The sequence below is a fragment of the Lonchura striata genome, chromosome 23 (genome assembly GCF_046129695.1).
Source record: "Lonchura striata isolate bLonStr1 chromosome 23, bLonStr1.mat, whole genome shotgun sequence".
Lineage (NCBI taxonomy): Eukaryota > Metazoa > Chordata > Aves > Passeriformes > Estrildidae > Lonchura > Lonchura striata.
In genome coordinates this window covers 3358036-3428521 of record NC_134625.1, presented here as the reverse complement: position 1 = coordinate 3428521, position 70486 = coordinate 3358036, and the positions used below count along the sequence as shown (strand labels likewise).

At 50.1% G+C, this 70486-nt stretch overlaps 1 protein-coding gene across 1 annotated transcript; it reads left to right on the top strand.

Annotated features, from left to right (window-relative positions):
• Window positions 1–25660: 25660 nt before the first annotated feature.
• Window positions 25661–49259, top strand: SNX19 (sorting nexin 19). The gene is made up of 11 exons (XM_021525840.2): window positions 25661–27184; window positions 27505–27643; window positions 28113–28213; window positions 28362–28481; window positions 28742–28869; window positions 30033–30129; window positions 30360–30546; window positions 32638–32767; window positions 43993–44177; window positions 44911–44998; window positions 45779–49259. Exons 1-11 carry the CDS (start codon window positions 25661–25663, stop codon window positions 45909–45911), a joined length of 2832 nt encoding a protein of 943 aa, XP_021381515.2. The 3' UTR covers window positions 45912–49259.
• Window positions 49260–70486: the final 21227 nt, after the last annotated feature.

The following is a 70486-nucleotide window of genomic DNA, read 5'->3' as shown; positions in this document are numbered from 1 at the left end:
TGGAGCATCCTCTCTGCCCCTTGTCTCTCCCCTCCCCATCCCCTCAGGCCTTGCCCCATGCTGCGTCTGGCAGCTCCAAGCAAGACCTTTCTCCATCCCTAATAAACCTGATACTCTCAGAGCAGCCTGCAGAGCTCTCTGGTCTCCATCCATCCAAACCCTCCTGGAGCACAGCCTTCCCTACACCAAAGGGCTGGTGAGTCCTGGCCCAGGCTGCCCAGGGAGGTGGGGAGTCCCCATTCCTGGAGAGATTTGAAAACCCCATCACCCATCAAGAACACACATTTTGGTCACTCAGCAGCGCCAAAACTTCCCTTTTCATCTCTCTGCCAAGACAAAGGAGTCCTTCCTGCAGCTCAGCCTGGTCCCCCAAGCTCTTCCTCACACCCCACCTCTCCAGGGCAAGGACAAACTCTGCAGCCCCTTTAATCAGCATGCACAGCTCCACCAGTACAACCCAGTCACGCATCAAGAGCAGCAGCCTCAACGCATGGGGTGTTTCTAATCCTCCAGAAGTGGAAACATCAGAAAACTCAGAGTTTATACAACTTCAAACGACTCTACTGGGGGCCTGAAGTCAGAACAGCTTCTAGAGAGATTAGTTCTCCTGTAACACGCTCGTGACCAGGCTTTCTGATCTCTATCAGCATCCCTCAAAGAGCAGCTCCTTTTTCCATCCATTCTTTGGACCCCTCTCCTCAACTCTTTGCCTAATTATAGTTTGTTGGTTGTTATGGCAACTATAGATTTCTCTCAGCGTCCAACTCTCACAATTTGGCTGTAAATTGCAACAGTGGACGAATACAAATAGAGTTTTAAATCCTTCTTTCTTGCCAACCTTCCTGGTAAATCCCCCCACAATGCGAGAGCTGCCCCGCTGGCTTGATGGGATTGAGGTTACTCAGGGAGCCTGCAGAGCCAGGGCAGCCTTCAGAAGGCCAGGCTAGGAGGGGATGGCACCATTCCAGACTCCCAGCCCAAAGGGTCACGAGCAGGACTCCTCCCTGAGCAGACATTTGTGTACAATATCACCCACTGCACCTCACCCCTGCTGGGACAATTTTCCCCACAGCTGCTAAGGAATAATTTCAGCCAGACACACCCCAGGAGTCAGGCTAAAGGCAATTCCACCCGCCCCAGAAGAGGATGGATGCTCCAGCACAGCCAAGCTTGGGGTCGCTTTATTCAGCTGATGTAAAAGCACAGCTATGAGGGCAAACCAAGGGCTTCCCTTCCCTTCCCTTCCCTTCCCTTCCCTTCCCTTCCCTTCCCTTCCCTTCCCTTCCCTTCCCTTCCCTTCCCTTCCCTTCCCTTCCCTTCCCTTCCCTTCCCTTCCCTTTGTCCTTATCCCCTGGTGATAATGGATTGGCACAGCTCAGGGACACGAGGCTGACTCCAGCAGCAGGTACCAGGTCACCCTGCCCTGCCAAGGAACACCATCCTGCTCCTCAAGCATCTCACCCAAGGAGAGATGGATGTCTCTGGGTCCTTCCACAATATATTAGTTAGAGACAGTGAAAACACTGTTGTGGACCCCATTTCTTACCAGACATGGTTTTCCTCGGCTGGGATGGGCAGTGAATGTCGTGTGAGCAGCTCCACCAGGGTTTGGAACCCTCCACTGGTTCAGCTCAGTGTCCCCTGCAGGGTCCGGGACAGGGGAGCAGCTTTCCCTCAGCACAAGGAGCCAGCTCTAAAGCAAACACTGCACTCTGCTAATTTCCACCCATATCAGCACTACAGGGTGACCAGATGGGTAAAATGAAGGAAAAAAAAAAAAAATCTCTCATTCTGAACTTACAGAGAACAGCAGCACCCTCCTGAGCTGAGATCCAGCTCCCAAGAGCACAGAGGGTTCCAGTCAGAACCAAATCAAATCAAATTAATATACCCCACACACAGCTGGGTTCTGCAGAGTAAAACATTCCACGCCTTACACTGCATGACCAGCCAGAAAAAAATGCAGATCTCATCCACTCATGACCCGCCGTGATCCATCACACGTGTCTGGTCACATCTATCTGAACCTCAGATATCCCAGGAAGGATATTCTGCTCCCTGTCCTCAAGGACCCTGCAGCCAGAGCTTTGCAAGTGATGGATTATTTCGGCTCAGCCATGAAAGCTACAAAGGATGGCACACACCAAACCAAATCAACTTTCTCCTCACCAGAACTAAAATTGAGGTTGATGGGGATGAAATTCCGTGAGAGTAGAGCAAGCAATTTGGCTTGCAGGCATATGATGAAAAGCAAAAAAACCAAAAAACCCCAAAAGATGGATCCCCCACCTTGGAGCATGGATCACATCCCATTTTCCTCCTGAACTAGAGCTGGGATGTCCCAAAGGGCTGGTGAGCTCTGGCACAGGCTGCCCAGGGAGATGAGGAATCCCCATTCCTGGAGGGATTTAAAAACCCCATCACCCATCAAGAACACACATTTTGGTCACTCAGCAGTGCCAAAACTTCATTTTTCCCCATTCCTGGAGGGATTTAAATGCCATGTGGAAGGGGCACTTGGGAATGTGTGTTAGTGGTGGCCTTGTGGTGCTGGGTTAGTGGTTCCACTCAATATCTTAAACCAGACAAAATAATTCCCTGAATCTTCCACCCCTCTGGTGGGTAGAACTCGCTTTTCTTGGGAGCACATTTAAGTAACCCCATGGAAAATGAGAAGCCCCATAAAGTACCACCAGCAAGTCAGCAGCCCACAGCATCAACAGGAACAATCACCTGCCTGCCACCTGCAGCCTCCCCAGGATATTTGTGCTGAAGAAATCCACCTTTAGGACAACAACAACAAAAAAGAAAGCCCAGTGGGTGTGCCAGGAGTGGAAATTCCTTCTACTCCCCCAGAATGGTTCATCCTTTCCCTGCAGTGCTCTGGATGAGGAGGAAGCTGCTCTGTGACATCCATGGAGTGCCTGCTGATGGAGAGCTCTGTTTACCAGGCCAGCTGGGGAGGGAGCTGCCATCAGGTCCCGGCGTGCAGGAGATCAATACTGTAATTGGGGCTGTTTGTAGCACATGAACTATTGTAGCGATTGGGGCAAGGAGTGGGGAACAGGATGGGCTGGCTGAGCAGGGCCTTGGTGCCCTCTGCTGTGCTGATGGGGACCCCCGTGCAGCTTTTGGAATGGGATTGCATCCCAAATGCACCATCAGGGAGCACTGCAAACCCCACTGTCACTGTCGAGGCAGGACAGGAATGAGAAGACTCTGATCAGAAGGCTGCTGAGAGTAAAACTCCAGTTTATTCAAAATACACTGCTCTTTTATACAGAGCTTTGTGAGGACCAACTCCATTGGTCCTGAAGTGAAAACAACCCAAAGCATTGGTGCAAAGTGCTTGATGCACAGTGATAGAACTTAACTATAAACAACGTGAACAACAAGAGAGATAAAGAATTATTTACATTCTTTTCCAACTATTTCCCAGGCTTCTGCCTGGCTAGAAACTCCCGTTTCTCTCTTTGACTGAATCTGAGACCCACATCCCACTGTCCCCCTCCTGTGCCATGTGTGCCCCCCCACATCCCCTCTGCAGGCAGGCAAAGGGCTGGATTCCTCTCTTTTCAGCTTAAAACCAGATTTACACACAGCAAATCTCAAATTGGTTTCAAAGAGGCGGGGAGGAGGGAGGAGAAAACCCAACAGCTGCTTGGATTGGGAGGAAACAAAGGAAATGAAGAGTTACAAGTGGCAGTGATCAATAAAGCATCAGGAGCCTGACACCGAGCCCCCACACTCAGCCTGGGGCAGCACTCAGGAGCTGATGAGAGGAACCCCACTGCAGACAGAGCCTTCCCAGGGGAATGGGACATTCTGACATTCCTGAGCTGGCCCACCAGACAGGCTGCCAGAGGGGAGGACATAGCTTCATCTTAGAGAAAACAAAGTGAAGGAAGGTCCTCTCCTCTTTCCATCCCTGGAAGTGTCCAAGTCCAGGCTGGACGGGGCTTGGAACACCCTGGTCTAGTGGAAAGTGTCCCTGCCCATGGTGGGAGATGAGGGACAAGGAGATGAGCTCTGAATGTCCCTCCCAACCCAAACCATCCTGATATAAATGATTATAATTTGCACCTCTGAGATATCGTTATATTAAATGTAGAAAATATGTTCAACATATGAAATGTGTAGTTTAACATAAAAGCACACACCAGTGCTACAGCCAGCCACCCCCCACCCCCCATGTTCAGGCTCCACCTAAGCCAAAAAATGCCTCATTTACAATCTAATACATGCGGCTCACCCACAATGTCTCATTTACAACCTAATATGTTGGAATCTGAGGTATTGATGATTCTGAGATTGTAGAAAGTCTCTGTCTTTCTGCCCCCTGCCAAAGCAGAAGCCATAATTGGTCTGTGCTGGTTTCCAGGTTGTTTATTCTGTTTATCTCTCACATGTTCTGCTGCCCTGCCCAGCTCTGTCCTGCAGGGCAGCGTGTGGGGCTCTGCCCTCAGTGGGATGTGACAAACATTAAATACCAGAAACTCCCTGGGCTGCATTTACAAGAACGTGCCAATATCTGTCACCTACGTTGGACAGTGTGTCCCCAGCCTGAACCAACAGAAAAATGCCAACACCACAGTGAGACATGGAGGGCATGAAGAAGGAGAAAAAGGACAAGGCACACCCAATTTCCTCCATCTTGTCCCCTTTGGACCCCTCATCTAGAATCCTAAAATTTTACTTTTGCACCCGTGCCACACTTAATTATTACTGATATTAAACACTCAGAGCTTGTAATTCTCAGCCAGAGGGAAGCCCTGCATTCCCACATAATACATGTGGCTCGCCCGGAGTTGGGCTGTTCCAGGAACTGATACCAGAACCCTGGGAACTGATCATCCTGGTAACAACTCCAGATTGGGATCCCTGGAAACCTCCGGGCTGATCCATCTGAAAGCCACAGTTCCCGTAACTCCATCAGCAAGATCGTCCACACCTGGACTCGGATTGTTTGGACTCGGCCTAGAGAAATTAATTTTATGAATATGGGGAACTCTGAATGGAAAAAATAGGCAGATGGCTGAAATCCTCACCCCGGGCAGAAAATTTCCTATAAGAACCGTGGGATCCAAAAAAATAGTGTGGGTGTCTAGAGGAACCTCTGCCAGAGGCATCCTGTCTGTCACTCAGCCAACACGGCAGTGCCTTTTTCCTTGTGGCTGGCGAGATAGATTTTGATCATAAATAAAATTCTTTTTATTTCATTTTTCATTTGGCTGGACAAATTTTCATTGATAACAATCCTATGACTCTTCAGCTTCTCCCACCTTTCAGGATGCCGCAGCAGCTCATGGACGTTCTGCAAGAGCCCCCAAGGCTGAGGTTTTGGGTACCCCCAGCCCGCCGCAGGTGCTCAGGTGCTGCGTGGGCACCGCCTGCCATCTCGTGGGCAGTGGAAGACTTTTCCCGCAGGGCTTCTTCCTCTCCTTTGTCCTTATCAAGCATTTATCCCGTGTCCAGGAGCATTTATCCCTGCTCCCCCAGCACCACTTCATAGGTCACTGAGCTGCCTGTACATGGAGGGGAATTATTCATAGGCCAGTATCAAATATTAAAAGCAGAGTTGTATCGACATATTCTTTGTATATTCAACACTTTTACCAGCAAATTGCCCTTTTCTTTTTTTTTTTTTTTTATAACTCTGCTCCTTTGGAGTCTTTCCTGAGCAGCCTGAGGGCTTGCTGCTTCATCTTGCTCTTTAATTACATCTTTACACTCCAACACACCCTCCAATTGGAACTTTCTGGAAGCACAGAAATCACCTGGGTCAGCAGGCTGTAAATTTCTGGTCTTCTCCAGCAAGGAAAACCTTCAGTCCAGATTCTCCCACCTGCCCTGCTCAGCTCAGCCACTGAAGATCAAACCCTGCTGCCAGTCCTTGGGAGACATGCCACCTCTTTGGTATCACACGAGGTCTGCTGTTCTGCCCAGGAGAAATCCAGAGGAAATTATCTACACCACCACTTATTCCAACTGCTTTGGTTGCCTTTCTCCTCCATCCCCAGGAGCCACTGAATGGAAAACCCTCAGGTCCAAGTCCCAAACCATCCCCAAAAAGCCTCCCAGACTGCTGGAGCAGGCTGCAGTCACCTCCACTTCCAACACAGCAGAGTCTGACCCCACCTTCCCTCCCCTCTGCCACCTGCAGCCTCCCAAGGAGGATTTGGAAAAAGGAATAGAAGGAAGAAGGACGAAAAAAAGGGAATGAGTGAATATAGCAGGCACCATTTCCACAGGAATTTGGAAAAGGGAACAGAAGGAAGAAGGACGAGGAAAAGGGAATGAGTGAGTATAGCAGGCACCATTTCCACAGGAATTTGGAAAAGGGAATAGAAGGAAGAAGGACGAGGAAAAGGGAATGAGTGAGTATAGCAGGCACCATTTCCACAGGAATTTGGAAAAGGGAATTGAAGGAAGAAGGACGAGGAAAAGGGAATGAGTGAATATAGCAGGCACCATTTCCACAGGAATTTGGAAAAGGGAATAGAAGGAAGAAGGACGAGGAAAAGGGAATGAGTGAGTATAGCAAGCACCATTTCCACAGGAATCTGAGCCAGTTCAGCCCCAGCAGCTCCCGAGGGATGGGTGCAGACAGCACTGCTGGCTCTCAGCGGGATGGGAGGGGGACAGCCCGGGAAGGAAGTGACACCAGCTGTAGGTTGGCAGCTTTTTTACAGCTGGGCTGAAGAGTTTTGCTCCTCCTAAGCAGGCTGTGGAAGTGCTCCAGTGCAGGTTTCACACCGCGACAGGTGGAGACGCAGCCCCAGCCACTTATCAGAACATTAAAGTTCTCCTAAGCCGCCGAGTTAATTCCTCAAACGCCCTTTCAAAGGGCTAGATAAATACAATCTGGGAGCATCTCCGCTCCCTCGGCTCACATATCTTTAGTCAGGCAGAGAGATAACATTTCATACCGATTGAGACAGTTTAAGCAAAGGTTGCTGGTTAACCTTTCCAGCAGTGGCTTTTCCCGTGCTCTGCTTTCCCTCCCCAGCGAGCAGAACCAGTGCAAGCCCAGCTCCAGCCCCAGCACTCCCAGTAAGGGCGGGGTGCTGCCTCCCCCACCTGGTGTTTCCAAAGCATCACCTGTGTTCTGGCAGCTCTGTGACACCGATGCTTCTGCGATAGGTGAGCAATGCCATGGTTAGCATTGCTCTCGCAATTAAAAGGCAAATATGGATATTATATTGTATATATACATCTCATGTATATCAGTTAAGAGAAGTTTTATAGATTTATAGTTAGTTTTACCCCCCTTGCATTGTTACCTGGGTTTGGGACATTTGGGAGGGTGGGATTGTTACTGTGTCAGCACCTGACTCCAATCAGGACTTAAGGAAGTGATCTCCACCCCTGGACAGAGAAGAAGGAGTCAATGGACAGAACTTTGGAGGGGCTGAAGGGTTAAAATGTGAAACCTCCATTGTGTGGGTGAGCACATGGTGGGAAAAAAAAAAATCCTTTGCTCCCAGCACCGTGATATTTTCTCCATTCAGTCTTCTGTTGTGTTTTTTAATAAGGTTTTAATAAACCTTTTACATTTTTGAAAGTAAGTAGCATTTCTCACACTTCCAAAACAGAATGGTGAGCGTGGTTACTCCACTGTTACACCCTGTGTAGTTCACTCCAGCTCAGCTGCCAACTTGACTTCACCTGGCCCTTAGTGGTTCACACCAAGGGAACATCCATCTCTCCCAGTGAAGACCAGTGCTCGCTTCAAGGAGGTGGAAATACCATCCACAACACTGCTGACACCTCACCCTGGCAGTGGGAACTGTGGACCACCCTGACTTTGGAAGAACTGGGCTCCAAAATAAGCTCCCACACTCCTCCCAGGCGCAGCAGGACACGGCAGCCTCAGCACGACCTGTGGAGATCATCTCAACAACACCCAAGCACAGCCAAACCCAGCTTTGAAGCCAGAGAGCTGAGTGGGAATCCAGGACGTCCCTCTGGCTGCCCTGGCTGTCTCAAAAACACCTGTGGCTTTGATTTTAGCCCGTGGAAAAAGCTGCAAACTCTGGATGAGGAATTACAAGCCACAAGGGTTTGAGCAGTGTGGTGGTTGAGTTAACACAGGGTGAAAAAGTAGAATTTTTGGGCTTTTAAGAATGGGGTTCAGGGGCACAAAATGGAGGGATTTGGGTGTGTCCTGACCTTTTTCTCCTTCTCATCCTCCATGTCTTGCTGCACTGGTGACACTTTTCTGTTGGTTTAAGGTACAGACACACTGTCCAACATAAATGACAGATATTGGCATGTTATTGTAAACATGGCACAGGCAGTTTTTGGTATAAAATGCAAACACCCCCTGAGGGCAGACAGAATGCCATGGCCGAGCTGCTGGACAGAGCTCAGCAGGTCAGAGAAAGAATGTTCTGGATAAGGGACAATAAACAACTTTGAGAAGCCGACCCTGAGCATTCCAACTCCTCCTTTGGCTGCAGGGCTGGGAAATGAGGACTTTTACACTCTTGGGGTCATCCCGACACCCAGACCCCGAGAGCTGAGATGGGTTTGGAGCGAGGGTTTTAGCAGGAGCTGTCAGCCACAGGGTCCAAGCAAGACACAGCCCCATGGCAGACTCGGCTGGGATGGCTCCAAGGGCAGCAGAACTGGATTCCTCCATCGCTCATCCTCACCACAGGAGCCCCTGGACAAACAGGCAGCACCACAGCGAGGTGGGGAACATCTCCAAAGCCAGGGCTGGCACGGGAAGGAAGGAGGAATGCTGGCAAATGACAGAGCCCTTATCTTAATTACAGGCTTATTTGCATTTAAATGAAGGTTATTCTATAATTACCACCAAATGTTTTGTGTTGCAGCTGAAATACCTCTCCATGGGCTGTCAAGCTCCTTCCCATTTTCATTTTCTCTTGCCATTCTTCTGCTTTCTAATCAGCTGGCACACGCAGGGAGGGATCCACACGGCCCAGCAGGGCCAGCCCACCCCTCAGAGGAGGCTTGGGTACCACCCCAGCCCTGCATTCCTCCCAGGGACAGGGAAAGGATGCAGCTCCCTGGCTTCCTCCAGCAGCATCACGGGCCATGAGCAGCTCTGAAGTTCAGGCACTGGGGTTTTTGCAGGCTTCAAGTTCAAAACCAGAGAGTTTTCTCTGTGCACACGCACATTAACTTGTTCGTTAACTCAAACTTGTTGCACCAGAGTGCTGTGAAAGGCACAAGTGTGGGAAAAATCTGTAAGAAATCAAATTCAAAGGAGAAAAGGGATTTGGAACAAGAGCAGTCTCACACAGGCAGCTCAGAAATCGCCTAAGCACAGGTTGCTGGAAAGCAGCATCCAAGGACATCTCCAGCTTTTCCTGTCCTTTTGTTGTCCGTGTTTTTTCCTGCAGGCAGGATGGACACACACCAGAGCCCAGGAGCTGTGTTTGCACTGGAGCTCACACTTCCTGGCAGGAGACAAAGCTCTCCCATGGAGAAAATAACACCCAATTACATCATTTCGAGCAATCACAGTGAACAAACCCATGCAAATGGCCAAATTAAGGCTTGAAAGGAGCCTTCTGCCATTTCCTAAATTGTTATACCTTTCATCAAACCCCTTTAACAATCTCTCTGAACCTTTTCTCTGTCTAGCCAGGAGATCCACATTAACCAACCAGCCCACCCAGGGCCGAACGCGACAACAGCAATTACAGACACAAAGTCTGCTGTTTACGAGGGGGTAGAAATGAAATTAGACACTTATCTCTCTTTAGACCCATCACTTCTCTCCCTGTTCAATCCTGCACAGCCTCTGCATCCCCCTGCCAAACTCCAAGTCTCTGCCTCCATCTCATGGAGAGACTGGATCTCTTCAGCTTCACCGAGTTACTTTTTAATTTTTTTCCCTTAAACCAGACAAAATCCAGCCCCTCTACCCCAATTTCACATAGCCCCAGGCAGACTTACAGCATGGAAATTTTTAGCCTGAACAATTACTGCTTGGCAGAGAGTTAACTTGCTGCAAACAGGATCCTGTAATGGGCAGTCTTGGCTATAAACAACTTGCCTGGCTTCATTTTAAGCAAGTTCATACCTCAGGATAGATCTCCCCCCTCTTCCTCTCCTGAAGTCCATTTCACAGCTATTTATGTTTAATAAGAGGCAGCACCAGCAGCATGGGAAATCAGCAGTACATCCACCCTGCAGGTTGGGTGCAGGTACCCACACTAATCCGATTTATCTTCTTCCTCCATCACACAGCACAGATTTAGGGGCAAAGAGCCCCAGTCCTGACAGGACAACCAGCTTCTCTTCTCCCAGCGATCCCAGCAAGGGATGAAACAACCACAGATCCCACCACAGCAGAGCTGCCTTTCTGCTATTTCCAAGGGCAAATGCCACAGCTGAACTGTTTCATCCTCACTATCAGCCCCCAGATGCTGCTGGTTTTCCACGAGGAGCCCAGGAGACCCTGGGGAAAATGCTATTTTTACAGTCCAGTCACCCTAAGTTGCACAGCAAGACTAGAGCGTGGATGTTCTGAGGTGCTGCTGGAATTTTGAGTGGGATATTTCGGCTGCAGAATCCTCTGCCCATGAAAACTCCAGCAACTCATCATCCAATAACATCCTTACAAAATCCCAAAGGATGTGCTTCCTCTCCCTGCCCCCAGCAGCAGTTTCATTAGCCCATACAGATCCCCAGTGGTAATTGCACCAGGGGAAGGCAATCCTGCAGCCCCGGCTCCCCCGGCAGAGCAGCCTTGTCACAGGAGCTGTCACAGGAGCTGTCACAGGAGATGTCACAGGAGCTGTCAGGACCGTGATGAGCCTTTGGACAGGGACTGCTGCGATGGAGTCACGGGCTGGTAATTAAGTGACAGCGTCTGCACAGAGCTGGAGCTGGGAGAGGAGAAGGATCCACTGCAGGAGGTGCTGCGGATGCTGGAGGTGCACACAGCTGCAGCAAGAAGGGGCCAGGGTGGCCGTGGGGCAGGACAAACGTGCTGTGTCCAATCATGAGCTCAAAGCTGGAAAGGATCTGCCCAGGCAACACAAAACCCTCATCTCCCACCCTGGTGGAGAATGGCACCCAGTCCTGTCCAAACTCATGACACAAAGGGAAAATAAAAAAGCAGGAAAGTGCCACATAATGCAAGTTTTGCTACTTCCTGTCGTGAAAAAAAAATTACGATAAAGCAGACCATCTTCTGTGTTAGAGGGTCTGCAGGCAGATTAAATTTTTTTCCCCCAGAAGTTTTAGATTGTCTTTCAAGAGCAAACCACTGAATCTTCCAACACATCCAAGTTTGGGGAAATACCTGTTTTTATATAATTTGCTGTAATGCAGATTGTTAATGTGTCATTGTTACTTTACATGACTGCTGGTGTAATTTTGGTGTATGGATGTATGTGTGGTAGGAGCAGCCAAGGATGCAAGATCAAGCATTTGGAGATAGAAAGTTCTCTTTCAGATTTATCTTTAAGACAGAAAGGAGTTTCCAGTTTCTGTCTGAAGCCCTGGAAGAGCTCAGCACTGCAGGAATGCCAGACCTCCCAGCCTGGAGCCAGTGCTACTCTTCCCCTTTGCTGTCAGGGCTTTCAGCACTAAATGAAACTCTTCTGAGCTTCTAATCTACTTAAGAATCTCTCCCAAACCTTCCCTCCTCTGGAAAGGGAAAAAAAAAAAAAAAAGGATCAAGAAACATCACATCTCTCTTCCTTCTCCATCTCCCTCCCCTCTGCCTTCAAGTGCTCCTTGGAGTGTCTCTGCAGAATCATGTTTATATGCAGTGAGTGCTGTTGTTAGTTAATAACATCGCGATCGCTGAACCTCCCTAATGAAAGAGAGAGACAACATAAACTGTCATTTCAAACAAACATGCAATCAGGGTACCAGCAGCTCTGAAAATATTATCTTCCCCAATTTCACGGGCTTCACGCAGGAAATGGGCTGCTTTCATGGAGATTCTGGTGCGTGGCTCCTCACACGCAGGATGGGGGAGTGGTGGGGACACATTAAAGCCATGAAATTGTCTGGGCTATGAAGGAGGAATTGTTTTAACAGCTGCAGCCAGGAAAGGACAAATAACAGCAGTGATTATATCTTCATTGCTCATCGTAACCAATGCACCAGGCAACTTGTAATTAGGCTGTGAAGGGCTGAAGGTTTGATAGCGAAGGCTTTGAGCTCATGATTAGACACAGCACATTTGTCCTGCCTCACGGCCACCCTGGCCCCTTCAAAAGGGGAGAGCAAATCTCCTGTCAGACTCTCTGAGTGCTGAAAATGCTGCTCAACCTGCAGGAAACTGTGCCCAGGGCTCTGTGGCCACACACTTCTTCCTCCTCTTCCTCACAAACCACATCATAGAAGCCCTGAAGGGTCTGGGTTGGGAGTGACCCCCAAAAACCATCTCGTTGCACACCCTTGCCATGGCTGTGACACCTCCCACTAGAAAAAATTGCTCCAAGCCTGTCCAGCTGGCTTTGAACCCTTCTGTCTCCACAGCTTTTGAAAAAGCACCAATTTTTCAGCTCTGGGGTGATCTCCAGCTGACAAAGCTGATTTAGAGCAGCTGATCAGCTCCATGTTCAATAATCCAAAGTGTCAATTGTCCTGAAGAGCCACAGTGATGATGGCAATGGTCCTTCCAATGCAGAGGATCTTTCCCCTCCAGGTTCAAAGAGGGAGGGCTTGAAAACCTTGGAAGGGCATGGATGGTCTTCCCAGCCACAACCCACCTTGTTCAGAGCCAATGGAGGCAGCAGGAATCCTGCCTAGCTTTACCTGGAACTGCCTTATACAGCCAAAAAATAATGGGAGCCAAACCCAGAATGGATTCACCTCACAAGGTCTGGCCCATGGATCTGCTTGGACAAGCTGGCACTTGTATTTTATTCCAACCAGAATTAGTCTCCCAACAGTCTGAGGTCCTGCACAGGCTTAAAGGGACACCTCAGCTGAACAGAGAGCAGGCAGAGCCAGAGCTGACACTTTCCAAGGGTTTCCCTCGGCTCTTTCCTCCATAAACATGAGGGATCCCTCTGGACTGAAAGATGAAACCTCCTCTTGCTCCTGATGCCATCACCACCAAGTGATGCCATCGCTTCCAAGGTAAGTGGGAGAGGGTCAGGGGAATGCAACGAAGGAGAAAAACTTAGAGAAAAAGGACTGAGTTTTCCCTTGAAAAACATTTCTTTTTGGGTACCAATTGAAAAAAACAAACAAACAAACAAAAACCCTTAGGAAAAGCCAGACTGCACTTATTTACCGGCCCCATCTCTGACCATCATGGGATTGAAGGAAAACAGGGTGGGAAGAACAGCCCAGCCCCACACCAATGCCTATGGGAAGGGACAGGGTAAGGGAGGTAAATCACAGCAAAAATGTTCTTCCTGTGGGTAAAAAAGGGGCTAATTTGCCCTCACCCCAACATTTTAATCAACACCCACACACTGACAGGACCTTGCGGGAGAGCCATGCAGGAGGTGACAACAGTGCCACCCAAGCCTGGCAGCCGAATTCAAATCGTGTTTGAAAACTCTTCTGACATTTAAGAAAAATCAACAAGCATCTCAAGTGATGAGGGGACCAGGCATCTAACTGGCTGAATGTCACATTTAAAGCTGCAGAGATAGCAGCTGCTTTATCTCCTCAAGCAGGTGGTTGGACTGGTAAACAAGGCAACGAGGGTCAGATTCTGCTCTTGCACCTGCATTTCTCCATCAGCAGCGACGCTGGGTTTGCACCAACGTGACAGACAGCAGGGCAGGACTGGAGAGTCTATTAAACTTTAATACTTTGAGCATCAACGAGTGTGTTACCAGCCCCCTGCCTCGACTCCCAATATCTCTACGGGTCACAGCCACACCAGTAAAAAATTATTGATTTAAATTGGCGGTGCCCTTTTGGAATCAGTTGTCGCTCTGACTGATGTACAGATATGAGCAAAAGGACATTTGAAGCATTTTAATGCACTTTTTACTGCATTATCTCTCACCAGGATCTCCACTGCTTCAAGGAAATGACTCACATAGCAAGTAGAAGAACCCAATGTAATTAACGACCTGGCAACTCTATAATGATCCTTTCTACATAAAAAGGTCTTCCCTATGCTATGAATAGACTTCAAGTAATTTATTGCGAGCCGTATAAAGAAGAGACTGCTTTGACCTTGGGGATTTCAAGTTGTGGTGGGGTTTTTTTAACAACCATAATTGCAAAGAATACTTTAAGTGATAGCCCTTAAAGAAAAATTTTTAAATGCAATGTGAAAAGTGAAGAATCATCACAAACAGCCTTCCAAGAGAATATTAACAAGGATCCTCTGTATCATTTAGGGATTTGGAGACAAAACAATGGATTTGTTCCATTTCTGATGGGTGTTAATCTGAGCCTCAATGAACTGAAACACAGGTGGGATTTTACTCCCTCAAGTAGCTCCCAGGAAATTATGGCATTGCAGGAAAGCCCATGGGGAAGCCAAGAACGAGCAGTTTCACTGCATCCTCCAGGCTGTCCCATGAAGCCTTTTATGAAACGCGCCAGGATGACCCATCATTTCCATAGAATTATAGAATATCCTGAACAGGAAGGGACCTGCAAGGATTGAGTCCAGCCCCTGCCCTGCCCAGACCCCCAACAACCCCACCCTGAGCATCCCTGGCAGTGCTGTCCAAACTCTCCTGGAGCTCCGGCAGCCTCAGGGCCGTACCCATTCCCTGGGGAGCCTGGGCAGTGCCAGCACCTCTGGGGGAAGAACCTTTCCTTGATCTCCAGCTCGGGCACAGCTCCAGCCATTCCCTCTGGTCCTGTCCCTGTCCCAGAGGGCAGAGATCGCTGCTGCCCACAGGAGAAAGTTGCAGAACCAGCTGGGGTCTGACCTCAATATCTTCTGCAGGCTGGAGAAATGTGTTTTACACATATCCAGCCCACACACCCTCCCCCTCCACCTTCCTGCTCCTGCTTTTCCTTTGCTCCCCATCCTGAGCTCCATCAGAAGGAGCTCAGCTACCATTTACTGCGACAGGACTCTCTGTAAATTGTTGGCTTTGTGTCCAGCCTGATTGTTTCATATTGGCTTTTACCTTTTGCAGTGAAGCCTTTACTCTCTCCCTCTCGCTCACACCTTCCCTGCCCGTGCGTGTTTCCTGCTTTCCCCTCGTTTCTCATTTCATCTGCGCCTTTCATATCCCCCAGTCCCCTGCATTTTCACAGGGACAGAGGCATAGGCAGGTGATTTAAGCAGGAGTTGAGTTCAGTCTATCAGGGCTCTTTTCAAGGTCTTTGAGAGAGGCAGGGACACCTGGAAAGGGGTCACATCACACGCCGGATTAGTTGTGGCAGGGCATCTAACACGACGTGCTAGTGCGACTTCCACTCTTTGAAGTACCCGGAGCTGTTTTGATTCCATTCCCAGAGCTTTGGGGATGTCTCGATTACAAGGAAACATGTTGAGCAAAGGAATAAATCTGGCCCAGGAAAGGGTAAGCTGCAAGTTTGACTGGAAACAGCTGGGATGGAACCACTTTCTGTCAGAGAAATGAGATTTGTTGGAAGAGAAGCACTTTGCAGAGTCAGGTCTTTTTCTGCAAAAATTTCATTTCACAGAAGAGGGAGAAAAAAATCACATCTGACAACTTTGAATCATCCTGCTTTGATACTCCTCAAATCCGGTATTTGCATTGTTTCAAAACAACTTTAACCTCAGTCTTGTTTTCCCTCAATTGTTTCCCTGTTGTGCTTTTGCAACAAAGACATAAATAAGGTAATGCAAACCCAAGATATGTTCCTGGCTGTAATGTTTTAAAGGAATGAGGAAATGCAGCTTTTCGCTCCCATTCAAATCAAAGCCACCACCACCAAAACTCACAGCTGAAGGCAGAATTTCACTAGTGGAAGGGCATAAAAATGTGTTTTAAATGTATTTCAAAATTGGATGAGGATAGAGTCACCCTTTCTATCAAGTGGAAGTGCTTGAAGTAGTCAAGAAGCATCAAATTGATGACAGCAAAACACCATTTATTCACCTCTTCTAGGCTGTTGTATTTTATTAAATATACATGACTAAATTTTCATATGATTTAAGCTTAAGTATAATTCTCACATTTAATTAAAGAGAAACAAAGCAGCGACGTGTCAATACCCAGTTTCGATTTCAAATCACTTCAAATGCTGGTAGAAGTGAGAAGGCTCAAAAACATCTCTAAGAAGAAAGTTATTCCTCCCAAAAAAAAAGAAGAATAAAAGCCCTCTGCCATCCTGCTCCCATTGACTACCAGATCACATCACTCTCAATCGCTACCATAGCTCACATTAAAAAATTAAGTCCATAACTGCAGAGAAGCATCTACCCATTTCTTTTATAGCTTCTTGCCACAACGAGCGATACATCTCCATTATCCCAGCACTCTCACCAACACACAATAGATCTGAGCCAGCATCATAAATAACATTTCGTGTAACGAAGTTACGCTGAGGAGAACAGGCATAAATTAACACTCAGCCGTGTAACTCTAAATAGTATTTTAGGCCTTGTCAGAAACCAATTATGCAAAATATCCTCCTCACAAAGATCTGCTCGTGACACTTCAAAGGTTTACCTTGTTTCCTCGTGGTCAAGGCACGGGGATGTGGATTGGGAAAGGAGGGCTTAGCTGGGGGGTGCTCAGATGATTAAACCCTCTGAAGTCATCTAATTACTGACATCATGGCTCCAAAGCATCTGTGCTCTTCCAAACAACGTTTTAATTTGCTGTTTGTAATGAAGATGCTTCCACTCAGAGCCGAGCCCGTTATCCCAAGTCAGTGAACATCCTGAAGCAGGAGGGACTACTTCTACCAGGAATGAGATTTGCAAGGTTTCATCAAAGATAACGCCAGGAAAGCTTGTGCTGCCTGTACCTTTACGCTGTTTTGGCCAAAACCCAAAGGAATTCAACATCACCTTATTCCAGCCAGGAATGAAGATTAAACACCTTTCTCAAGGTCACACACAAGCAAGTGGGAGAGATGGGGATAAATGAGAGGCATCTGTTATCTTTCCATCCCAGGTTGGATATCCAAAACTGGAGCTGGTCAGAAATCCCTAACTGGCTGTGAAAATCTTGGCTGCTTTCCGTTCAAATGAGGAATGGGCCTGAAAATCCCTAAGGATGTTTACTGAAGTCCCCAGCAATTGTTTATCAGCACGGATTTAATTGTCCCAGCAACCCTGTCCCTAAGAAACCAGCAGCTGGGGTTTTAATCCTCGTTATTATGATCCTCCTTGCCTCACGCAGCAACCGTTCAGATTTTTAAATTTCCACAATTCTCCCCAAAAAAAAACAAAGGCCAAGCACAGCTCCCGCTGATCCTCGGGCACCACATTGGCTGCTCACACCTCCCTCAACTCCAAGAGTTTGCTGCAAATCTGATGGCAGATGTGATTTCCAGCTGGGTCTATAGACCGACCACAGCAGGTTCATTAATAACAATTATTAAGTGCTTTATGTTACAAATTAGGCCTGTAGGAATACAAAAAATATCCAGCCAGTTGGCTTGCAGGCTCTTGTCGGGAAGAACTGTAAATTCCCACTGTCACAACAACATCACCATGACAAAATGGGGATAGGAACTCGTCATAAATAAGGCTTTAGAATAGCTAAATCATCATTGGGGGCAAGAATATAAATTAATAGTCAGATGAAGCCCCACGGAATGACTCAGATAACAGCTTCCATTCATCAAGCACACGATTTTCAGAAGCTGCATGGAAAACATCTTCCTTTTGCTGCCTCCCAGAACCCAGAAGTTGCAACCACACAGGTCCAGGCATTTTGCTTAAAATATATTGCAAATCCCTGCCAATAACCTTTGGAAATTGATAGATCAGGCAAGAGAGGAGCTGTTAAAATGATAGAGGAAGGAAACAAATCACTCCCAGTCACGTCCTCAAGAACATCCACAGTTCCTCAGGCAAGCTGGGAAGAGTTGCAGCCACCCAGGCAGTCAAACACTGGCTGGAAAATGCAGAGGAGAAGGATGGCAAGAGAAAAAAAACCCCAGAAATATGTTCCTTTAATTATTTTATTCCCCATTTAATTATTTCCTTCCTCACACGAAGGAACAGTCTGCCCTGGAGAGGTGGTAGGAAAGAGCAGAGAAGCTCCATACTCCTAGAAAAGCTTCAACTCTTGAATATGTGGCACCATGGCGCCAAGAAAGAGGGGAAAAGACTCAAAGCTGGAAGAAAACAATTTTTTTACCTTGGAAAAGCCTTTTCCTTCTCCTTACCCACCAGTCCCCACAAAGCAATGCTTCCAGGATCCTGCAGAGGACACAGAAAATGGATCCACGCACACAAGAGATGCCAAGGCCACAGATCCCACCAGGGATTTCTCAGGAATTTATTTTCACTCGCTTCTGCCCAAGGCTGGATGCGAGGCAGCAGAGGAGAGGGAGCTTATTCATCCCGTTACTGGGCCCTTGGGGCATCCAGTTCCCCCCACCATGAAAATTTTAATAAAACCGGTGCATCGACTTTCAATTAGAAGGCCGTAAAACGGTTCATTTTCATCTGTTTGTTGCACAGTAACACAGATCCTCGGGAGAAAACAGCTCCTTTTCCAGACTGTCTGCGACGCAGAGAGCATTAATTGAATATTCTGTTGAAACCACCTTCAATTAGTGCCTCTGAGTTCTGCATGACATTCATCACTGCGACTCGCCCCGCTCTGCGTGCGGCACGTTTGGGGTTTGGTGATGCTCACATCACATTAACTCACAGCATTAGCCCGAAAATAACAATTTTATTTGCTAATGAGATGCTAGCTGGGGTAGGGCAGGCTGCTGCATGAGGCAACACCTCCGTGGCATGAAGCAAAATGGGTTCCCCAGCCACTAAATCACCAGTATTGATTATCAATTCCTTCTCCAACCCAATCCATAGCATTGCTCTCCCACTCTTGCTGAATGGAAAAGATGAGGACAACCCTATGGGTGAGTTGTAACATAGACACAGCTCCCTTCTTGGAGTTGCCCCACCAGAATTCAGTGCATTCACATCCCAGATGGAATTCAAGCTATAAATGATTGTCCTGTGGATCCTGAAGCCCCATTAAGCCATAAATTTCCTTTTTTGGGCCACACTTGAGGCAAAATTCAAGTTGACTGGGGGCCAGGAGACAGGCACAAGGATAAAAGGTCCACTCCAGGTAGCAATGCCAGCTGCAAACCTCGCACACATGGAAAGACAGTTGAAGCCGCTCATCCCAGGGCTGATTGACCCCAAAAATAAAGGAGTTTTGCAGAAAACACCGTCACAAACTCATCCAGTTCACTGAGCAGGAGTTCCCACTTCAAACCCCAAAACTCTGACAAGCCATGATGCTGCTCCCCCTCCCTCAGCATGGAGCAGAGATGCTGGAAAAGATATTGTGGTGGAAAGGTGCTTTTATGACTCAAAAAAACCCCAAAAAAACCAAAGGAAAAAAAAGAGCATATTTCTATTTTGCATTCATCTCTGCTGACTGGGGGATCTTCTTCTGCTGAGTCCTTTCCACTCATTCCTGCAGCTGCCAAGGTCTCTGCAGACACTGATGCAAAAGGCAGAGGGGAACTGAGGTGTCTGCCAGGCAGCAGGAGCTCAGGATCAGAGTCCCCAGGGAAGGACAGGGCCAAGGAGTGCAGGGATGGGGCATTTCCACGCCTGACACGTGGCTGGGCATCCCACAGGGAATGGGAATGGGGGAATGGCTCAGCTGCTGCAAAGCAAGGCATCTTCACGGAATCACTGAGGTTGGACGAGCCCTCCAAAATCGAGTCCAAGCTGTGCCCAATCCCCACCTTGTCCCCAGCCCAGAGCACTGAGTGCCACCTCCAGGCCTTCCTGGGACACCTCCAGGGATGGGGACTGCAAACCCCCCTGGGAAGCCCTTGACAATGTCTGACAACCCTTTCCATGAAGAAATTCCTCCTAACACCCAACCTAAGCTTCTCTGGTGCAACCTGAGGCGTTTCCCCTTGTGCTGTGCCCGTTCCCTGGGAGCAGAGCCTGACCCCACCTGGCTGCCCCTCCTGTCAGGGAGGTGCAGAGAGTGAGGAGGTGCCCCCTGAGCCCCCTTTGCTGCAGGCTGAGCCCCCCCAGCCTCTCCTCACAGTGAAGCAGTACGGAATAAATAAATAGACTCCACAGCCTGGGGGAGTTATGAAGTAGGTATGTATGTCAACGCTCAGCACAAGTGAGATACTTCTCCAAGATTTCTGCCCCATGCCTCAGTCTGATCCACACCTTTATTCCCAAAGTTATTCCATATGCAGTACATTACACAACTTTTCCATGCATATTTAACCCCTGGCCCTGCCTGCCCTCACCCCTCATGCTCAATAGGTCCACGCCCTTCTGGGCACACCTGGTTTGCTGTGGTGGTCACACAGGGGTCTCTTGGTGGTCTCTTGAGGCTGAAGATCGTGGTCTTCCTCATGGTTGAACTTTTGAACTCTTCCTCTCTGCACATGCACTTTTGGTCCTTTGGTGTTTATCTGAGTACATCTGTCAGTCTTGATGGGCTTGGAGACAGGGAAGCTTCTTTATCTGGGCTCTTTGCATCCCTGGCACTGTTCTTTATGTGAGAAGCTTCAGAAATTTGCATTTTCTTATGCCATTTGTACCATGGCAAAGGTTTCTTAAGTAAAAGGTTAAAATTCAACACATAACTCTACAAGCTAGAATAGAAATGCTTAATTCATTTTGTTAACTTAAGTGAACTCCAAAAATCTCTGTTTCAACAGAACCGACTCTCCCATGCCTTCCCCATCCCTGGACACACTCCCAGCCCTCAGTGTCTCCCTTCCAGTGAGGAGCCAGCCCTGGACACAGCTCTTGAGGCACCTCCTCAGTGAGATGAAAGCCTGTGCTTGATCTCTTCGAGCCAGATCTCAAGCTCTCAGAGAAAGGTAACACACCCCAGATAGCTCAGCTACCTCAGATGGTATAAAACCAGCAGGATGGCTTCTGAGGCAGTGTTGGAAACAGAAAAGTTTTAATAAAAGGCAAAATAACAAAGCTCTTAGAGAGAATAACCCAAGCCAGGGCAAGGGGTTCTTGCTCCTGCTAAAACACCCCACAAAAGTGATTATTTCCTTTGTTCTCTTCTTTTTCTAGTGAATTAGCTAGGTGGGACCTTTTGGCTTCTGTCCAGTTGGGTATCCTTAAGTTTGAGGTGAAGTCCCCAAGGTCTTATGAGGTGTCTTTTAACCAAATTGAGGAGAGAAACTTCTGGGATTTTTTCTTTTTTAAGGAGACAAAGGATAATTTGGTCACTCCCTCAACAGGGGACACATTCCTAGAAAAGCCCAGCCAGGCAAGGAGGGTCCATCACTTCCCTGGGGCACAGCCTCAGCTTGCCCAGCTGGAAGAGAGCTGGAGCATTGTAAAAACAAGGAGGAAGCAGGTTTTGTGGAGCATGTTGTCATTTACGAGAGCGCACTGTCACCTCCTGAGCACACACTGTCACCTCCTGAGGTGACACACTGTGTTAAAAAGGTGATATTAATAGGCAGAATCTCACCCACGGAACTGCAGTGACGTTTAACCTTGTGCCAAGTGCGCAGCAAGCTGATTATTTTAATTACAGGGTGGGATTTTTGGTTTGGTTTTTTTTTTTTTCCTTTCCCTGTTGCAGTTCCATTCTGAGCTTCAGCCACCTCACTGAAAAGCTGAAGGGAGGAGGGGTCCATGGCAGCATCCAACATCCACGTGCAATTCGGGGTTGGTCACCTGGCTGAGCACACCACCTGGGCACCTGAGGTCCCCTCCCAGCCCCAAATCACTGCTCAAGCCTCTCTGTGCAACACTGCTGGGACATTTAATGCTCAGAAAAGGGCAACTCACACTTACTGCACACAAATTTACACCAGAGCTTGGAGTTGGGCTTTTGGCTTCCACTAAAGCACGGGAAAACCCACGTTTGCTTCACAAACAAACCCAAACACAGCGTTTTTGAGAAACCCCACACAACAGCCAACTTTTTCTTTTTATTTTTAATTGTTCCTTAACTTCCTATCTGCAAATCTGCAGAGCACTCTAACATAATCAGGTCCTCTGCACAAGGGATTAGCAGGCTTATATCCCGTGGATCCAATCAGCAAAGTCTATCAGCAAAACATACTTATGTTGATACAGCTATTATAATCTGCATAATTCTTCTGAGTTCACATACTTAATGGATAGCAAACAGAGTCATTACTGCTGCAACTTCCATCCCTAGGATCTCTACGAGCCATTCACTGCAGTGGTTTTTATTATTCATAGCTTTAGTTATTGATTTTCAGCAGAAGATACATGCTTTTAAGCACCATAAAAGCAAGAGAGGAAAACAAATAGCACTGTTCCAAGATTAATACGCCGCTCATAATAAAAGTATGGCTGTCACATCGAGCCGGTGGAGCCTTGACAAATTCCATGCAAAACGGCTGAGTCGCTTAAGCAGCTCGTTAAATAATTTAAAGGCAAGTTTTACTGGAGGCAGGAAAGTTCTTCCCCAAATCCACTTCCTTCGATTTATGAGTCTGGAGTACGTTAATCAACCCAAGCTGATGCTGCATCCCAGAAGGGCACAGACTGTCTGCAGGGATGGAGGGACATGGGACAGATGAGAAAGTGGCAGACTCCAAGAAGGACAGCAGCTTTAATGTGAAAAGCTCTTTCTTTTATAGACTGTTCTGATACATTTCACCTGATTGTCTAATTAACAAAAACACCTTTCTTATAAACAATCCTTGAGAAGGACAGGAAAACAGAAAGTAAGGAGAACACCACCTGCAGGTTGTTTATAATAGCAAGTTATCATCGCTTCTCTGCAACTCTCTAAAAAGTCTCACAAGTCCGCTGTGAGAAAACTTACCAGGTGTTCTCACCCTCTGACCAGGCTGCCACATCCACAGATAAAGGATATGATGATGTGTGATCCCTGTGTGGAAGGTCTGAGGGACATGGAAGGTTTGAGAGACCTTCCTGTGTGGAAGGTCTGAGGGACATGGGATGTAGGATATGATGAAGTGTGACCCCTCTGTGGAAGGTCTGAGGGACATGGGATGTAGGATATGATGAAGTGTGACCCCTCTGTGGAAGGTCTGAGGGACATGGGATGTAGGATATGATGAAGTGTGACCCCTCTGTGGAAGGTCTGAGGGACATGGGATGTAGGATATAATGAAGTGTGACTCCTGTGTGGAAGGTCTGAGGGACATGGGATGTAGGATATGATGAAGTGTGACCCCTCTGTGGAGCAAGGATTCTGAGCCATGGGGCAGCTGACAAGCTTGGGTGCAGTGATCATCCATGTTCATGTCATGGGACACCAGGAATCCTCAAGGTGGGGCCCATAAATCTGGAAAGTGCAAGGACAACTCATCCTTCCCCTTTCCCTAGCATTGATTGATTGATTGATTCCCTCCAACACAGGATTGATCCCAAACATTTGATTATGACCCAACACCCTCCCAGAGTCAGGACTGGCTGTGGAGAGACTCCACTCCTTGCTCTAATGGATTACCACAGCAAACTCCTGGAATCATTTAGGTTGGAAAAGCCCTCAAAGATCATCCTGTCCAATCCTTAAACCCAGCACTGCCAAGGCCACCACCAGTCCATGTTGCCAAGGGCCTGCACAGCTTCTCAAGCCCTCCGGGGCTTTCTGGGCTACCTAAAAACAGAGGCCAGAAAAAATTAAGAAAATAAAAAGCAGTTCTATTTATTGAAGGGCCTTCAGGTACATTTAGGGCACACAAGGCTACACCCAAAAATGGATGACAGGTCATGGGTTTCACACTTTTGTGAGTTTGGTTCATTTGCATATTGGGGGTTAATCTGCCAATTACAGCTTCAGCTAATGAAGTCATTTACCTCAGGTTTGCTCCCCCAACTCACTTTTGTTTCCATCTCTCAGGGCTGAGGCAGTGAGATGTCCTTGATTGCCAGGCCTGGAGAGGAATTGTTGTGTCTGCCCAAATGGGGAAGCAGCAGCTCAGACTGTGTGTGGAGTTTAAACACTAAAGAACTGAAGGATTACAAATAGATGAAAAATATAAAAGATGGGGACACCACCACTGCCCTCTTCCAACCCTTCCAGTGAATAAATTCTCCTTCATATCCAACCTAAACCTCCCTGGCACAACTCGAGGTCGTTTCCTCTCATCCTGTGACGTGTTCCCTGGGAGAAGAGAGCAGCCCCCATCTCACCACGACCCCCGTTCTCCCTCCCCGGGCAGACAGAGCTGCCCCAGCAAACCAGGGGGAGATCACAGCTATCAACCCTTGCAAAAAATTCCCAGATTCAGGATATGCCAGATTCAGGATATTCCAGATTCAGGATATTCCAGAGCTAAAGACCATCCAGACGTCCGTAATTATTTGCTTTTTTATTGTCGTGTAATTGTCCTAACTCTAAATTTTATTACTATAATTGTATATACTATTTTTATAACCACTTTATTATTATTAAACTTTTAAAATTTTAAAAACCAAGTGATTGGTGTAACAACAACAACAACAGCAACAGCAACAGCAATAATAATAATAATAATAATAATAATAATAATAATAATAATAATAATAATAATAATAATAATAATAATAATAATAATAGTTTTACCGCGTAGAGCGGGACGCTCCGGTGAGACCTCCGTCCCGCTGGGGGGCGCTGTGGGCGGCAGCACCGGAAGCGGAAGTGCGGGCGGAAGTGCGGGAGGAAGTGGCGGCGCTGCCGGCGGCGGGCCCGGGCGGTGAGTTGGGCTCCGGGCTCCCGGTGCGCCGCGTTCGGCTCCGCGCTCCCGGCACCTGCGGGCTCGGTGGAGGGGTCTGGGCGGTGGGGCCTGGCGTACGCGGTGAGGGACCCGTCCCCGTGCCCGGTGAAGGGCCCGTTCAGTGGATGCCCGCTCAAGGGTGGCGGTTTGCTGGGCTCCGGGACTGCGCTTGGCGGGATCCGTGCCTGTCCCGGTTCCCGCTGAGGGGCTGAGCTGTGCCAGCGCTGGCGAGGGCCCGGTCAGGGGGGGCTCTGCTCGGTCTCAGTGCCTGATGAGGAGCCTGGTGTGGGGGTCCCAGGAGACTGTGCCCGGGAACAGAGTCAGGGATACCGGTGTGCCGGGCTGAGTGTCCCGGTGTGCCGGGCTGTGTGACTCCGATCAGGGTCTCGGTGTGCCGGGCTGTGTGACTCCGATCAGGGTCCCGGTGTGCCGGGCTGTGTGACTCCGATCAGGGTCTCGGTGTGCCGGGCTGTGTGAGCCCTGCTGAGCATCCCGGTGTGCCGGGCTGTGTGACCCGCTGAGCGCCCGGTGTGCCGGGCTGTGTGACCCGCTGAGCATCCCGGTGTGCCGGGCTGTGTGACCCCGCTGAGCATCCCGGTGTGCCGGGCTGTGTGACCCCGCTGAGCATCCCGGTGTGCCGGGCTGTGTGACCCCCCTGTCCGTCAAGGCTTCGCTCTGTTGGGCTCTGTGAGCCCCGCTGAGGGTCCCCCTCTCTCTGTCTGACCCAGCCCAGCCCAGGGAGGGCTCCGGGCCGGCTGGGCTCTGTGAGTGCCAGTTCCACTGAGGTTTCGGGGTGATCGAGCCCCCGATCCCCGCTCGGGCAGCCCAGCCCTCGAGCCTGCTGAGGACCGAGCTGTGCAGCCCCTGCCCGCCCGTCCGGGCTGTGGCAGCTGCCCCTGCCCACCCGGCCATGCCGGCCCGGGGTCCCTCGGGGTGCCGCCGGCCGCTGCTGGCGCTGCTGGTGGCCCTGGGCTGGCTGCTGGCGCTGCAGCTGCTGCTGGACCTGCGGGCGCTGGGGCTGCTGTGCGGGGCGCTGGCCGTGCTGGGGGGCTGGCTGGGCCCCCCGGCGCTGGGTCCCCGCGGCCGCCGCCTGCGGCTGGAGCGCTTCGTCAGCTCCCTGCGCGCCCCGGCCGGCTGCGCCGCGGACGAGCGGCGGCTGCAGGAGGAGATCGCCAGCACCGTCCGCAAGGTGGTGCGGGATTTCGTGGCCTCCTGGTACCGCACGGTGAGCAGAGAGCCGGCCTTCGAGGCCGAGGTGGAGAGGGCCATGCTGGGGCTGGCCGCGGAGCTGCGGCGGCGGATGAGGCGGGTGGACCGGCGAGCCCTGGCCCGCCGCCTGCTCCTGCTCTGCGGGCAGCACCTCCAGAGCTTCCTGCGGGCGCGGGACGCCCTGAGGGCCGACCCCAAGGGCGGCCGGACGCTGTGGAGGGAGTACAGCCGGCTGGCGGGGCCGCACCCCGCTCTCCTGAGCCCCGCGGCCGAGGTGGGCTGTGCCCGGGCAGCCGTGGACGCGCTGCTGCGGGCGCTGGTGCCGCCGCCGCACCTGGAGACGCGGACAGGACGTTTTGTGGTGGTGGAGCTGGTGGCCTGCAACGTGCTGCTGCCGGCCATCAGGAAGATGTCTGATCCCGACTGGATCAACCTGCTGCTCATCGGGGCGTTCTCCAAGAAGCCCCGGGGTGGGAAGCCCCACCCTGCACCCCCAGTGCCGGATTCCTTGCCTTTCCCGGCACAGACGGACGCAGCTCCTGCCAGGCTACCCCTGTCCCCGAGGGCTGCCGAGGGGCTCAGGAGAGAGGCAGGGGCTGCTGGACAGGAGGGAGAGGAGGTGAGCAGGTCATACCACGCAGAGGAATCATTCCTGCGCCCCCAAGCCCTGGGATCCCTCTTCCCATGTGAGGGTTTGGAGCTGGAATCCCCTGCACCTGACATGGGGCAGGAGGTGGAGCTGCTGGCTCCTTCCCCCGCTGGAGAGCTCCTTGATGAGCCTCTCCAGGACCCTTCTGTGCCAGAGGGAGCACCTGCCGTGGAGAATGGCACAGGGGACCTGGACCACGGCCCTGGCCCCAGCTCGGATGCTGGCCTGCTTCCCAGCTCTGCTTTGAGTTCCTGCCCTGACATCCAGATCGAGCCAGCGGTTGAGAAGGAGGAGGAAAGCCCAGCTATCCCCAGGAGGTTCTCCTCACGAAGACCCTCCAGCCTGGGGAGAGATCTGGGGGCAGCAGAGGGCCCAGCACAGTTTCCCCCAGAGCCCGGGCAGAGCCTGCCCTTGCTCTCATCCTCCCCGACAGCTTCCATGAGCACGTTCAGCTTTGAGCCCCTGAGCAGCCCCGACGGGCCGGTCGTCATCCAGAACCTGCGGATCACCGGGACCATCACTGCCCGCGAGCACAGCGGCACCGGCTTCCACCCCTACACCCTCTACACCGTCAAGGTAAGGGCTCCCCGGGCACTCACCCCTGCCCACATCCCTGCCACCACCTGGGCTGCTGCTTGCAGCTGAGGACTTGCCCTGTGTGTGTGTCCACAATAGATTTGTCTGGTAGTGGGGAAATACCAGGCCTTGTGGCTGTTTGGGATTCCTGTGGGGCTGGTTGAATCCTTTCCTGCTTTTGTTCCATCATGATTGGTTCCTTCCTCTTCAGGGAAGGGTTGACATGAGGAATTGCTGGTGGGGCCTGGGGATTGAGGGGCAAGCAGGGAGCGGGATTGTTTTAGGATGTGTCAGGATGATGCCTTTGCCTTCCTCCTCAGTATGAGACAGCCCTGGAGGGCGAGGCGGCGGGCAGCCTGCAGCAGGTGGCTTATCACACCGTCAACCGCCGCTACCGCGAGTTCCTCAACCTCCAGACGCGGCTGGAGGAGAAGCCGGAGCTCCGCAAGTTCCTGAAAAGTCAGTGCCTGCAGCAGCTGTCCCAGAAAACCCTTCTCCCTCTTGTCCCATTCCCTGCTCCTCTGCTCCCAGGGTTGCCTGCCCTGCTTGTGCAGCTCTGGATGCTGCTGGGCTGTGTCTCCTGCCCACATCCTCCAGTGTTCTGTGCAGAGCTGGCTGGAGGAATGATTTATCTCTTCTGGAAGTAAATTCTAGTGTTTCAAAGCACTCCTCTTCCATGCCACAACTTTGCAGTTTTGCACCATAACACACTGGTATCACCTTTTGCTGATGGCAGGCAATGTGTGGGGATAGCCTTAATCATTAGAGCATTATGGTTTTAATAAAAGCTAAAATCTGTATTTAGATTCTAAAATTTTAATTTTTAATCTTGAAATTTTTTATTTTAAGATCTAAAAGTGTTTTAAATTAAGGTTTCTGTGATTTTGCAGTTTTCTCAACCTTGCCTGTGGGTTTGTTTTCTTTGTAGACATCAAAGGACCAAAGAAACTGTTCCCTGATCTGCCATTTGGAAACATGGACAGCGATAAAGTGGAAGCCAGGAAAAGTCTGCTGGAATCTTTCCTGAAGGTGAGATGTTTGTGTGCCCCTGTGAGCTAAAAGCAGGGCTCAGGACAGTTTTATGCAGACAGTGGAGCACACCACATCTCTTCCATGTTCCATGATCAGGTTGGGAGCTTGACTCTGAAATGACCTAAATCTCCATCTGTCCTTGCAGCAATTGTGTGCAGTGCCTGAGATTGCAAACAGTGAGGAGGTGCAGGAATTCCTGGCCCTCAACACTGACGCCAGGATCGCCTTTGTCAAGAAGCCCTTTGTTGTCTCCAGGATAGACAAGGTGGGAAAATGGGGAGCTGCTTACCTGAGCCCTTTCCAGCTGCCCCCAGAGATGCTTCCTAGGCTTCAGCATCTCCTGGGAGCCAAAACCCTTTCTTTGGAGCTGGGCTCAGCTTGCCCAGAAACCCATCAAGCTACGGAGGGTCAGAGTTTGTGTTAAAGAACCTATTTAATAGAAAATTCAGTGCAAGTCTCAAAACTCCTGATATATGTAAGTAACAAGGATCAATCCAGTAATTAAAGGCAGTGCTGGCTTTGCAGATTGTTGTCAATGCCATCGTGGACACCTTGAAGACAGCGTTCCCCAGGTCAGAGCCCCAGAGCCCCACGGAGGATCTGAGTGAGTCAGAAGTGGATGGGAAATCCCAGACAGACGGGAAGAAAAGCAAGTAAGGGCTCCCTCAGCTTTGCAGAACAAGGAATTCATGCATAAACTGAGCCCAGGGTGGGGAAGAACTGACTTGGTGCTTTCTGTGTTGGGTAGTAAATTCTGTGTTGGGTAGTAAATTCTGTGTTGGGTAGTAAATTCTATCATACTCTAGCTGAATTACTTCCTCCTTCCCTTGCTGAACACAACTATTTGAGCTCCACTTTATCTAAAGGGTTTCCCAGAAATGCTCAGGTTTCCACAGAAGGTAGGTTTCTTCCTAAAGGAGCTCTGAGGTGCTGCCATTTGCCAGCAGAGACACTAATGGTCCTGAGGAATTGCTTTTTAACCTTAAATATATGCAGAGAGTGATTGCAAAATCCAGCTCTAAATTATCTACCTGAAAGTTCCCTCCTGCCTCTCCCTTGTGTTCCAACAGTGGCCTTGCCCAGAAAACATTTAAATAGCTATTTATGAGCAATATTTAAGATTGTTTCACGTATGTTCCTCACCAAATGTTGGTGCTGCTGACAGTGCCCAGTCTCATTGTGATTGTCTCATCAGTGGTTCTTCCCTCACCAAGGAAGGGAAGATTTCTGCACAAGTATGGCTTTTTCTTTCCAGAAAGTGATGTTTTGCTGGAAAAAGCTGCTTTGGACAGAAAGACAAATTCAAAAAGTATAAGTTTGGAACCACTTTGGATGAAAAGGACATTCCTTAATGATAAACAGGCTATCTTAAAATTTGTCCCAAAATCCCAATGTCCTTTCATGTCCTTCTTTTTGTCAGTGTTTATAATTGGATTTCACAATCCTGCTGAGTGTATTTCGTCTCAGAGGCTTTTCTGAGCACTTCCCTCTGTGTGTTGCAGTGCTCACACCTTCCTGACATCTGCCTACATCTCCCTATCAGCTTCTGTGCAACAGCTCCTTGTGGAATGCTGGACAACCTTGGCTCAGCTCAGGTGTACATGAGGAAAAGTGCTGTAATGCTTTTGCTGTGTGGTTCCACTGCCATCTCTTAGTTATCCTGGAGGCAGATGCTTTTTTGAACTGCTTCAGGTCTAATCAGATTTCTTAGCTTGGATGTGGACAACAGTAACAGGCCATGGGGCTTGGCTGAGGCTGGAAAACTCATGACTTGCAGCTTGCAGACAAAACTGACTGCCATGGCTCTGCTTTTCAGGTCTAGGCTGAGGTTCTCATCCAGTAAAATCACTCCAGTGCTGAGTGGGAGTGAAGCTCATGACAGGATCGTGTACTCCATCAGGGAGGGCAATGCTGTAAGTTCAGATCCTCTTGTAATCCTTTCACAGCCCCAGTCACTGCCCTGGTTGGGAATAATCGACATCCACCAGGGCTGTGGCTGCTGCAGCCTTGTTGCCACTCTTGGCAGAAGGACAATAAGCAGCCTTGGTTGTGCTGTTGGCTACACCTGGGTGCAAACCAGGAGGTGGGAGGTTGGTTGGGCACTACAGACCCCAGGCTCTGTGTCACTAACACACTTTTGTAGGTCTCTGGCACCCTGTCACTGGCTGCTATGGAATCCTTCATCCAGAAGCAGGAGAAGCTGCTGGAAACAGTCCCCAGCAAAGCTCCTGAAGGCCAGGGAGGCAGAGAATCCAAGGACATCTCTGTGCAGGAAGAAATGGATGGGCTGAGCACAGCGGAGCAGGGAGCACATCCAGACACTGACTCTGGTGAGCTCAGCCCCTCTCTCAGTGCTTGAATTTCTCCCCCTTGGTACCACAGCAGCTCCAGCATCTGCAGGTTCAGCTTGAAAAGTCTTCAGGACCTGCTCTCCTGCCTCTTGCATTGTGACAGAACAGAAAGCAGATTAGGTTTTCCATTGCTTTTTGGTGATTGCTTTGGGCACTGTTGCTGGTGGGAGCAAATTTTGGCTCAGTTGTGTCACTGCAGATTTGTTCACCTTGGTGTGCTCAGCACAGTCACTGCACAAAGAAGTTTCTTAAGGACACAGCTGCTTAAACTGGCAATGTTGTAAAATCAAGCTCTTACAAACTAAAAATGGGCCAAATTACAGTTTTCCTGGTAGTTTCCAGTCAGCCTTCATATGTCCATACACTATAAAAGGACCTTTTGAGATTAGGTTCAGATAGATTTGATGGGAGGAGCACAAATGTAATCTCAGTTCAAGGAATGATGTTCCCTTTCTGCTTCTAGAACCCTCCTCTGAAGCACAGGGCTGCCCCAGAAGTTACAAGATTATCCTGAACACTTGCAAAAATATGTTCTCCAGTCCTTTTCTTGGAATAGCTGAGCTGTAATCTACTGGAACTTCCCAAAAAACTTCTCTCCAGTGGTTCAAGTTTGGCAAGCTCTGACTGCAAGCACGTGTTTGTGACAGGCTAGGCCTGGTGTTCTGAAACCCAGCCTGTGCTACCAGCTTTGCCTGTAATCTTGGAACACATGGCCATAGTTCTGGGGAAGCAGGACTGCAGTTGGGAGCCAGGGCTCTGCACAGAGCAGGCCAAGTTAGCTGAACTCAGAGGGAAATGGAATGTCAGTGATCTCAAATGCTTGCAGGTCTGGGATGCTTCAGGCTGGGCTGGCAGCGTGAGGAGAACAAATGTCTGGATAAAGAGGCAAACCCATGTCCCTATCTGCTCATGGAGTGACTTCTGGGAAGGGGTTGGCCAGCAGCTCTCTGAGGAAGAGGATTTGGATGCTGTGGGAATAAACAGCTTGCTGAGGATGAGCCCTGTGTGAGGTTTGGGGAAGCTGAACAGCCTGCTCCAGACCCTGCACTGGAAAGTCAAGTCTCAGGGGACAAAGCAAATGGGCAGTAACTTATGCATGGCCCAGAGCAAGAGGTGCCAAGTGCCCTGTCTTTTCAAAGTGAAATCGTGGAATTAATTAGTCCAGCTTTTAGGAAGAGGAAGAGCAGAGGAGGAGAGGTGTGGGGTCCAGAATCCCTCCTCCCTTTATTTCCATAGTAAATTGTGAGTGTAAATTGTCTCTATAGACAGAGAGGTTGGAAGATGAGGCATGAGGGGAGCCAAATTAGGAAAAGCTGCTGCACAGGATCTCACCTGACAACAGAGATGAGGCAGCAGCCTCAGGTCGGGGTGGTGGCCTGGGAGTGGCAGTCTGGGGCAGTTTTGTGGCACATCAGTGAGCTTGTTCAGCACAACACCTCAGGGCCAAACAGCATGAAAGTAATTCCTCAGCGAATAGAAACTGTTTTAGCTGAAGGCTCTGACATTCTCCTGAGGATCAGAGGGAGGTTTGGTGTCCCAGGTCTGTGACAGCAGAGATATTTGGGTAGGTGTGTGGGTTTGTGTTTTAACTGGTACATCTGGTTTATCCAGATGTGTTTTTTCCCCCTTCGTGCTGAGCCTGGATTCTGCCACACGATGGCAGCCCGCAGCCACCAACAGAGCCTGGAAAACTGCTGGAAGAAGGGAAAGGAATGGGGAGGACCAGGATTATAGTCCTCAGCAGCACACCTCTTCCTGGCCACAGTCACCACCTGCTTTGTCACCTGTTTTGGGCATGTGGCCATCCCTGTACGTGGACTGGGATTTGATAATCCCACTGTTTAACTGAGAAGGAACTGACCCTTTGGTGCAGCCCTTGGTTGGAGCTGCCCGGATGAGGTGGAAATCAGAGAGGGGAGGGCAGGGTCCCAGGCTGGCTGGGCTGCAGCAGGTCATCTGTGTGTGGACAAAGGGCCAGCTGAGAAGAAAAGAATGAGTTTCGGATGATGCTTTTCATCAGATTTGCACTGAAGTGGTTTCTTCATCTGCCCCTCCTCTTCCTCCTGGTAGACTCCGAGACAGCTTTGGCTGACCTGGCCCTGGACGTGCTTCGTCTGGTGCTGGTGGATCACTGGAGCTGGCTGTGCACGGAGAACATCCAGAAGGTCTTCAACCTGCTCTTTGGGACCCTTGTTCAAAGGTAAGGCCAGAGTGACCAACCTGGCTGCTCTGAGAGGGGCATTCCCTTTGGAGTCACAGTTGGAAGTAGAGCTTGTGCCTGAATGCAGAAAAATGCTGTGTGTATGCATCAGCCAGGAAGGTTCTGTAAAGCAGCTGTTCCATGAATGTGGAGAAACCCCTTGGAGATCTGCACCAGGAGCTGTTTTCTCCATGCACAGTGGTGCAGCTCTAATGGGCAGCCTCCTGTCCTTTGATATCAGGGAAAGGGAAGATCCAGCCTGGGAGTGGGAGTTCTGGCTCATGCAAGGGCAGCAGTGCCCAGCTCTGGGGGCACTCTAGGTTGGATTGGCCTCCTGTTCTGTTGCTGCCCAGGGCTTCAGCTTGTTCCTTCTGCAAAAGCAGAATAAACAGGCCCAGGGAACAGCGACTTGTCCGTGACAGCACGGAGTGTGGTCTCTGCTCTCACTGCTGCACCCCTCTGCTCTGCCTGTGCCTGGAGCAGGGACCCACACATGGAGTAGGGACAGGCTTCCTTTCCAGCTGGGATGGACTTGCCAAGCTTTCCTGGGGCCAGGGCCTCTGGGTGGTAAGGCTCAAGGCCAAGACACACAAACAGAGAATTCCTGTTTTTTGGTGTAGGTTGGTGACTATCACTAGCTGAGGATGTGGTTTTTTAGAGCACAAGGAAAGCCTTCCCTGAAGGGCTTGGGAGAGTCTTGCAGCAGTGCTTTTCCCACTCCTGCGCCCTTTCTTCTCCTGCAGGTATGCAAAGCCAGCATCAGAATGTGCAGGGCAGCTCATTATAACCAAGCTGGTAACCTGAGCTGCCCTCAGCAGAGATTGCCAAAGTGCTTTGAGGTCAGGGACTGCTGTCCTTCAGTCCTGGTCTGTTCCTCCAGTGGCAGGAGGTGGGGCTGCTCCCACTTCTCCAGAATGGGCTCTGGCCTCTTGGGAACAAGTTGCAACCCAATCTGTGTGTGTAAGCACAGACGTATGAGAGCTTCAACAGGCACATCATCACCTCCTAATAAGCTGTGTCCTGGTCACCCAGGGAGCCTGCAGCACCCACACGTGGAGAATTTGGGATACACACTGCACATCCTGGTGCTGGAAGGTGAAGAAGCTCCCAGAGTTCTGCTGGTGGGTTAGAGTGAGGAGGAATGTGTTTGTAGCTGCTCCACTTGAATAGGTCAGAGTGAACCCACATGTGCTGCAGGCAGAGCTCTGGCTGGGGAAGCCGTGGGACTTCTTGGTGTCCCCATCAGTTCAGGGTGCAACAACAACCTCGTGAACAAACCCTGTGTCTGTGCTGAAATCCACATGTTGAGGCTGGCTCTGCTCTTGTTCTGGGACAATCAGGGATCGCAGGGGACAGAGCTGCACAGTGGAGACTGACCTGTCGCCAGGAGGATGGTGTTGCACCTAGATTGCTGCAGAGAACATTTTCCTCCCATTTCTGCTGCCTGTAGTTACATTCCACAGTGGAAGAGATCTGGGAATGGGAAGCCTTCCTGCTGTTTGCCATTCACCCTGTCCCTGAGACTTGTACTCATTCCTGGCCCAGGTGGTCACTGTTGTCCTAAGCAGACCAGAAAGTCTCCAGCTCAGACCTGTCTGTCTGGGGACACAGTGTGGATTGGTGACATTTCTCAACTATTTAAGTATTTACAACTTGATCACTGCTCAGTCAGACATGGCATTGCCATTCTGGCTGGCCACATGTCTGAGGACCCTTTACAGGTGGGAAAAGTAGCAGAAACTCTGCTGGGAGCATCTGCTATTCAAGGAATTGATGCTCCTGCCTCTGAGAGCAGGCAGACAAACATGGGACAGCAGATGGATTTGAGTCGTGTCTTCAACCATTGCTGGTCACAAAGTATGAGTGGGCATCATCCCTTCAAGAGATTAGATCCTTCCCTGTTCCTGCCAGGGCTGGGTTAGGTGGTAGGGGAGGAAAAGGAGCTGTCCTGGCACTGTTTGGAGGGGTTGCTGCTGGGTACTCCTCTGCCAGTGTATTTGGAGAGCAGGTGCTGCTCCTGCTGCCTTCTTGCAGCTGCCAGATGTTGATTCCACTCTGGCATGAGACACTCGGTGCAGCGTGATAGAAATGACCACAAACCAACAAAACTCACACCAAAACCAAGATGCAGCTTCTCCCAAGAGCCAGTCCCCCTCTTCTTGGAGGACTTTCTGTCCTGGGCTGGCAGTGCCATCAGATGATTGCTGTGAGCACACTGTTACTGATGGTGGGGCCTCCTGACCTGCTCCATTCCCTGTTCTCTGCAAGGAGCATCCCACCACACTGCTCCTTCCCCCTTCTCCCGAGCTGGGCTAGCTGGAGCCAGGCACCATCCGTCTCCCCACTGTCAGTTCGGGGGCAGTGGGAGAGGAAGGCTCCATGACCGAAAAAGGGATTGTTGAGTCAAGGGCGGCCGCGTGTGCGAGCGCGGGTCCGCGCTGCGCCCGTCCCGTTATGTAACAGGGAGTGATCCTTTTTTGGAGCTGAAAGGAGAGGCGGATGGGAGTGGGAATGACCCCGGGGCCGGGGATTGCTTCCAGCAGCCTCTCTGCGTGCTGGGGCCGTGCCTGTAAACAAAGCCGCTGCCCCGCTCCGCCTCTGTCCGGCTCCGCTCCCCTCCCGCGGCCGGGCAGGATCATCTCCTCTTCCCCTGGGAGGCTGCACAGGAACCTGCTGGCACAGCGGAGGAGCTGCGGCTATTCTGGGCTCCGGTGCTCAGTGCAAGAACTTGGAGAATCTGGGTGCTTTTTAGAGCCTTGTGAGTCAATGAGGTGTTAAAAATACGAGGCAAACACGCCCTGCCCACAGTGACCACAGGTCTGGGGTCTGCCACTGCCCTGCAGAGCTGGGGACAGGGTGGCAGTCACCACCTCTGCTTTCCAGAGGGGAGCCCCAGCACCCCAAGGATGGACCTGGAAGTATTCAAGGGGCAGATTCTGGTCTGTAAGCTTTTCCTGGCTCCTTCCCATGCAGCACAAGAGAAAGCCGTGGCGACAAAGCACTGAGTGGGGGAAGGTGTCTCAGCACACCCCAGCTGTCTGTGACCTGGAACCTGAGCTGGGCTGGGCACAGGGTCTGTGCCACGCTAGGAAGTGCCTGTCCCTGAAATGAGCATGTGGAGCTACTCAGGCAGCTTTGCTGGTGTCCTGTTCCACTGAGCATGAGTTAAAATAAATGCAAATCTTCCCTGCCTTACCCACAAGCTCAGCACTGCCTGGCTTGCTGTTTGCTTTGAGTCATTCCCATGCTCCTCCATGTCTCCTCATCCCTTGGCCAAGCTGGAAGATTTGAGGAGGTGATATTATTCCAGTCTGTGTCAGCTGTAGGTGGAGTCAGGGATGCTTTGAGACTGGTTGTAGGTGACCATCATGCTTTTGAGAACTGGTTCTTGCAAGTTCATGCTGTCACCTTGGTGTTGGGCTCTGCTGGCGTGTTGCTGTCAGGCTGAGTGTCACAGGCACTTGTAAGTCAAGGAGGTCTGGAGCTTCAGAGGGCTGTTGCCTGCATGCTTTGTTCTGATTTTCTCTTCAGTTTTCTTTGATCTCTGTGCCAACAGAACTGGCACAAAGACCCTTGGCAGCCACCTTGATCCTCTTGACTGGAAAGTGCCACCAGCAGAGAGTGATGCCTGACCCTCTTCAGTGTCCCTGAGTAAACCTGGAGCAGCCAAGCACCCCTGGGCTGGCAGTGCTGGGAGCACAGTGCCCATGGGCAGGGAGCTCTGCCAGCCTTGGAGCCCTGGAGGGGCCGTGTCTGACAGCTGAGACAGTGCTCCCACTTCCCTTTGGCTTCCTGGCTGGCAGGTACCACTCCAGCCTCAGGCAGTGCCTCTGAGTTTTGCTGGCAGAAATGCAATATCAATGCAGCTGGGGCATCTGAAGCCACTCATTCTCCTGATTTGTTACCTGGAGAATGGATTTGGGCATGTTTGATGAGGATCTTTGCAGCTGCACACGGAGGGGCTGTGCTGGCAGGCCCAGGTATGTGGCAGCAAAGTCCCTGTCCCTAAAAACAAGCCTAAAAGCAGCACCAGGGTTGGGAATTAGGGGAACCAACCTCATGGCATCTTACTCCTCATTTCTGGATTTGGCTGTTTGTGTTGTAGCCGTGAGGAGCAGCAGGAACTGCAGCCTGTGGTATGTCAGTAAAAGTGATTTCAGGACTCTGTGTGTCTTCGTGTGTATATGTAAAGTAAATAAAATCAGCTTGGAAATGGGCCTCGATTCAGTTGTCTCCAAGCACCTGGAAATTTTGGATCTGGCTTTGAATCTCTGTCCCAAACAAAATTTTTTCCCCTCTTCTAGAAGCAGCATTCTTCCAAAAACAGCCACTAGAATGAAGCCAGCACTCCATGCTTTGATAATAATTGCAACATTATTCTAACTCTGATTCTGTTTCAACAGTTACACGTGCCAGCTTTCTTCCTGCATTTAAAAAAGCTCAACAACTTCCTATTTCAAATAGAACAAAGAAGAAAAGGATTGAATGGAAGTAATGTCTCCCTGTTGGTTTTAGTTTTCCCTGGTTTTAGAAGGGTTAATAGTGGATTTATGTATTTTGATTCTGAAGTGGGCTAATGAAGCAATTGTTCCAAGCAGGGCCTGGCTGAGACAGCCTGGCCTCTCCCTGGGGCACCACAGAGAGCTTAATTGGTTCAATAAATACTTGAAGAAGACGTTATCAAAAGCCAGGATGCTTTGTGAAAAATCAAGGAGGTTTGGGGACGATTATTTTAATCACATACCTTTCTCCCCCTTCCCTGAGGCCCAAGGCATCTCAGGAAGACCTGGGTTGGGAAAAGCAATGGTTAACTCCCTGCAGGGTGAAGCCATTGGAGTCCTGTGAGTTTCCATGATTTCTTCTTGCAGGAGGTGTGTTTTGAGGGAGCAACACAGAAATCCCAGCACCAAGGGGTGTTTTCCTCCCTGCAGGGATGAATGATTGCCTACAGAAGAGAATGATTTCTTTTCCTCCCTCTCTGCCCCACAGTAAGATGTCCTGCACACCCACATCTCCAGGGTCTGGCAGGGCCAGGCAGGTAGGAAAATCCCTCTGCCCAGGATGTCCAACCTGGGTCCAGGACAGGATTGTTTGCAACTCTAAACATTCAGCAGGGGAAGAACATATCAAGAAGGAGAATTTACTTTGTGCAGAAGTTTAAAAGGCCTCAGGATGCTTTGTGTTCTTTTCATTTATGGAGAGTTTTTCCTTTTCTTTCCTGTTTCCTTCCTCAGCACAGGGTTTACCCATGGCCTGGACAAGTGTGAGGTTGCTTTGAAGGTGCTGAGCGGAGTGTGCTGCACATGTTTCTGCTGTGTGGAGAAGGTGGATTTAGGCCCAGGTAGCAGGTGCTGAAAGCTGAGCCTCAGAGCCAAAATTCTGCATTTGTGTTTTTCAGTTCTTGCTGTGCCCACTGCAGCTGTTACTTCATTTTTACAAGGTTTCCTCAGAAAGGTTTTGCAGTCAAAGTACTGAAATGTTCCTCCTCTTGAGCCCTTGAGTTAAGGACACTTTTGTGCATTATTTGAGGAGGAATTTGGGGAACAAGAACTGGTAAGGCAAGGATGGTCTGGTGATTTAAGCACCAGATTTTCTTCAATTCAGAGTCATGCTTGAATGCCTCCTGTTTTCCAGATGTTGCTTTTTTTTCTTCAATCCTTTTCACTACCTTGGTCCCAGAGGCCTTTTTTGAGCTGCTGGATGTCCACACTGTATTCCTCAGGGTAGGAGGGCCATGTTCTGGGGTGGGCAGCAGTCTGTGTTGAGCTGGACATGCTAGTTCATATATATTTGTAGAGCTGTTTGTATTTATACAGCTAAAGCAGACAGACTTTCTCTTCTTTGTCGTCTTCTAGCCTGGCCTTCACTTTGTGTTTATCTAAATCCTTAAAACCCCTGGGTTTGAGGAAATCACAATTGCTATTGCTTCAGATTTCAATTACAGTCAGCATATTTAACTTGACTGCTCCTCAGCTGAAGTGATCTCAGTTCTTATCCTCACCTGGATGGCCAAAACGAGCAGAGCTTTACCCACTTCTGGCAGGTGGGTGCAAATCTGGAGAGTATTACATCTCTTTCTTCATTCCTAGTACATCTTCAGTGTCCAGACTAAGCAAATCCAACCTGTCCAGGCTTTATTTGCTGAGCTGAGCTCTCTGAATAGTCCAGTTAAATGAGTGGATCCAGCCAGGTAAGACCAAGCCCATTTACCTGACCTGTTCCTGACTCAGCCTGCCTTTCCTCCCTCCTAGCAGCCCTTGTTGCTTGTAGGAGCCCCAGGAAGGCCAAGGTTTGCACCCCCCAGCCCTTGTTTCTCATCCTTGTTTCTCAGCCTTCTTATCCTAATGGACCCCTTCAGCTGACCTTGGAATTCCAGCTTAAACCGTGGCATTAATTTGGCTCTTTTTTAGCAGCCATTTCATCCCTCCACCAGCAGCTATTTCAAACAGAGGTGCCTTACAGCATGGGCAAGTTATGCCCCTCCAGATTATCTTCCAGGTCTCAGTAGCCTTTGCAGTCTGGCTCTTTGCATTGGGCACTATTGAAGCATTCTGAGCCCAGGAGGTCACTTTATCTATTTCTGAAGTGTAAGGAGATGGTTCTGTGATGGGTTTATTTTTTCTTTCTTATTAAGGCTATTTCTTCATGAAATAGCAGAATGAAAATAGTAACTCATCAGCCATCCAAAAATAAAAAAAAAATTAAAAAGATAGGTCTATTTTTGTTTCTTGTTGGATTGATTTCTACCTGGGAGCAGTGTGTGTTCTTTCACTGTGGCACATGAATCTCAAATACTTAGGCCTTTAATAGCACAAAAAATCATCTGTGACCTGCTGGTGAAGGTCAGCCTTCAGATATTTGAAGTTCCTGAGGTGTTAATCCTGATCCTGGTGCAACAAGTCTGCATGATGGAAAGGTCAATTTGCCATTTTCTGGGGTTTACTCAGGTAGGAATTTTCAATAAAGTTGGTGTGACTCTCTCTGTGTTGCAACTACAGGCGTGGGAGTTGAGGGAGCATTCTTGGGCCAGCAGTTGGACTTGACTTTCCTTGTGGATCCCTTCCATTTCAGGGTATTCTGTGATTCTGTTAATTTTCTTTGCTCGTCACAGTTTAAGTGCTGCTGGTGCAGCCTCTGTGTGTGTTGGAATGGAATGTGGTTCCCCAAAATGGGTGTTGATGGTTGACTGTGGTTGAGAGGAGGGAAGAGAACTCTTCATGACAGGTCACTGTGTTCTGAGATTTTCTTTTGAAGCCTCAGCTTCAAACCCCAGAGTGGATTTAGAGCCACATGAACCAGTCTTGTCAGTTCTCCTCTGTTAGAATCTGAAATCTAAAGAACTCTCCGAACTTGAGGCCTGTAAGCCAAAGCTTAGAATTAAACACAAGATTTGATTTGAGACTTTTGGGAAAAGGCTTCCAAACTTAGGTGCTAGGAGTGGGAATGTGGATTTATAGTTTAAAACGAAGACATGTTAAATTAATTAGAAGAAAGTTTAGAGTTTTAGAGTTTAAGATATAAAATTAAAAGTAGTTACAAGGGTAAATGAGCTTAGAATGCAGTACTGTAGGTTTGTGTGTCATAACATGATTAGCTAAGAAAGCTTGCACTGTAGCATGAGTGTATAAGATGAAATATTTAAAGATTGAATCAAAAACATAAATATCCTTGTTAGCAGTGGTTTTTTAGTCAATAAATCCTTAAAATGTCTTGTAACTGAGATCTTGTGACCTTCTGAACCATACAGTAAAGATGTGAACCAAACACCCTTCCTACGTAGAAGATAAGAAAAGAAACCACATCATCAAAAAAATCAGAAATCCTGTCTCTAACTCATTCAAAACTCCTTCAGAATCCCCATGCTCCTCTTCCCAGTGCCTTTGGGATGGCTCCACACACTGACAGACTGGCAAAAGGGAGCCCAGAGCAGAGGTGCTTTGGTCTGTTCCATTTGCACCTGCCTTTGGTTTCTCCTTCTTTCTTGTCCCATTTCCTGTTTAGTTCCTTGACTTTTCCTTGTAAAGTTTGTGGGTTTGGGTGCTCCTTCCCCAGCTGTCTGAGCACCATGTAATGGGGCAAGTTGGCCTTTAATGGAAGCTTATGTGGGGCTGGGTAAAACCCATGGAGCCATTCTCAGATCCTGCCCTCTGCTTCCCAAAGCTGCCAGCCCAAGGAAGAAAATCCATCCGTGGTGTTTCACAACTGAGGGAACCCAGGCCTGTAAGCACTCGCCTGCTCACAGTATGTGCACGTGTGATCACATTTAGAGGGTTACTTGGGGACCTTGTTGCCTAATTCTGGTGGTTTTGGGAACATACATGAGCTGGAAACAGGAGGTTGTTTAGGGCCTTCCAGCATTTGTCAGTTCTCAGCTTGCTTTTGAGCTGCCTGGAAATATGTGCTGTCCTCTATAGGTTCAGTTTTCTCTCTGTTCACTGTTTGCTTGATTTTTTTTTTTTTGCTATTTTAGGAATGCCTCTAAGAAAAAAAAAGAAAAGCTTGTTCTTTGCTTTCTGCAACCTTTTAAAGGCTGGAAAGTTATTGATTTTCACACGCATAAAGAAACTGTTGCTGTAATGAGTTTGGAGTCAATGTTCACTCTGATCCCCCTTGGTGCAGGGTTCACTCTGCAGCTCTGTCCCCAAGTCTCTGAACTTCTGTTGCTTGTCAGATGTTTTCTCAGCTAGGAGAGCAGGTTGTGTAAGAAACCATGTTAATGAAAAACTGTGTTAATGAAAACTCTTGCCCCTAGAGAAGTCACAGTTTAACACTTTAATTTGCTTGGGAATAGCTGGAGGGTTTACCATGATCCAGAGTGCTAAAATCTGCTGATGGCTGGAGATTAAAACCCTTTTAATTGTATTTCCAACATGGCTTTTCCCAGGCAGGCCTGGGATGTGACATTTTGTCCTCTAAATCAGGTGGAAGGTTTGCACCTCTGGCATTGTCCTGTAGCAGCATCCGTGCTCTGTGTCTCCGTGGCGATGCTGAGCACGAAGGATGTGCTTCCCCATTTCCAGTGCCAGTCCTGGGAGCACTGGGAACATCCCCTGTGTCCCCTGCTCTGAGGCATTCCAGGCCTTACTGATAGTAAAAGGGTTTTAAAATCATGGGGATTAAGGGTTAGAAGGAAAAATAAGCTTAGTAGGCCCTGGAAAAATAAACACCCTAAGCACATGGAGAACTTGTACTTGCTAGAACTGCACCTGTACATGATAAATGATATAACTGTTAGATGTGATGATTGTTTAGTAATTAAATATAATTACTGTTTAATCATAAGAATAACCATAAGAAACTGTGGTCAGGGACCTATGGAAGATCACAAGAAACTCATGTCAATGTATACAGTAGAACAATATAAGTTTAATAATTAATATGTAAGTTATATAACGATAGAATATAAAATATGTTCAGCTCAAAAGCCATGTCGGAGTCAGATTTGGGTCTGGACCCTTGATTCCCAGAGCTCCCAATAAAAGCACCTGCATAGAATCATGTCCTGTGATTATGTGTGTTCCTGAACGCTAACATTACCACTGCACTGAGGCTCCTTTTCAGGTTTTTTGATGTCCTTTGCTTTCCAGCTGGCATTTCCTAGGTGTGCATCCCTCAAGAATCCCTGTTTGCACCTCATTTCCTGCTGCCAAAGGGATCCCCACACCGCAGCCCTGTCCCACACGATGCCAACCTGCTTCCTTTGCCCTGCTTACCTCTGGGTGCTGCTATTCCCACTGCCCAGCTGTGTGGGGAAGGACACCCTTGGCCCGAATGCCTCTCCCAGGAAGAATGCAGACAGTCTGGCAGAGCGCAGGTTAAATAAAGTTTGCCTTGGCAGGGCTCTTGGATGTACTCGGAGCTGCCGGGGCGTAGTGGTGACGGAATTGCAAGCACGAGCAGCAGCTGCCAAGAGGAACGGGTCTCCTGGCCCTGCTGGCTGATTCCTGTCCTCTGGGAATCTTGAAGAACTGGCAAAATCACAAGCCTTTTCCCTTCCTCAGCGCCGTGCTGACACTCCCAGCTTTGCTCCAGAGCCTCCTGCCAGTGAGGCCAACAGCACCAGCAGTGCAGCTCCCTGAGCCCTGCTGAACCGGGGAGCTGTCCTGTGGGATTTATCCACAGCCTCTCCTCATTCTCAGGGCACAGATTTTAGGCAGTGCAAGCTCTGACTGATGGCTGTGGCTTGTGCTGTGATGTGGGAAGTGATTTCACATCTGGGCAACATGGGCCATCCCATATGTTGATTAGAAACTGTGCCTGGCCAGCCCTTGGGTGGTGGGGACACATCATCCGGTGCAGCTGCAAAAGCCTCCAAGCCCTTCTGTGGAGCAGGATTTTGGGATTTGCAGGTGGTTACTGTAGAAAGGGCACAGTCCTGCCCCAGCAGGAGGGAGCATCAGCAGTTCTGCTGGATTCTGGATGGGAACAAAAAAAATCTTGGCTGTGAGATTGGGGAGACTCTGGCACATTGTATCTGGAGAAGCTGTGGCTGCCCCCTCCTTGGAAGTGTCCAAGGCCAGGTTGGATGGGGCTTGGAGCAGCTTGGTCTAGTAAAAGGTGTCCCTGCCCAGGCTGGAATGAGATGAGCTTTAAGGTCCCAAAATCAAACCTTTGGGGATTCTGTTATTTCATTGCTTGCCATCAGTGGATGGAGCAGGACTGGACAGCAGGGCAGCATGAGAGGGGGGTGAAAGATCAGGATATTCATGGCCTGTCATCCTTAGAGTGTGTTTTGGTCTCCAGGAAAGACATCCTTGCCTGTCTTGGTAGCAGAGGGACTGATGAGAGGAGCAGAGGCTGCCAGAACAGGGCTCGTGTCCTTCCAGTCCTTCCTGGGGTTGTTTGTAGTTAAACACCAGTTCCTCCAGCTCTCTCTCAGATTGTGCTTGGAGATAACTTAGGAGCTTCAGGCCAGTCGTATCCCTGAGCTGGGCTTCCTTTAGTGACCAGTGATTCACTTGGCTTCCTGTGATCAGCAGGGTGATGGGGCTTTTTATGGCCTTTGCTTCTCCTATTTGTCAATAACACAGGGAACATATCTCACTTCTGGTGCATGGAAAACTCAGTTAATTAAGATTTGTGGAAGTCTTAGGCGTACAGACATGAAAACTGCACGTTAACAAACCCAAATAAGCTGATTTAACCTTCTTTGATGGGTGGAAATACCCCAGCTGGGTCCCAAGCTGGACTTTTCCTGACCTTTCTCCCTCTCCCTGTTCCTGCAGGTGGCTGGAAGTGCAGATGATTACCCTGACCTGCACCCAGCGCTGGGTCCAGTACCTCCAGTTGCTCCAGGAATCCATCTGGCCTGGAGGAGTTTTACCAGCAGTGCCTAAAGCCCCCAGGACGGAGGAGCAGAAGAAGGCAACAGCAGAGCAGGCCCTGCAGAGCCTGATGGGGATCTTGCCCAGTAAGTGTGTCCCAGAGACTTGTCAGCTGCCCTTGGGATAGGAAAGCAGCTGGGGAACACTCCAGTGCACTGGAATCTCTGGAAATGTGGTTAAATACAGAGATGGAGGCTGCTCGTGCCAAGGCACTGGGAAACCTTCATGACCTTTGAGGTTTGATGGTTTCCTGCAAGCAAAACCCAGAGTTTTCCAGTTCTGGATAGTTTGTGTAAGGGTTTGGGAAGCAGCCCAGCTCGGAGGGAAGGGAAGGGAAGGGATGTGAGTCTGGGCCATTCCCCTATGTAGCCAGGCTGTGATTCAGTGCTCACAGTTCTGAGGCACCTCACCGAGGCAGGGCTCAGGACAGCTCTGCTCCCACCTGCTGCCAGAGGGTTCCATGGTGAGGAAAGTCACCCTGCAAAGCCTGTGGCTTTTCACTGGACTGAAATCCCAAGCCCTGCTGCACTGGATTTCCCTCTCTTGAAGTTTGACACGGGGACCTTTGGCATTAAAGCAGCTGCTGCCTAATCCGTGTGAGTGCAGTCTGAACTTTTAACTCCTTGATGTAGTGTAAAGGGCCCTCTCTGTCCTTTGGGAATGAAACAGCACTGCTGGTATGTGCCCTGCTAGCCAGGAATGCTTTCCTGGCACTCCCAGCCCCAGAGCACCATCATAAGCTTTGATCCAGCACCCACCAGGAGAAGACTGACCTGTGCAAATATGCCCTTCCTAAAGCTTTGTCTCCAACGCTTCCAGGTGTGATCCAGGAAATCCTTGGGACCAGTAAGTGTCGGATGAGCTGGACCCTGGTGCAGGAGTCACTGAGCCAGCCTGTGATAAACAGGTATGTGACTATGGTCTTTACCCTGGTGGCTCTGAGAGCTGTGCCCAGGGTTTTGCCACTGCTGCTTGGCACCAAACACATCCAGCTTATTATTCCAGACTTGCAATATCAGGACCTGCATGTCCAGGACCTCAGTCTGGCTGCAGGTTATTGAGCCAGTCATGCTAGTTATGTTGTTTGGCCTGCTTAGTTAGTGGATGTCAGGGAAGTAAGGCAGGTCCTGGTTTAGTTTGGTTCTGGAGGAGCTGCAGGTCTGTGTAGGGGATGTTTCTGTCTATTCCCACTGCTGTGAGACTGGAAGATGAGGTTTGGTGATGGACAGCAGGTTAATGAGGGTCAGACTGGACATCAGGAGATATTTTGTCACTTAAAGGGTTGTTAAACACTGAAAAAGGCTACCCAAGGTGGTGTTGGAGCCCCCATCTTCTGAGGTGTCCAGGGAACAACAGGATGTGGCACTCAGTGCTCTGGTCTGGTTGACAAGTGGGGATTGGGCACAGGTTGGACTCAATGATCTAAGAGGTTTTTCTGTCTTTAATGATCCTGTGATCCTGTTAGATTTGCTCCAGAAGATGTATTAGTGTTTTCTGTGCTGCTCAGCAACTTTAACACCCACTGGTTTGGGGGAGGTGAAAAAAAGCTGAACCACCTCTGGAAACATTCCTCTGGGGACCCAGAATTGTTCCTCTCTCCCCTGGAGCATTGGAACACTCTTTCCTTGTGCTGAGCTTTGCCTCCCATGCCCTGACCAGCCTAAGCTTTGTCTTTTTTCCATTCCAGGCACCTGGTGTTTTGCCTCCTGGACATTCTGCTGGAGTTCTTGGTTCTGAAGGACTCCAGCAAGGAGCCTGAGGCTGCAGCTGCCACTCCGTGTGCCTGCAGTGGCCTGGACAAAGGTGTCCCAGCACTTTAACCAGGCCTGGTGCCCCAGCAGTGGAGGAGAGAAGCAGCCACAGGCATGGAGTGATTGGATTTTCAGCCTTTCCTGAACGTGCCTGGGAGCTTCCTGTAAGGAATTTCTCCAGCCAGTGCTGCTTCCAGGCTTCTCTGTTTCAGCTGGCTGGTGGATCAAACCCAGTGTGAGGGGCTGAAGATGCTGTGCAGCATCTGTTCCATTGCTGACCTGATGGAGAGCCTGGAATGAACCAGCCTGGAACCACAAACCCTTCTGAACATCTCTAACATCTACAGCCAGAGAACGCAGGAGATCTGCTTTTGTGGCTTCAGGGTCCACCTGGCACTGAGAGAGTTGGTGTGATGGGATCTTGCTGATGAATGTTTCTGCTGGACAGGTGAAGGCAGGCACAGTGCTGTCCCTGCTGTCTGAGCAGCCTGCCCAGGGCCTGCTCTGCACCATCTGTGTCACCAGAAGGAAGATGGGGTGTGGAGATGTGGTCCTGAAGTTCAGCACCCACCTGCCCAAATACCTCCGAGGTGAGAGCAGGGCCCTGCCTTAGGGACAAAGATCTGCTGCTTCTCCCTGCACTGCTGCAGTTCTCCATCTAACAGTAGGGTGCAGGCAGGCTGTGATCATGGGAAAGAGACTCTCCTCAGGCTAGGGAGGAGTGGTGGCTTGGCTGCAATTTAGGACTTATTTATATTGTGCTTTCTGAGTCACCTTTTAGTCCCTGGGACAGTCACCTGGAAGGCAGAGGCTGGAAGAGCTGACCCATGTGGGACACAATCAGCTCCCACACCAACGTGGTCGTCACAGGAAGCTCTGGAAGAGGAATGAGTCCCTGGAGCCCAGGGGGAGTCCTGGATGTGTGTCATGGACAGCCAGTGGGTTAGACCCCAGCAGAGGGCCTGGGAGCACTGCCTGAGCTCTGCTGTTCATGGCTGTGTCACTGGGCTTTGCTTTGCTGTGCCTGCTGCTGCAGCAGCTCCGTGCAGGGCTCTGGAAAGCTGCTCAGGTCATGGAACATGGATTTGGAGCCTCTTCTCCAGGTTGTCCAAGACTTGAGTGGCTTTGTGAGCACTTAATGTTGCTCAGCAGTCAGGTTCCTGGGAGTGCTGAAGGACTCAGAGCATGCACCCACAGAGCAGTTTGGTGCATTTTCTGGCAGAAACACGGACTGAGCAGTGCTGCATGGGCTGGTGAAGGTGTTCTATGCAGATCAAAGCAGGCTTCACACAGGGAACCATGCAGGTGGTGTCCATGCTGCTGTCCCAGATGGTTTCATCTCACTGAACCATGCAGTACCAGGCTGGAAGAGTCTGCCTGCAGTTTCTTGGAGCTGGATGCTCCATGGCACGTTTGGAGAGAAGGCAGTGTAACTCCAACATGCCTATCCTGCTCTTCCCAAAGGAGCTGCTCAATCATGGATACACAACAGTGTGAGCTGCTCTGTGCTTGGGATCATTTTGCTGCAAGCAAATAGATTTTTAGGGAGCTCAGGACACCCCAAAACCAGGCAGAATCCACTGTCATGAAGCAAATCAATTCTGCATCATCATTGGAGACAGTCTGAGCGGGGAGGCTCCAGAGATGGTAGATTGCCACCTGCTTGGAGAAGAAGGGAGATGTGTGTTAAGTTGTTTAAGAGTAGATTAGGTGGAGAATGCTTTGGGATAATCCCAAATGGCCAAGCAGCAGTTTGGGAAGCAGGACTCAGATAAATCCTGAAATATCTGCTTGGAGCAGCTGCTTCACCTTGTCTTTCACTTTCTCCTGTTCCCCTCCTTTTTCTTCCTGCTTCCATTTGCCACCCCAGCTGTCAGGAGGGGGACGAGGCACCCTGAGCCACAGGTGATGCAGCAGAGTCCTGTTGTGCCTGGTGGCTTCCCAGATGTTCCTGCTCCTCTTGTTTGCTGTTGCTTCCTAATGAACTGTGTGGCTTTGGAGCTCCAGGACTGTGGTCTGTCATTGATTAGGGATAATATTAAGAGGCTTTGCTGAAGAGGATCATGGAGTGCAAATTATCCACTGCCAGCTCCAGGTTAGGGCAGAAGTCTGAAACAGTCCCTACACACCCTGGATGTGGCACTGGAAGGATGAGCTGACACTTCTCCTTTGCCAGGAAGCCCAAATTCTCCTTGCTTTTAACCCCCATCTCTGATATTGTGCAAATGACTGAATGTTCAGTCCTCCAGATAGAAATAATTTGTGATTAGTGCCAGTGTGGGAGCTGGTGCTTTGCTGGGGTGGTGCAGCACTGATTTGGGGTTGTCCCAGCAGCAAGGTTCAGATACAAAGAGTTGGGACAGAGAGAGAGAAAGGAGATTTACTTATGTGCACTCTCAAGGCAGTGTGGGAGTGGGGAACAGACCTAAGGAGTTTGAATTGCAAAATGTTTTTTTTTTTTACTCTGCAGAACCCCTTTTCTTGTCTCAGATATGAGGGGTTGGAGCCCTTTCTCATGCTCTCACTGGCTGGCTTCAAATTCCCATCCTCTCCTTGGGAGATCTCAGTGCAGCCTTACAGCTGAGGTGAAGTGCCCAGGAGCAAAGAGCCCCTCTCTGCATCGTGTTGTTAAGGAGTAAGACAAATCCCATAAAAAGCTTAGCTTTTTTTCTACTCTTAGTTCTTTGCCTCACTGTGATTTGGGGATTAAATTGAGCACAATGGTGGCAGATAGAAACTTCTGCATTCAGGTGGGCTGAAAGTTTATTTCCATTGGACTAAGACTGAAAAAACTGCTCTGGTAAAACAAACAAAGTTTACAAAAAAACTTAAGCTTGCTCAGTGTGTCATATTCCCAGCAAGCTCATTTTATTCTGCAGGAATTTGTAGAAGGAATTTGCAGAAGGCTCCAGCCACCTCTCTGAAGGGTGGGTGGTGAGAGCAGGCAGATTTGATGTCAGTAAAGAGCTGCAGCCTTGTGTCACGTTAGGTCAAGAGCAGTACCTGCCTCAGGTGGGTGCTCAGCTCCCTCTCCACGTCCTGTGGTCGTCTGTGATCCGCCTCCAGCCCACACTTGCTGATTTTGTAAAGTGTTCCCCTTCCCACTGCCTTGGTTTCCCACAGCTGACTGGAAGCTTCCTGGAAGCAGGGATTGCTCCTGTGTATGACTGAGTGTAGAGCTCCAAGGCACCACTCTAAGCTAAATAACTGTTTAACTGTGATTTTAGGGAAAAAAAAAGTCCCACCATGCACTGACCCCCTGTCCTATTTCCTGTACTCAACCCTTTGTAGCAGCTATTTGTGGAGCTGTTGGAGTCTCTGTGGAATTCTGCTGTCTGGAAAACCTGTTTAATTGTTAAATGGGGAGCAAACCTGCACTCCCATGTACTTGTGTGCAATAATACTTTATTTCAAACTTACTTCTCTGTCAGAGTTTAAAATCTGCCTGTGGTCTCTAAGGTGGAGAAGAACACGTGGGGAGGAGGCTGAGTGTGAGTGGGAAGAGGGAGAAGTGTCTCCCAGGTGTCACAAAATGCATCAGGCAGGGCAGGGGCATGGGGGTGGGACAAGTTTTCCCTCCTGGCACACAGTGGGACTGCTCAGACATGGGAAAAACCAAAGTCCTTAAAGCCTGGCCAGGAATCAGGACAATTTCCACCCCATCAGCATCGCTGCTTTCTCCCTGACACAAACTCCTTGATTTAGGCTCTCAGGGAGTCTAAAACCAGGGAAGCAATGTGGATTATTTGCCTTTCTTCTGGCAAACAGGGAAACACTCCACTAGAAGCAGGGATTGTGCAGACCCATCTCCACATCCCTTGGGCAGTGCTGCTTAGGAAGCTTTCCTTGCTGTCAGTGCTGGACTAGGAAAGCTGCTAAGCTGTAAGGAAATAGGGAATGTCTGAAAATGAGGAATTCCATATGAAATTTGTAATATTAAGTCAAAGGGGGGGAAAAAAAGAGGAAATAAGAAAAACCTGATACAATGAATGCTTGGGTCATGTATTTTTGTGGATTAGCTGTGCCACAAAGGAGCCCGTGCACCCTAAGAACTCCATTCCCTGCAAGCCAGCGAACATTTGTACAGCACATGATGTGGGATCATGGCTGAAGCCAAGTTCCCTGGGATAATATCCACCCCGGGGCAGATTGGGCCATTTCCAGTGTCAACAGCCAGAGGATTAAGCATTTATCTCTGCAGAGCAGGATAATTAATACCAGATCAAACTCGGGGCTGCGTTGGAGCCGAGTTTGTGCCCGAGCGTGGTTTCACCACAGCCATGGGCAGTGGGAGGATGCTCTGGGGGCTGCAGGATGCAGGCATTGCCTCGGGACCCTGGAATGGCACTGGCATGCCACCAGGCTTCCCAAATGAAGCTGAGGGTGAGCTCTCCCATCGTGGCCTCGTCAGGTGGGTGTTAATTTTTCACCCTCATCAGGATGACTGTTCCGTCCAGCTGAAAGTTGGAGGAATGAAATCGGGGGGCTGTGATTTGCCATCTTTTGGGTTTAAATGGAAAATCCAGGTTTTGGCACTTCTCGCTTTGTTGAAATAAAGGAATACCATTATTCTGGCCACACTCCAGGTCAGGTAATTATATTCTTCCTACCTTAATGCCACTGCAGCCCCTGTCTCCATTGGATATGCTATGCTCTTTAATTCCTGTCTGGAACTTGCTTATTATGTTTCAAAGTTGGTTTTTCCCCTTCTCAGTAGAATTTGTGCACAGAGCGCCAGCCAGGCCCCAGCACAGTGCTGGGCTGCTAAAACAAGGCATTTAGACATTTATTTGACTGTGCCTGGTGTTCTCCTGGAGCATCTCTCCTGGTTGTAAGGCTGTGGAGCTGGGAAGGTGGGTAACATGGAAGATGAGAGAACCTGTTACAGCCCTGGTTAATTCAGTGCCTGCTGGAAACCTGCTTTTCTCCCTGGCAGTTCCTGAGGCTGGTGAGTGTGTTCATGGGAGAAACTCAGAACTCGTTGGTGTCTTACCTTCCTCTCCTATCATTTCTTCAAAGATTTTGGGAGACAAAAATACATCCTCGATGGGGGAAAAGTCCTCCTGCCTTCAAGATAATTTGCCATGTCCAAACCCAGAGCAGCCCTGTGTTGATTTTCCAGCCCTGCGAGCCCCCATTTCCTGCAGTGCCTGAGCTGGTTTGGAGTTCCTGCTTTCCCTGCTGGAGCACATCTCCTTGTGTGCGTTGGTGGCTCCTCGGCCTTTACATCTCCTGCAACTACTGCATTGATTTGTTTCTTGGTTTTTTTTTCTTTTGAAAAGTATTTAAAGTCCCCTTCTTTCTTTGCCCTTTCAGTCCCCTCTCGCTCTCCCAGCCTTGCTGATGGGTACAAAGGTTGCTCAAGCAGTACTTGAGGCCAGCATCCCTCAATCCCAGGCACTTCCTTCCTGTTCCCAGGCCCCTCCACTCTGCCCCGGCCCTCGAGGACAAGGAGGGTCTGAGGGGCAGCAGGGTGAGGATCAAAGCCCCTAAAGCACTGTTAAAACACAGAGTGCCCACTGCTCCTCTGGAGTGCCGCATCTGGCAGAGCCTCATTAACCTTCTGCTTCCCCCTCCTACTCCTTTGCCCCTGAAAATCAACAAAGCCAAACATAACAAGTCGCCTTGCCTGCAGCAGCCTGAAGTGTGTGTGCTTAGTGTGAAAAAGCAAAGCCAAGCCATTGGCCAGAGCCCCTTTTCTGTGCAGGCCACTTCACTTTTATTACACTCCAAGCCGGAGCTCTTTAAGCCTCGATGCTCTTTAGAGTTGAGCTCTTTAACTTTCTCCCTTCCTCCCCTTGCAGGCTTCATTCTCCCCTTGTCCCGCTCCTTCCACTCCCTCCGTTCCCTTTTGTCCTGTGAGAACGAGTCTTTTAATCCCCTTGTACTGCAGATTAAAGCTGTTGCAGCCTCCCCAAGCTGACATTTTCTCAGAGAGGCTCCCAGCCAGACCTTTATGAGAGCTCTGTCTGGCTGCTGCTGCCTTTCTTCTCGCCACGCTAACCTCCAGCGCTGACCTTTCCCTGAGCAGGGAAAGGCTGTGGAGGGCAATCCCATGTAGGCACTGCCCGGGCTCATCGGGGCTCGGCGTGCAGGAAATTAAGACCCATGGAAATGAAGAAGTAAATAAAGAGAAAGAAAAGGCGATGGGAATTAAGAGAGAGACCCAAAGCAACATTGGGCGTGTTTGGAAACCGGGTCCGAGTTTGGGAGTTTGGAAACCAAATGCTGGGCTGGGGTCTGATTTTGGGAGTTTGGAAACCAAATACTGGCCTGAGGTCTGAGTTTGGGAGTTTGGAAACCAAATGCTGGGCTGGGGTCTGAGTTTGGGAGTTTGGAAACCAAATGCTGGGCTGGGGTCTGAGTTTGGGAGTTTGGAAACCAAATGCTGGGCTGGGGTCTGAGTTTGGGAGTTTGGAAACCAAATACTGGCCTGAGGTCTGAGTTTGGGAGTTTGGAAACCAAATGCTGGGCTGGGGTCTGAGTTTGGGAGTTTGGAAACCAAATGCTGGGCTGGGGTCTGAGTTTGGGAGTCAGCCTGTCTTTGTGAGGAGCCAGGCCATTAACCTGGGACTCATTTCCAGAGCTCACCTTCCAGCACCTAAGGGAGCTTCCAGGAAGGCTGAAGAAGGGCTTTCCACAAGGACGTGTAGGGACAGGACAAGGGGGAACAGCCTTAAGCTGAAGGATAGAATTAGATTAAATATTGAGAAGAAACTCTTCCTTGGGAGGGTGGGCAGGCCCTGGCACAGGGTGCCCAGAGCAGCTGGGGCTGCCCCTGGATCCCTGGCAGTGTCCAAGGCCAGGTTGGACAGAGCTTGGAGCAGCCTGGGACAGTGGAAGGTGTCCCTGCCCATGGTAGGGACAAAATGAGCTTTAATGTCCCTTCCAATCCAAACCATTCTGGGATTTTTTTTTTTTTTAATAGGAGACTGGGGTTACCAAAACCCAGACTTCAGTTTGCATTTGTTCCAAGAATAATGGACTCAGACACCCACAAGTGCAGAGGTAGGTGTGAGCTTACAGGGAATGAAGTGACTTCTGCTCCTGGGGGTTCTGTCCATGACAGCAGATCTCTTACTTTTTGTCATCAAATAAATGCCTGTACTCACCTCTGGGACTGCAGAGTGCATTGATGTGCTGGTCCTTGTCTTGGGCACATCATAAAACCACAAAGGATCAAGGTAACCTGCCTGAAAGTGTGTGTTCTAATTGCAGAAACATCTTCCCCTGAGGCTTCTGTCTCGTCATGAGTCCTGCCACTGCTAAGTGTCCTACAGGTGTCCCAGAGTTGCTGGCAAAGCACCAAGCAAGGTGAAAATCTGGTCCTGAGGTGCATTTCCCAGAGAAATGGTGCAGAGTGGCCCCAAGCAAGCCCCCTTTCTGTTGGTGTCCAATATATGAGGAGGCATTAGGGAGGGGGAGAGTACCTAACACGCTTTTTGAGCAGGGAGGGCACAGGCTGGGTTCTCTCAGAGCTCCTGCATGGACTTGGCCTGGTGAATCTGAGCCATCGTTTCACCCAGGTGTAAAATGGGGTTTTTACCTGACCTAGAGCTGTGCAAACATCCTGACACTGCCATGCTCTGGGTGCTGAGCTGCCCCACCTGGCCTGAACTGAGGAAAATCACACAATACCTGTGACAAGTGAGTACATAAAGGTCAAGTTTGCTTCTGGGAGACTTCACCTGCATCCATTTACACCTGGATCCTGTTGTACCTCCCTTGGAAAAGGACAGAGATTTGACTTAGCTGGGAGAGCAGAGTCTCCACGTGTCTGGGGTTAGGAGGTGTTTGAAGGGTTGAGTCCACCAGCTTTTGCTAAAATAGATTGTGGCCACATATAAATAATAGACCAGAGAGATGGGGATTCCCATCCCTGGAAGTTCAAGGCCAGGCTGGACAGAGCTTGGAGCATCCTGGGGTAATGGAAGTGTCCCTGCCCATCCTGCCCGTGCAGGGGCTGGGACTGGATGGCCTTGGAGGGGCCTTCCAACCCGAGCCATTCTGGGATGCTGTCAGCAGTTTTCCTGTGGGCGAGGGTCCGTAGTGACACAGGATCCCCAGGCAGGTGCGAAGGAGAGATGCTGTATTGCAAAAACCAGGCTTTTTTACACAGTTAGCCCATGATCAGTTACATAGCTTTAAACCATAACATATTATATATATATATATATATGTATACACCATAACATATTATATATATAAAAACACACATATAAACCATAACATATTGCATTTATATATATATATATATATAAACCGTAACATATTATATATATAACATATAATTCAATAACCGCCATACATCACAATGTGAACACATAATGGTTACAGAACTGGTTTTTCTACCTCCAGTGCAGCTAAGTCACTTTCCCACAGTCCTCTTCTACTTAGCCAAAGTAGCAGACCTGAGCCATGATTTTACAGGGGTAACAAGGCCCTTACTTTATAGGGCTTTACCTATATGCAACATTTTCCCTCCCTAACTGGACAACTCGTGGCACTTGTGCTCTCCCATCCTGTGCCTGAGCAAATGCAGGGACAGCAGCAAAACTGCTTTCAAAGCCACTAATAAAAGAAATGCAACTTTCCCTTTCTGGGAACTCATTTCAGGGCAGAAGCCTCCCGGCAGCCCAGCTTGCTGATAATGAAATCAAACCAGGAGCTTGCCCCTGGAGGGTCCGGACGTGTGAACCACTGCCATGTCGAATCCGTATGAATCCTCCTCCAGGGATCCCCAGCCCTGTAATTACTGCTTTTCCAGCAAGCAGCCTTTTCTTTCTCTTTGTGTGGGCCCTCTCCCGCCTCCCTCTCCCTCCGGGAGCACATAATAAGAGGATATTTGTGATGAAAATCGCCGGGCAGTGGCAGAGAACAAAGCAGGGCGCTGGGTGGGGGTATTGGAGGCGCTGGGCTCCCAGCCGGGCTGGGCCAGCGCGGTGGGCACGGGCTGGGCAGCTCTGATTGACCTTCCTCTGCTGCGAGGCTGGAGCCACGCTGGGCCCCGTTCCATGGCTACCCCAGCTCGCTCCCAGGCGTGCAGCCTGATGAAGGCACAGTCTCCCCAGCAACTCTAATGGGTTTTTGCACCGTGCCCTCTAATCTGAGGCAGAAACGTCGCCGCCGGCACACCCCGGGCTGGCAGCTCCCGGCCGTGCTGCTGAGCACATATCCAGCTTCAACCTTCTGGTTGCTGGGGTGAAAGGGCCTCTTCATCTCCACGGGGAGAGGCAGATGAATCCCTGGCTCCAACAAGGAACCTGCTTTTTTTATTTTTTATGCACCACTCCCACCCCCCCCCCGTCCGCTTCAAGGGCTCTTTATTATGTCTTTTAATTCCCGGCTGCGAGTGGGAGGGAGAAATAAGGCAAGGGGGGAAAAGCCCTCACAGTGGGGAGAGGCCCCAGTCACCAGTGTGTGAAAAGAGAAGGCAGCGTGGGGATTAAAAACATCAACTTCATGGGAAGTGATTGATATTTAATAGCTTCGCTTGATTGCTGCGAGGCTGAGACATGCACAGGGCAGCTGTGAGCCCTTGGAGAAATCCACTGGACTTCCATAGAAGGACTAGAATTCCACTCACCTGGGCTAGGGGAAGGGATTTTGGAACCAGATCATCTTTTAGGTCCTTCCACCCCAAGCCATTCTGGGGTTCTGTGATAAGGGATGCCATTTCTGGGTGTCTCGGGCACTCCCAGAGTACAAGATGGGGTGAAAGAACCACGGCAGGTGAGATGGGTGGCATCAGGTCAGGGCACAGCTTGGCAGGTCAGGGGCTCATCCTCTCTGAGCCTGGCTGGCACAGGGTGCAGGACAAGCAAACGGAGCTGAACCCCCCTCCCTTCCATGGCCAAGAGCTCTTGTGTCTTGTTTACTGCAAAAATGCTGCTGAACTCCCCATCTGTAAAGTATTCTCCAGTTTGCTCGTGCTTGCAGCCACCTTTAGAGCATTAACTCTGGGGAATCTCCTCTCCTCAGCAGATGCTCTGGTGCTTATCTGCCTCCTGTACAGTCAGGGCCACTGGAGGAATGCATCTGTGTGACAGAAGCGTGCTCCTGCACCAGTAGGGATTTCAGCACGATTTTTATCTGATTAGGCCAACAAAAAGCCTTGGATTCTTCCCTCATCACCAACATGCACGTGCTGCAAACACCAGCACCAAACTGCACACTGATTTCTCCCCAAGATCGCCTCCCCTGCCCCTCTGGGTGCAGCCAAGAGAGGAAGTCACTGTTGGAACTGAACTCTGAGAGGGTGGAGATTGTTTCTCCTTGCTCCTTTTGTGACAAAGTGATGAGGACACTGGAGCTTTCCTGGCATGACTGCTGGGTGGTTCCCAGCACTGCACTTCATCATTATCTCACAAACCAACGTGCCTTTGTTGTACCCAGGCTGCTCTGGGCTCCAGTGCTCCATCAGGACCATCAAGCTTTTCCTTTCATCCCTGCAAGTGAATTCTACAAACTGCTTTTCTGGCTGCCACACTCAACACGCTTCTAAAACACATCCTTGTGTTTAGAACCTCCGAGAGGTTTATCCCAAATCCATGGGCACCATCTGAAAACCCCCCTGTCCTGTGAGGCAGACACTCACAATGTTTTCTGGCAGTGTTCCTGCCAGCACCTGCCTGGAAAAGCAGGATGCATTCCTGTCCATGCCTTGGCTCTTCTGTCTCAAGGAAAACAGCGTGCAGGGAATAAACAGCCACAATGCCCCACAATTCTTTTTTAAAGGCTGTTCTTGTCCCAGTGTGCTCCATCAACAAAAATAACTTGTTCCACCCTCCTCGGCAAGGTTCACCTGGAGCCCAAAAGCCTCTTTGGAATGGTGAGTACCAAAGTGCATCACAAAACAAGGCCTTGAAAATAACACTGATCTCTTTTTATCTCGTTCCTTTCCACGCCAGGCTGACGATTCCCAAGCCAAGAATGTCACTAACTTCTCATATTTCTCCTGGTCATTTCTGTCCTGAAACTGGAGTGCAGCCACCAGCGGAAGGGGGTTGGATGCCCTCGTGTCCAGATTTGAGAGACATTATCTCATCGATAGTGGACAGCAGCAAGGCTGGCACGCCATCAGGCAGGATATTCCCTGGAAGGTTCAGTGCACGTGGCAGGGGATAGAGCAAGGCTGAACTCCAGTGTGGAAAGGTCCTGGCAGCCTTGGAAAAGTGTCTCCATGGAGCAGGAGAGGAGCGTAGGCCGGGGAGGCAGGGGATGCAGGAAGGCTGAGAACGGTTCCACAGCACAATGATGAGGAATGGAGAAGCCAGATTGAATGGAGGGAGGGAGGGGAACAGGACTGAAATGTCTGCAGGAGCTGAGGAAAGTGGGTTTGTTCAGTCTGGAGAAGAGGAAGCTTGTTGGAATCTGAGCTATTGATGATTCTGAGACTGTAGAAAGTCTCTGTCTGTCAGCCCCGCTGCCAAAGCAGAAGCCAGAATTGGTCTGTGCTGGTTTCCAGGTTGTTTATTCTGTTGATCTCTCACATGTTCTGCTGCCCTGCCCAGCTCTGTCCTGCAGGGCAGCGTGTGGGGCTCTGCCCTCAGTGGGATGTGACAAACATTAAATACCAGAAACTCCCTGGGCTGGATTTACAAGAACGTGCCAATATCTGTCACCTACGTTGGACAGTGTGTCCCCAGCCTGAACCAACAGAAAAATGCCAACACCACAGTGAGACATGGAGGGCATGAAGAAGGAGAAAAAGGACAAGGCACACCCAATTTCCTCCAGCTTGTCCCCTTTGGACCCTTAATCTAGAATCCTAAAATTTTACTTTTGCACCTGTGCCACACTTAATTATTACTGATATCAACCACTCAGAGCTGGTAATTGATCCTGTAAGATTGAAAACTCTTTTCCATGGCCAGAGATCACAGCCAGTGTCTCTGGGGGCTCTGTCCAGGGGGGTTCCTGACCCCTGCCAGGGTCCCAGGGCAGCCAGGGCAGCCAGAGGGAAGCCCTGGATTCCCACAGAGGCTCAGGGTACACCTCATTTCTCCCTACAGCCCCCTGACAGTGGGCGTGGTGAGGTGGTGGTCAGGCTCCTCTGCCATGTCTCAAGTGAAAGGACCAAGGAAACAGCCTGAAGTTGCATCAGGGGAGGTTCAGATATCTGAAAAGTTTGGCTGAAAAATTGGTCAGGCATTGGAACAAATGGTGGTGTCTGGAGGTGGCACTTGGGGACGTGGTTATGGGGTGATTAGGATGTTGCTGGGTTGGTGGCTGGACTCGATGATCTTGCAGGTCTCTTCCAACTGTGATGGTTCTGTGAATCTGTGCAAAATCTGCATTTCTTTGCTGTGGCTTGAGAGGAGAATTGTGTGGCTGAGGAGCACAACAGGGTCCCTTAAACATCCGGGTGTGAGATCAGCGTGAGAGAGCAGCCCTTGCAGTCCTTCTCTGGGGTGGCAAACACGGAACTAAAGCTACATCTAAAGCTCCTAATACCCTTTCAAAAGCTCCTTACGCTGGTATTGTCCTTGAGGAAAGTTCATCTCTTGTGCTTGGCAGCAGCTGTGTTTAGCCTGGAGTGCAGCACAAGCACTGGCAGATAAGGTGGCACCGGGAGGTTTTGCAATCCCTGAGCCCTCTGGGTCCTTCTGGGGGAAAACTTCAGAAGGACCCGATTTCCTCATGATGCAAAATTAGAAAATAGTTGCAGCAGGGGAAGAAATCACATGGGAAAGAAGAGGAACAGCTTCATACACATCCTCCCCTCCAGCGCTGTCCCAAATCCCATTAAAGTGCCAGCTCTGATCCTGCAGGTGTGGAAGCCTGGCATGCACTGGCATTATTGCAATAGGGTTTGCATGGAGCATCCTTGTGACACAACCTGCAACTGCCAAAAAACCTGTCAGTTTAAGTTATGCTGCCTGTAAGGGCTGTGATACGGGCCCCAGCACTGCAGGGACACATGGAGACACCTCCCCTGGCTTTGAGCACCTCAAGAGGCACCCAAGCTCTTCACATTTTTTGGGGGGAACAAATGAATTGGACCTGGGAGCTCCTAAATCTGCGTGTCATACTCCACAGGGGCATTCTGAGCTGTCAGATCCAGCCTTGCCCACACCAAGGATAAATCTTTGCTTGCACCTTATCCCCGTGTGGATCCTGGGTGTTGTGGGTGGGCTTGGGGGTGAACATGCCATGTCCCAGGAGTGATTTCTCCAAAATATTTGTTCTGGGGAGCAGGCAAGCTGCAAAGCAGGGTTTGCCCTCAGGGCTGTTCCCAGCTCTCCAATTCAAGGGATGGTGGTTTGAGCGAATTGTTTAAGATGGAAAGCACCTTAAAGCCCCCTGCCATGGGCAGGGACACCTTCCACACCCGCGCTGGCTCCAAGCGCTGTCCAACCTGCGGAGAACATCTGGGCTGGTGTGACCGCTGGCTGCAGGATCCACGAGAGGGAGCTTCGGGTCATCCCTAAATGCTTCCCCAGGCCGGGCAGAGGCACAAGATGGTGCTGTTGGCTCGGCCATGGACCAGGGCGAGCCCCTGCGGCCAGCGGAGCCTCGGGAGCCGCTCCGCGCACAGCCCCGCGCAGGACACAGCCCCGCTCCCGCATGGAGCTTCTCCCGGCTGGAGCCCATTTCCAGCCCTCCTCCCAAGGCTCCGCCTGGCTTTTCTCAGGAAAAGCTGGGGCACCAAGGATCCAGGGGAGAAACACGCCAGCGAGAGCGGCTTCACATCCAAGCTGAGGTGATGCCCTGCCCTCTGTGTCCCAGAGCTTCCAGCATTTATTAGGGCTAAAATCAATCCGTGGAGCCATGAACCTCGCGGAATGGGCTCCTGGGGGTGGGGAGAAAACACAGAGGGGGAGAGGGTGTCCCCATCCCCAGGGACCACCAGCTCTGCCAAGTGACGGGGATGTGGCGTGTGGAGAGCCCTCGCTCACGCTTCCCAAGGGGAAAGCTCCAGCCTGGGCTTGAGGAGAAGTTTCCCATGAACGATTCCCTGAAATTGGTACATTCCCACGGGGGGCTTTGATTTCAGTGTATTGGCATTTTCCGATGAGAACCCATCCCGCTGGAAATTCCCACCCAGCGGAGAGGAGCTGCCCGGCGGATCAGGGCAGGCATCCTGAGCCCGCAGCGGGAATCCAACACCGGCGGAATCCGGGCTCTGCATAAAGGGATGAAGTGCAGCCAGCACTGCTCCCGGCACAGGGAAGCTGTGCAGCCCTGCTTCTCTCTCCATGCTGCTCCTTCTTTCCAAACACTCCTTAGAAATTCCTCTTCCATCAGGGTGATGCTGCTCGCAGTGCAGGCAGAGCAGCACAGAGCAGAGGCAGGAGCAGCTGGGGCCGTGGAGGCACTGTGAGCACAGCCTGTATCTGGAGATAAAGGGGCTCCATAAAATCTGTAATAATTGGAGAAGCCAAGGTGAGCAAGATAGATATTAGCAAATTTAGGTTTCAGGAGCAAGTTCTTTGTTGTGAGGATGATGAGGCACGCGTTGCCCAGAGAAGTTGTGGCTGTCCCATTTCTGGAGGTGTTCAAGGCCAGGTTTGGACAAGATCAGCTGCAGCCATTGGGCATCAAAGCCTAAGACGTGTCCAAGGCCAGGCTGGACAGGGCTTGCAGCACCCTGGGACGGTGGAAGCACCCTTGGCAAGGGTGGCACTGGATGGGCTTTAAGGTCCCTCCCAACCCAAAAAGTTCCATGTCTCCATGACCTGCTCTCAAACAGGTTTGGCTATTCAGTGATGCTGCTTCCACATCCCCACCACTCCCTAGTCCTGTGGCTCAGCTCTGGAGGAAATTTCTGGGTGTGCTCTTCTTTTTTTAACTTTGGGGTTCCTCTAGAGCAATGACAGGTTCTTGCACCCCTGGGGGATCTTTCTGATGGACCATGGGACATTGCTGTGAGGGGGGCACTGACACACCCTGGACTCACCTGGAAAAATGCCCTGGCTGGTTTCTGGCAGTCCACAAGGAGTTGCTGAGGTAGGGCAGGCAAGGCAAGGTGTGTGCACACAGGGAACGGGGCAGGCTGGCTGCTGGCTCTGGAAATGACAGTGCCCTCCTAGGGCTTCTCTCCCTCTCTGAAAAACCAAAAGCTGGCCCTCTACTCCTAAAAGCAGCCCAGCACTTGGCTCTTGATGATTCTTTTGACATCATCCCTGGCTGCAAGGGAGGTGCTCACCTCAGGTGTCCTCGCACAGAGAGGAGGGGAGGCCCCCCACTCTCCATGTGCTGCTTTCAGGAGGGTCTCCAGCCCTGCCCGTGCCATGCCTCGCACTCCACGAGTCCTCAGTGGGATGGAAGCGATGGAACCAGAGAACTGAACCCACAGCGAGGTCACCAACACCCCCCTCCCTGCCCAGGGCCTCCTCTTCCTACACCACGCTGGTTCTCCTGCCATGCATCAACTTCAGGCTGCTGCACAAGAGCGAAGGACAGACTCCAACCACGAATTTCCCCAGGGCTTTGTCCAGTGTGGAGTAGATTCCCTGGGAGGGTTTCCCCAGCCCTCCTGGGATAATGCAGCTCTGATGGGAAGCCTGCCTCCGCTCCGTGGCAGGTACTTCATCTGGGCTGGAGGCTTCCTCCTCTCCTGCTTTTCCTGCTGGTTGTCTCTCCAGCGAGTCCCTTTGAGAGGCCTGCACTTCTCAGATGTTATGTCTGGAAGTTTGCTCTTTTTTTTTGGCTAAGGGGCCCAGGGTCTGGAAGTAGAGAGGCTTTTATGGGAACCCAAGTCCCCTTTTGACACGACTTCCTTGTGCTTAAATTTCAGGTTGAGTTACAGGCTCGACCAATTTCTGGTTGGATATCTTTCATTGTCAGAGGGGATTAGGGCAGTGATTATTTACATGCACCTCTATTACACAGAGTCTGTTTCTTTTCTTTCCTTTCTTTTTCCCCCAGTAATTCCACATAATATGCAAACCTTGATTGAAGCAGCCCCACAGATGGGGGAGAAGGAGCGAATGAGGCTCCTGCTGAGCAAAGTGAAGATCCCTGAGCTGGGGGATGCCTGTAGGGCAGATGGTTATGGAATCCCAGAATTGTCTGGACTGGAAGGGACCCTAAGAATCATCTCATTCCATCCCCCTGCCACAGACAGGGACACCTTCCATTGTAAATGCAGATGAACATGGTGGGAAGAAATGCTGATGTCTGACTCCAGCTCAGAAGGGAATGATTTCTTTATTATAACTATACTATAATACATTAATATACTATTTATAGGAGATACTAAAACTACAAACCTGCTTTCTCTAATTCACAACTTGTGACCCTGTTCATGTGAGTCCAGCCCCAGGTAGGTTGGATTGGCCATAGGCTCAAACAATCCTCACCAGAATCCAACCAAGCAACCACCCCAGGTAAAAAATTCTCCAAAAACATTCCACATGGGAAAAACAAGGAGCAGAAATAGAAATTGTTTTCTTTTTCTTTCCTCTATGCTGCTCTATGAAAAATCCTGAGAGAGAGAAGAATGTGCCTGCCACAACCTTCCACTAGGCCATGTTGTTCAGAGCCCCATCCAGCCTGGCCTGGTGCTTTGGGAGAGCATCCTCTTCATCCTCCTCCTCCCACACGTGTCCCAGGCAGGCAGCATCACCCCTGCCCGCTGCTGCAGCTGGTTCCAGCAGAGGCTGAATGCCTGGCACGCTGGGCTGCTGGTTTGATCTAGGGCAGCTCCTCTGGAGCCTTGGCTGTTCCCCAAGAAATAAGGAGATATTTTTTTAGAACCCAGCGTGCATGAGTTTTAAAAGGGATTTTTGATAGAAGTCCCATTTACTCCTTTATTTGGCTTGGGAGGCTGCAGTGGAACAGATTTCTTTACATATCCTTGAGTGTTATTTGATTAAGGTTATGACTGCTAATAAACACTCCAGGGCTATTCTCCATCCCCACCACTTGTAATTCAGGCAAACTGTTGCCTGCATGGGACTACACCTTTTTTATATCAGTACAAGGGACCAGAGTGCTGATTCTGCTCCCCTTTCATCAGTTCGCCAGTGAATTGCTCACTTTGATTTATTCCAGCTTTATAATGGAAGGGAAAACAGAAATGGGAGGAGCGCCAGGAGTGTTTCTGGCACAATAACCACTTAACTTCCTTTTCCTTCACTTTGCCATTTAGAATCACAAGCTCTTCTATAAAACAGCTACGAGAAGAGCACACATTGCCCTGGAGTAAGAAAAGTTGAAGCTGCAGAATCAAACTAACAGACCCCAGAATCTTGTTGGAAATGTGGGAGAAGAAGGTTTTGTGCTTGGAAAGGCAGAGGAAGGAAAGGAGCCCAGAGGACTCTGTTCTACTTGTCACCTAGAAAATGAGTGTATTTCTTAGTCTGCTTTGGTTTTGCTGTGTAAGTAAATATTTTTAATTTTTCCACGAAGGAAAAGAGAGGAAGTGGTACAGACACCTGTGGTACCAGCATTGCTGCAGCTGTGGTGGGACATCTCAGTACTCAGGGAGGGTGGGGAGCGAATCTCAGCCAAAACCAGCGAGCCCTGGGCTAAGGAAAGAGAAGACCAGGCCTTTGTAGGGGCACACAGCATGTCTGGAGAGGAGGAAGCACAGCCCCGAGACTCAGAGACCCTGGGCAGGGCAGTCACCAACATCTGGGGAATAACCAGAAATGTAAAAAATAACAACTGTGCAGAGAAACCAGGACGTGCCTGGGTGTACCCAGAGGCAACTGCAAACCCACACCAACGGCCAGGTGGGAATTCAGGAGGGCACAGAGAGCTCCCTGCTTGCTCCCAGCCCTTCTGCTCCCCTTTCCCTGCAGCCTGGGGGCTGGGGGGGCTTTTCCTGGCCCTGCAGCAGCATCTGTCCACAGCAGCCCTAACAAGTCTTTAATGGAAAGCTGTGTGGGCCAGTCCCTAATTACAGCCATCAGTTAAGCTGTCAGAGGGGGCTCTCAGCCTCCTTGGTTCATTTTGAGGTTCAGGGCCTTGATGAGCTGCAGTCAGGCGTGAAAGGGCAAAGGAGCCCGTGCAGTCTCCACTCCCCCACGGAGCCCGGGGCTTAGGACTAGACCTGGTTCTTCAGGTCTGAGCTTTACCTAAGGCTGAGAGTAAGGAAAGGAGGAGAGATTCAGAGGCCTTTTCACATTTTCTGGCCTTTTAGAATCTTCAGGCTTCAGCATTGTGAAGACAAGAAGCCATTGCCTTCAGAGCAGGCTTTTCTGCATCAACTCGTAAGGAATTGCCTCTGTGTGTTCAGCTTCACTGCAAGTGAGATGCAGGGACGAGTCCAAGCCATGATGCCTTTCAGTCACATCTGAATTTCAAAATGTCTCAAAGGATGGTGTTGGGGGCTATTTCTCCACATTGCAGTCCCTTTAAATTCACACCAGACTCAGTGGAAAACAGAAAAGCAGATGATGGGGTTTAATGGCAACAGCACCAGTTTATTTGAAGCAGGGTCTTTATGGGGAGATGTGTTTGTTTTCTCAGGCCACACATTATTAACTCATCCCTAGACTTTGTTTTTACAGTCTCATTGTGAGAAACTTCCCACTTCTCTCCCTTTTCTCCACCAAAACACTCTGGCTCTGGAGTGCTGTGTAAGGCATCCCAGCCTGCTGCTGCTGCTGCAGGGGATGAATTTCCATTCAGCAACCCTGCTGAATCCCACAGAACCCTCCTTCTCACTGGGAAAGTCAGACTGGGACCCTCCTGCTGCTCTTTGGACAAGATCAGCTAGTTATCAGGCATCAAGGCCTGAAGTGTTCCAAGGCCAGGCTGGACAGGGCTTGGAGCAACCTGGGAGAGTGGAAGGTGTCCCTGCCAAATGGAACAGGATGAGCTTTTGGAATTGTCTACCAGGGGTCACCATCCCTGGGTGTGTTTAAACAAGTCTGGATGTGGCTCTGGGTGCCAGGGTTCAGTTGAGGTGTTGGGGCTGGGTTGGACTCGATGGTCTTGGAGGTCTCTTCCAGCCTGGTGATTCTGTGATTGTGATTTTGTGATTCCATTTTTTGGTGATTCTGTGGTTTGGTGAGTCTCTGATTCTATGATTCTGTGATTAAGGTCCCTTCCAACCCAAACCATTCTGGGATTCTAGGATTCTGTTCCCTCTTGGTATGAAGGGGTAATAATGGGGGGGTTTTTGTCTTCCCCATGTATCAGCCCCATTCTTATTCCAAATCCCCTTTTCCCAGCTTCTCCTCTCCCAGGACAAGTCTGTCACTTGCTGGATGCCTGTGCTGGGAGAGAAGATCCCGTTTGCCAAGAGCTCCAAGTGAAACACGTACAGGACCTTGTTCTGGAGTGTTTGGTGATGTTAAACCAGCAGAGAAAGGCTTTTTGCTATTCCTTCCTCAATTCCAGAAGTGTTCAAATAATGAATCGTGGCTGTGCAGGACGTGCAGGGAAAGGGATGGGCTTTTGGACTACGGTTTCTCCTCACCAGGTTTCCCACCTGTGGTTTCCCCCTGAAGAAAAGACTTTTAGCCTGGAGAAAAGGAAACTCAGAGACAACCTTATCACTCTGTAGAACTCCTGAAGGGTGGTTACAGTCAGGTGGGGTTGGGCTCTTTCACCAGGCAGCACTGACAGAACCAGAGGACTCAGTCTCAAGCTACACCAAGGGAAATTTAGGTTGGATATTAGGAAGAAGTTTTTTACAGAGGGAGTGATAAAGTTCTGGAGTGGCTACCCGGGGAGGTGGTGGGGTCACCATCCCTGGGTGTGTTTAAAACAAGCCTGGAGGTGGCACTGGGTGCCAGGGTTTGGTTGAGGTGTTGGGGCTGGGTTGGACTCAATGATCTTGAAGGTCTCTTCCAACCTGTGATTCTGTGATTCCTCCCATCAGTCCCAGCCTTTCCTGACAAGCAGGAATCTGAAAGGAAGCAGGCTGCTCTGGAGGGCTGGCAGAGGTCGGGGGTCTCTGCTGAGGAGCTCCACTCAGCTGTTCATCACCAAACATCTCTGGCTCCCAGCAGCTGCCTCTGTTTCTCTCTGCCTGGCTATCTCCTGACCCTGCTCGAGCACAGGCTGTGCAGCCAAGGCAAACACAGAGCGAGCTCAGAGCCCTTGCACATGGGTGTGCACGTGTGGCTGTGTGTGTGCACATGTGGCTGTGTGTGTGCACGTGTGGTTGTGTGTGTGTACATGTGTGGTTCTGTGTGTGTGCACGCGTGGCTGTGTGTGTGCATGTGTGGCTGTTTGTGTGTGCACGTGTAGCTGTGTGTGTGCACGTGTGGCTGTGTGTGTGTGCACACGTGGCTGTGTGTGTGCGCACGCACGGCTGTGTGTGTGTGCACATTTGGCTGTGTGTGTGTGCACGTGTAGCTGTGTGTGTGCACGCGTGGCTGTGTGTGTGCATGTGTGGCTGTTTGTGTGTGCACGTGTAGCTGTGTGTGTGCACCCGTGGCTGTGTGTGTGTGCACATTTGGCTGTGTGTGTGTGCACGTGTAGCTGTGTGTGTGCACACGTGGCTGTGTGTGTGTGCACATTTGGCTGTGTGTGTGTGCACGTGTAGCTGTGTGTGTGCACACGTGGCTGTGTGTGTGTGCACACGTGGCTGTGTGTGTGTGCATGTGTGGCTGTGTGTGTGCACGTGTGGCTGTGTGTGTGCACGTGTGGCTGTGTGTGTGTGCATGCGTGGCTGTGTGTGCACTCACAGCCTGGGCCCGTGTCCTGCTCTGCAGCTGGAAGTGCACAGCAGGGATCTGTGTTCCACAAACTGCTGTTCTGGGGTGACTGAAGGTGCACGAGCGTGGCTCAGGGACTCAGAGTTCTCTCTGAGCCTTATGGAGCTTTTGAGATAAAGTGGAAAAATACAGAACTGCCCCAACCTTCCAGCTTCACTCACACAGAGGCTTTAAAGTGCATCTCAAAGGCAGTTCCCTGGGCCATCCCTTTGGGGAAGGAGGAGGAGGAGGAGGGAGGAAGGGGAGGGAGGAGGGCTCACAGAGTAAACTGTACCACCTGCAGAAGAGAAGGAGGGTTGACCCTATGGCTCCAATTAACCTGTCCTCACAGGTGTGGGAGGGCACAAGGTCATATAAATCAGGCTCAGGAGAAGCTGAGTTTTCCCAGGAAGGACTGAGAGAGGCAGCTCTTGCCTGTTTGATGTCCTTTTTGTGGCAAGAAACTTGCAGTGACCTCAGAGATTAAAAGCTTGAGGAGTAGCAAGGAAGATGTGAGTGTTATACCCTGATTTTTCTGCAGGCTTACACATCTCTTTTTCCCTGTTCCCAGCTCCTTTCTGTACCAGAGCATCCTGAGCTACCACACGACAGCAGAGGATGTCCTGGCTGCCTCTGAGTTGCTGTTTGTGTGATAAGGGAGGGTTTAGCTGGGCTTATGGGTGGTGAGAACCAACTGGAGTTTTTTTACTGAATTTTAACTGTGAGTGTCCAGAGAAGCACAAGGCTGTGCTGATGAATGTTGTGAAGCTCCCAGCTGAAGGCTTTGTGGTTTCTGTTTAGCACGCAGTTGGCTGGCTGTTTAATGTTGTTTTGTGAAGAGATCTTGAGTCCTGCTGGCTGCTGACCCTCCCCTGAGGCTGCGGGAGTCACAGACCTGGCTGCAGAGGATGCTCAGTGCCTGGCACTCCTCTGAGCCTCTGCAGTCCTGCAGCTGCCACGCTCAGCTCCTCAGCTCACGGGACAAGCTGCAGTGCTGGCTGCTGCACAGGGTGGTTTTTGGGAGGGGGGAGGCTGTGCTGAGCTGTGTTTTGGGCTGTGCACGACAGAGTGAGGGGTGTGGGTTTTTATCCCTACTCTCCTCTTGCTCTGTTAGTACAGTGAGTGCTTTCCATGGACATTGTGCAACAAAGGCCAGGGCTCTTTCTAAAGCAGCTCTGCTTTCTTGGCTGTAAGTGCCCAATTTTCCTTCAGGTCCAGCTCTGGTATTTATCAATTAACTTCCTCCAGATCCTGGGAACAGCCACAGCTGTCCTTCCCTTCAGCCCAGAGCACCCACTTCCTCCTGCCTTACCTCATCCTGCAATTACTGTCCCTCGGGGCACCCTGGGCTGCTGCAGCCTCTCCATCTGTCCTGTCTTCTGTGCATGCAGCAGAGCCTCAGGAAACAGCAATGGAAGAGAAAGGAGCCCAGGAGAGGTGCTGAGGCAGGAACGTGCTGTGCTGTGAGCCTGGAGACAGTGGGGGGGTGATAGATGAGGAATGTGATGGCTGACTCTCACAACTGAAAGGCAAATATCATGTGTATGTTAGGAGAAGTTTTATGGATTTATAGTTATGCTTTACCCCCTTGTGTTGCTATCGGGGGTGGCCTGGGTTTGGGACATTTGGGAGGGTGGGATTGTTACTGTGGCAGCACCTGACTCCAATCAGGATTTAAGGAAGTGATCTCCACCCCTGGACAGTGAAGGAGTCCATGGACAGAACTTTGGGAGAGCTAAAGGGTGGAACATCCATTGTGTGGATGAGCACATGGTGGGAAAATCCTCTGCTCCCTGTGCTGTAGTATTTTCTCTATTCAGTCTGCTGTTGTACTTTTGATAAGGTTTTTATAAACCTTTTGAATTTTTTAAAGTGAGTATCATTTCTCACAGGGGTGAGCTGGGGCTGTGGGAGCTGCCAGGAGGCTCCTGCTGGAGGCTGAGTGAAGAAAAGCAATGGAGAGGCTGTGGTGGCTCCTGTTCCCACCTAAACTGAGAAACCCTTGGGCTCTCCAGCCTTTGCTGTAGGTGAGGGACTCCTCCAAGGGAGAGCCCCTCTTTCTGGAAGGAAGAGGACAGGAAGGGAGGAGTTCAGCTGGACCAGGCTCTCCAATAATGAACTCGTCAGCTGTTAATGAGCTGAGAGGATGGGACAGCCCATGGATTTGCTGGACTGCTCCTCTGAAAAGTCAGGAGTCTCCTGCTGAGCAGACCCTTCCTTTCCTCTGTGGAATCTCAGAACAGGCTCTTTGGGATTGGCAGCAAGGTGGAAAAGAGGAGTGACAACCTGCCCAGGAACACCGCTGTGCCCTGGGACAGGTGCTGGAGACAGCTCAGGGGCAGGCACAGCCCAGAGCTCCATCCCCTCTGCTCCATGGCAGCTTTCCCTGCTGCAAAGGGAACATCTCTGTAGGAGTGAGGGTGGGTAGGATGGTCAGAGATGAGACATCTCTGCAGCCAGGGCTTGGAATTTGGGGTTTATTGCAAAGGGTGTGGGTGCAGGGCCCTGCTTGGGGCTGCCAGCCAAAGCTCAGAGCAGCCCAAAAGAGAGACCCCAATGAGGGCTAGGAAGTTCCTGTTACAATACAGCTCCGAGGGTCAGAGTAGACCCTACTAGCTTGGCAGAAGGGGTCCCAAGAGTAGTTTTTTAGGGTTTAAAATGTAGCACAGTATGGTAAAGTGTTAAAACATTGATATACTATTTAAAGGAGATACTAAAACTACAAACCTACCTTTTCTAACTCCCATATCTAACTCCCAACTCGTGCCCCTCTCTGAGGGCCCAGCCCCAGGTGGGTTGGATTGGCCACCAGGCTCAAACAATCCTCACCAGAATCCAACCAAGCATCACCCCAGGTAAAAAATTCTCCAAACACATTCCACATGGGAAAAACAAGGACCAGAAATATAAATTGTTTTCTCTTTCTTCTCTCTGTGCTCCTCTATGAAAAATCCTGAGAGAGAGAAGAGTGTTCCTGCCACAGGCCATGCCATTGTTTTCCAGTTGTTCAGTAACCAAGGCTTGGTATCTCAAAGCTTGCTTTCATTTCAATCTCACTTATAGTTTCTATATGCTCAAAATCTTCTGCCAGGCAATCTGTTTATAAGGTTTTCCTGTCCCATCTTACCCAACACATCCCCTTTGGCTTTGAGCAGAGCTGACAGCTCAGGCCCCTGCAGTTCCTTGGAGCTGTTGGTTCCTCCTGCGAGTCCTGGTGCCCAGGGTGGATCAGGGCTCCTGTAGTGCTGTGGCATCTCAGCCTGGCCCCCTTCCCATCCCAGAGCCCCCAAAAATCTCAAGGGAAATCCCCAGTGTCGTAGATGAGCAGTGTGATGATTTGCTCTCACAATTAAGGTTGAACATCGTGTGTGTGTTGAGAGGTTTCGTAGCTGTGTAGTTATGTTACTCCAATGTGTCCTCCCCCTTGCATTGTTATCATGGGATGGCCTGGCTAGCTGGGGCATTTGGGGAGGGTTGGCTTGTTGCTATGGTAACACCTCCAATCAAGATTTCAAAAATTATCCCCACCACTGGATGGCAAAGGACAAGACTTTAAGAAGAGCTAGAAGTAAAAAAAGCAGAGAATCCATTTTAAAGAAGAGCCCATGGCTGGTACTCATGGGGCTCCCAGTGCTGTAATTTTTCCTTATTTAGTCCTTTTGTTGTATTTTTTGTTAAAGCTTAATAAACTTTTAAAATTTTAACAAGTGAGCAGTGGTTTCTCGCACCAGGGTTCTGTGCCTTTGTTGGGCACTGTGGAAGCAGTGGGGTGCAGAGGGAGAGTGGCCTTGCCCTGCCCCTGCACAGCCCTGCCAGGCAGTGCAGGGAAAGGGGACAGTAAAATTATCCCTGGTGCTGTGTCAAAGCCCACCCTAAGTCACAGGGTGACTCTGTGTGGTGGAAAAGCCTCTCTTCCAGCCCGAGCTTCCAAAGAAAGGCTCAGCAGTCTCTGTTGTTGGGTCTCAAGGCAGTTTATTGCAAGTTACCTAAAAGATTTTCTTCTGGGGCTGCTGTGGTTTGCTCACAGCTCAGGCAGAGGCA

Excerpts from the sequence above, each read along its gene's own strand:
- SNX19 (XM_021525840.2), top strand. The coding sequence starts at position 25,661 with ATGCCGGCCCGGGGTCCCTCGGGGTGCCGCCGGCCGCTGCTGGCGCTG. Across the intron at positions 28,214-28,361 it reads TGCTGGAATCTTTCCTGAAG|CAATTGTGTGCAGTGCCTGA; the intron begins GTGAGATGTTTG and ends CTGTCCTTGCAG. Across the intron at positions 44,999-45,778 it reads AGCCAGCCTGTGATAAACAG|GCACCTGGTGTTTTGCCTCC; the intron begins GTATGTGACTAT and ends TTTCCATTCCAG.